The sequence below is a fragment of the Trachypithecus francoisi genome, unplaced genomic scaffold (genome assembly GCF_009764315.1).
Source record: "Trachypithecus francoisi isolate TF-2019V2 unplaced genomic scaffold, Tfra_2.0 Lachesis_group1, whole genome shotgun sequence".
In the NCBI taxonomy this organism is placed as follows: Eukaryota; Metazoa; Chordata; class Mammalia; order Primates; family Cercopithecidae; genus Trachypithecus; species Trachypithecus francoisi.
In genome coordinates, this window is record NW_022681454.1 from 61,562,111 (window position 1) to 61,634,199 (window position 72,089).

The 72,089-nt window shown below is 37.4% G+C and overlaps 1 protein-coding gene and 1 long non-coding RNA gene across 2 annotated transcripts; both read left to right on the top strand.

The window, feature by feature from the left end:
- The first annotated feature begins 9,906 nt into the window (after positions 1–9,906).
- Positions 9,907–54,548, top strand: GC (GC vitamin D binding protein). Its single transcript, XM_033214482.1, has 13 exons — positions 9,907–10,148; positions 24,784–24,853; positions 25,752–25,884; positions 28,604–28,815; positions 30,357–30,489; positions 30,791–30,885; positions 37,392–37,521; positions 38,549–38,751; positions 40,376–40,505; positions 40,992–41,089; positions 42,828–42,960; positions 49,564–49,618; positions 54,370–54,548. The coding sequence occupies exons 1-12, from the start codon at positions 10,091–10,093 to the stop codon at positions 49,591–49,593; spliced, it is 1,425 nt and encodes a 474-aa protein (XP_033070373.1). The 5' UTR covers positions 9,907–10,090; the 3' UTR covers positions 49,594–49,618; positions 54,370–54,548.
- Positions 54,549–55,001: 453 nt separating this feature from the next.
- On the top strand, positions 55,002–56,704 carry LOC117086362. The gene is made up of 2 exons (XR_004438306.1): positions 55,002–55,836; positions 55,893–56,704. It is a non-coding gene; the product is annotated as an uncharacterized LOC117086362 (long non-coding RNA).
- The last annotated feature ends 15,385 nt before the right edge of the window (positions 56,705–72,089 follow it).

The window sequence follows — 72,089 nt, forward strand, 5'->3', positions numbered from 1 at the left end:
CTCTCAATAAACTAGGTATTGATGGAACCTATCTCATAACAATAAGATCTATTTATGACAAACCCACAGCCAATATCATACTGAATGGGTAAAAATGGAAACATTCCTTTTGAAAACCAGCATAAGAAAAGGATATCCTCTCTCACCACTCCTATTCAACATAGTTTTGGAAGTTCTGGTTGGGGCAATCAGGCAAGAGAAAGACATAAAGGGTATTCAGTTAGGAAAAGAGAAAGTCAAATTGCCCCTGTTTGCAGACGACATGATTGTATATTTAGAAAAGCCCATCATCTCAGCCCCAAACCTCCTTAAGCTGATAAGCAATTTCAGCAAAGTCTCAGGATACAAAATCATTGGACAAAAATCACAAGCATTCCTATATACCAGTAATAAACAGAGAGCCAAATCATGAGTGAACTCCCATTCACAATTGCTACAAAGAGAATAAAATACCTAGGAATACAACTGACAAGGGATGTGAAAGGCCTCTTCAAGGAGAGATACAAACCACTGTTGAACAAAATAAGAGGACATAAACAAATGGAAGAATATTCTATGCTCATAGATAGGAAGAATCAATATTGTGAAAATGGCCATACTGCCCAAGGTAATTTATAGATAGATTCAACGCCATCCCCAGCAAATTACCAATGACTTTCTTCACAGAATTGGAAAAAAAAGAACACTTTAAAGTTCATTTGGAACCAAAAAAGAGCCCACATTGCCAAGACAGTCCTAAGCTGATAGAACAAAGCTGGAGGCATCATCCTACCTGACTTCAAACTACACTACAAGGCTACAGTAATCAAAACAGCATAATACTGGTACCACAATAGAGATATACACCAATGGAACAGAACAGAGCCCTCAGAAATAACACCACACATCTACAACCATCAGATCTTTGATAAACCTGACAAAAACAAGAAATACGGAAAGGATTCCCTAGTTAATAAATGGTACTGGGAAAACTGGCTAGACATATGCAGAAAGCTGAAACTGCATCCCTTCCTTACACCTTATACAAAAATTAATTCAAGATGGATTAAAGACTTAACTATTAAACATAAAACCATAAAAACCCTTGAAGAAAACCTAGACAATATCATTCAGAACATAGGCATGGGCAAGGACTTCATGACTAAAACCCCAAAAGCTATGGCAACAAAAGTCTAAATAGACAAATGGGATCTAATTAAACTAAAGAGCTTCTGCACAGCAAAAGAAACTACCATCAGAGTGAACAGACAACCTACAGAATGGGAGAAAATTTTTGTAATCTACCCATCTGACAAAGGGCTAATATCCAGAATCTACAAAGAACATAAACAAATTTACAAGAAATAAAACAAACAACCCCATCAAAAAGTGGGCAAAGGATATGAACAGACACTTCTCAAAAGAAGACATTTATGCAGCCAACACAAAAAAATGCTAATCATCACTGGTCATCAGAGAAATGCAAATCAAAACCACAACGAGATACCATCTTACACCAGTTTGAATGGCAATCATTAAAAAGTCAGACAACAACAGATGCTGGAGAGGATATCCAGAAATAGGAATGCTTTTACACTGTTGGTGGGAGTGTAAATTAGTTCAACCATTGTGGAAGACAGTGTGACGATTCCTCTAGGATCTAGAAAGACCTCTAGACCTAGAAAGACCACTTGACCCAGCAATCCCATTACTGGTTATAAACTGAAAAGATTATAAATCATGCTACTATAGAGACACATGCACACATATGTTTATTGCAGCACTATTCATAATAGCAAAGACTTGGAACCATCCCAAATGTCCATCAATGATAGACTAGATTAAGAAAATGTGGCACATATACATCATGGAATACTATGCAGCCATAAAAAAGGATGAGTTCATGTCCTTTGCAGGGACATGGATGAAGCTGGAAACCATCATTCTGAGCAAACTATCACAAGAACAGAAAACCAAACACCACATGTTCTCACTCATAGGTGGGAAATGAACAATGAGAACACTTGGACACAGGGCAGGGAATATCACGCACCTGGGCCTATCAGGGAGTAGGGGTTGGGGAAGGGATAGCATTAGGAGAAACACCTAATGACGAGTTGATGGGTGCAGCAAACCAACATGGCACACATATACCTATGTAACAAAACTGCACTTGTGCACGTGTACCCTAGAACTTAAGGTATTAAAAAAAAAAAGAAATATTTAGGTATAAATCCAATGAAATACACACAAGATCTGTATGAGGGAAACTACAACCTCTGATGAAACAAATCAAAGAAGAACTAAATAATTGGAGAGATATTTTAAGTTCATGGATAGGAAGATTCAGTACTGTCAAGGTTTACATTCTTTCCAACTTGATCTATAGCTTTAATGCAATCCCTATAAAAATCCCAGCAACTAAAAAAAGAGAATCATATGATGCATATCCTAGGATAATCATTGAAAAACAAAGGTAAAGTAATCATCTTAAAAGCAACCAGAGGAAAAAAAAATACTACATACATGAGCGCAATGAAAAGAATGACTGCCAACCCCTTATCAAAAGATAATGAAAAATCATGTTTATAGCGCTAAAAAACTTTTAAGCAAAAAGAATAGCTTTGAAAGAAAAGTTTATGAAGCCTGAACAAACAAAAAGTATTTTAAAAATAGTACGAGCAATGGGATTGGTAAATGATACACTATTGTAAGCTTTTTAAATGTAGGAAATGTGATATAAAAATATGATGTATGAGGTGTGAAAATGTGAAGAAAAAACTGTCAGGTATAAAATAGAAAGTGAAAAGTGTAGGATGAAAACCAATAAACTTGGACATATTAAAGACAAATATTATTAGCCCTAGAGAAGCCATTACAATTTAACAAAAGTAATAGCTTAAAATCACAAATGTTAAAATAAAACAATAAAATATTCAACTGAGACAAAAGAGTCATAAAATGAACAAAAAGGGAACAAAATACAGAAGAAAAAAGTGGAAAGCAAACATGAAAAAATAATAAGAATGTACATTCAAACCCAATCATAACAATAAGAACATTAAACATAAATGAACTAAACACTCCAAGATTATGTCTTGATAAAACAAGCAAGATGTTTGAATGGTTCTTTTCAAGAGATTCACTTTAAACACAAAGACACAACTAGATTGAAAGTAAAAATATATAAAAAGATGTACCATTTAATCACTAAGTATAAGAAAGTTGTCATGGCTATATTATTACGTTGGTGCAAAAGTTTTTGGTTGGTGAAAAATGGTTTTTACCATTGAAAGTAAAAGTAGAGACAACTACTAAATAAGAACATGAGTTTTAAATGCAAAAACCACAATTACTTTTGCATCCACCTAATAGTATTAGACAAAATAGATTTCAAGACAAAGTATTATCATAGATAAAGAAGGACGTACTGTTAAAAGGAATAACTTATCAGAAAGATAATCATTATAATTCTGTATGTGTATAATAACAGAACTTCAAATTTCAAGAAGCAAAAACACAATAGACTAAAAACTATAAGGGGAAATGCTAAAACTCTCAATGGGAATTGGAGACTTTAACACTCCTTTCCATTTTCTTGCCCTTTCCAGCTTCTAGGGGCTGCCTGCATTTCTTGGCTCACAGATCCCTTCCATCTTCAAAGTCAGCAATCCCATCCCTCCAACCTCTGCTTTCCTTCTCATATCTCTTTCATTCTGACATTCTGCCTCATTCTTCTACACTTAAAGGACCTTTGCGATAACATTGAGCCTATCTTAATAAGCCAAGAAAATATTTTAAATTAAACTGATTCATTTTATATGCAACCTCAATTCCCCCTTGCCAGGTAACATAACAGAATTACAGGTTGCAGGGATTAGGGTGTGGCCACCTTTGGTCGGCCATTATTCTGCCTTTTCCTGACTTTCTAGATGACTCTAAAAAGAAATTCCTGAAAACTGAGAAAATTTGTTTCTCCTTCAGTAAAAAGGAATCTATTAGATCATCTAATATTTTATCTTACTTTGCAATATGATCCTGAAAACTTTTTTAAACTCACTCATATAACTCAATTTAATAGTCAGCTTTAATTATTCAAATTGCCAGTCCTTTTCCTCTTTAGAGTCCTGTTCATTACAGAATGTATAGAAAACAGTATTATTAGAAGCTCTTAACAAAGATTAGGCAGGCTATGAAAATTGACATTTATTCTATTTTTGAGGGCTCCATTCTATTCCTGGAAATCTATATATTTAAAATCTAAATGTATATATGTACATTTGGGGACATCGATCAGGGTGGTTCACATATTGAAGTTTTAGTATATATTGGCTTATTTTCTCATTCTATCACATTTTATATTTTATCTTTTCTTCTCTTCTTTTCTCCATTCTTTCATTTTCTCTTTATCACCTTCTGCTTCTCTTTCTCTATATACATAATGTAAAAATATACTACAATTGTCAATACTTGTAAAAGTAATTACATAGTTTTAATATTCAGACCTGTTTCTATGAATTACCTGGCTTCCTTCAGTGTTGGAAAATAGTTCAGTAAAAAATTATTATAAAGCCATTTCTTTTTAATTAACTGAACCTAAATATTTTTACTTAAAAATACTAAGAACCTAAATATTTTACTTAAGGACACTTAGCTGACAGTTAACTAGTTATGACTATATATTTAACAGTGATTATTATGTCATTCCTCATTCCATTGAACAATAGAGGTGGAAAGAGGTGTAGCTGCCTGTCTGTGATTATCAGCTAAGTCTCATATAAACCTTGCTCCTAGACTATTTTTTAAATTCTATTTTCAACTTCTTTCCTTTCTTTCTTTCTTTCTTTCTTTCTTTCTTTCTTTTTTTCTTTCTTTCTTTCTTTCTTTTTTTGTTCTTTCTTTCTTTCTTTCTTTCTTACTTCTTTCTTTCTTTCTTTTTTACCCTCTCTCTGTTTCTTTTCAAGCAGAAGATAAAATTATTTGCATCTAGTCTGAACCATCATTTCTCTTAAATATCTATGTTCTCCTCAGAGATGTATATTTCTTAATGAAAGTGTTTTTGGGAAAGTTATGGCTATTTGGCAGTTTGGGTTTTTTTGTTTTGTTTTGTTTTGTTGTTTTTTGTTTTTTCTTTTTTTTTTTTTTTTGAGATGAAGTCTCACTCTTGTCCCCCTGCTGGAGTGCAAGCGTGTAATCTTGGCTCACTACAACCTCTACCTCATGGGTTCAAGTGATTCTCCTGCCTCTGCCTCCCAAGTAGCTGGGATTACAGGCGCCTGCCACTACGCCCAGTTAATTTTTGTATTTTTAGTAGAGACAGGGTTTCACCATGTTGGCCAGGCTGGTCTCAAACTCCTGACCTCAGGTGATCTACCTGCCTCGGCCTCCAACAGTGCTGGGATTACAGGTGTGAGCCACCACGCCCGACCTATTTGGCAGTTTGTTACACAAGACCTCATAAACTACTATAGCCTTAGTAAAGAGAGTCATGGCAGATGTCAATTTATCTCTAAGTGTACCTCAAATTGTTATTTTAAAATAAATGAAACCATTTGGTTAATAAGCTAGTTTATATTTGTCAGAATTTTCTGAACTCCTGCACTCTGTGGAATATATTTCTATAACAGCCCCTATTGTTTTAAAATACGAATAAATCATTTGCAGATTTGTGTGAAAATTCAAGTAAAATTAAAAATGAATTGACTTGTTCATGAAAACCATGATTACTCAAATTACACCTGGATTTCAATGAGCATAAACGAATTATAGAATTCTAGCATAGTCTTTAATTTTTTTTTTTTTTTTTTTTTTTTTTTTTGAGACGGAGTCTCGCTCTGTCGCCCAGGCTGGAGTGCAGTGGCCGGATCTCAGCTCACTGTAAGTTCTGCCTCCCGGGTTCACGCCCTTCTCCTGCCTCAGCCTCCCGAGTAGCTGGGACTACAGGCGCCCGCCACCTCGCCACCGCGCCCAGCCAGTCTTTCATTTTTAAATCCAGGGTTGATAAATTTCTCTAGGCATTTAAATTCCTTCATTAAACCGATTATGACTGAGGGTTTACCACATTCAGTTTCTATCTGTGCTAGCTGTGCTAGCTGTTGGGAATACCAAAATGAAGGTGTCTTAGCTATAGTAGGAGCACTGTGGAAGAGCAAAGCACAGAGGAGGTGGACTCAGTACAACCTGGAAATTTTGGGTGTCTTTGAAGCTCCAGAGTCATGGACCCAGCTGCCTACTCAAAATTCCACCTGAACACATCTTCCTTGTGTGTCTTCTTCAGTATCTTCAGTTTCAGAGATTGGCATTAATATCCAACCACTTGCACAAGCTAGAAACCTCGGCATAACTTCTGACTCTTCCCCCGTCAGTCAAAGTCTAGTCAATTACCACTCCCTGATGACTCTGTCTCTTAAGCCATCTCAGGCCTCTGCCAGCACCACGGGCCACACTTCTGTCATCCCTTGCTTGGACTTCTAAAGCAGTGTTCACACTGCTCTCACTGTGTCTACTCTTACCCCTTCTATTCTCTGCACCCTCACAATTCAGCACACTTGTCATTTAGTCTTCAACATCTGTCTTCCTAGTTAAACTAAGAAGGTCCATGAGGGGAAGAGCCATGTAGATCTTTTGACATGGTAGTACCAACAGCTTGCATGTTACTTGGTACAAAGTGGTATGAATTAAATATATGTTAAATGAATAAATGAAAGGCCAACAGACAAGGGACAACAAACACACAAAATAGAGTACGAGAAAAAAGAAGAATGTGAACAAAGACTGTGGAAAGCTCAATAGCACAATGTGTTCAGTGAACCACAAGTAGTTCAGCTGTACTTAATTTTAATATACATACACGGCAAAGAATCCTTTTTAGAGGTAAGTAGGATGAATTCATGAACTTTAAGCACAGGCATTGGTCTAAATCGTTTTGAATAGGGAGGCAGTAACACAGTCTTATTTGCATTTTTGAACAATAATGACAGCAACAGAGGGGAGAATGATTTAAAGGTAGGATAGTTAGAATGCTTTTAATTGTGAATTCAGCTAGAATAAGCTTAAGTAAAAAGAGATTTATTACAAGGATACTGGAATTTCTCATGGAAGTCAATCATAGCTAAATGTCTGGGCTATAAGAATTTTCTGAAACCTGGATTGTGTTCTGTCCCTCTCTGTACATCAACTTTAAGCGTGTTGCTTCGAACCACTAATATCAATTTCACCAGTTCAATTATCAGGAAAAGATACTGATAATGCATTTTAATAGTATAAAGAGAATCTGAATGAAGAGAACACTCAGACAAAATCATTCTGAAGAAGATCATTTCTACAGGAGTACAGTAAGAGTTTTTAAGAAGCCTGTCGCAGCATTAAAATATTAAAGATACTGTTCTGATAAAGAGAAATATCAGTGTTATCTTTTAGTAACCAAGCCTTACTAAAAGAAGAGACATGGGATAGAGAAAAGAACTAAAGATAGGCTTTATCTGCCTCACAATTTTGCCTGGAACTAGCCCTAGTTAGGGAGAAATCTGAATTTCCTCTGAAGCCAATGGCAAGATGGAAATAGAGGAAAGAGGGAAAGAGGCTACTTCAAATCAGTTTTATACAGGAAAAACAGCTCCTGCAAAATTCTACTGCTTACATATTCAATAAATAATTCTTGTTAAATATATATTTCAGTAATACATTTCTGAGTTGCTGTAACTGCTGCTGTCATAGACAATATGAGGAGGTTTGATTTGGTCTTTTTCACCCATTTTTTTCCCCATCTGACTTACTAGAGTAATCATTGTCACTTGAGGCCTCTCATTTAGGCCAATTGTGATTATTTCTTTCCAGTTTTAGAATCACAGTAAGCAATCAACATTTGAAAGATTAAGGAAAGTTACATAAATAAGACTGAAAAAAAAAGGCTCATATATTTAGCTACTAGCCTAAGTTTTGCCTAATTTCGTTTAGAAAAATTCAGTCAAGAGAATACATTTGGCAGCTTGTATGGAGATTTCTCAAGAGGGCATCTAAATGAGATGTTGCAATTCTTGCTACATGTAGTTTATCATTAAACAAACGTGATAAATGTTATTGCAAAAGCAGAGATAAAGTTTAATTTTTTAAAAAATGAAAGAATGAGCAGATCTTAAACTCTGTATCAAAATTCATGGAAAATAATCTGAATGTGTCTTTTTAATCAAACTAATCAGATGACTGAAATACAGTTGAATAAAAGGGATACAGAAGTATAAATACAGTATATTATCTTAAAGAAAAAAGAAAACTGTAGCGATATGGTAATGTGTTACCCACCTCTCTGAGTTTTGGGGTTCTGAGTACTTTTAAAACTTTTTCACACTCATTTGGAGTTTCATTTCCAAATAATTAGCCATAGGACTAAAATACACTTTTAAATTAACTTGCACAGTAAACTAAGAATTCAGCCAAAGGGAACAGAAAATTTAGATTTATAGTAATCAGGAAGTTGATCCTTGAAGGGATAGAGTTGGCTCTCGGACAAGAAAGCTATCTCCTTGACCATATGGATTTCCACTGGCCTTACAGAGATACCTGTGCTTTGATCTGGCATAGGTATCTTTTTCCAACTAGCTGGACTCTGTTTTCTGAATATAACACCCAAGGATTTTCAATATAGATAGAAACTCTGACTAAACCTGTAACCACCTAAATTGGTTTACTGAAATTTTGACAGACTCTGCCCATGTAGATAATTCTTGGTTACTGAGTTGATAATGAGGTTTTAAATCACTTGCCTGTGAGACCCTGGACACAGAACTGGCTTTAAACTCTTCCACTGAGTTCCAATGGCCTCATTAGTTCCATTGACCTTCTCAGATATTATAAATTTGGAATGCCAGTGGGAGAAAGTGACAAGAACTAGAATAAGAGTAACAGGTGACATTAACCCATGTCACTATGTGATGGATGTTATCATGAACCCTGCACCCAGATTACCTTAATTAACCTCATAGCAATGTTGTGTCAAATGTACTGACTTATCACCACGTTGCATATGAGGAAAATGAAACTTAGAAGGGCAAAATAAATTTCCCAAGGTTACACAGCTATGAAAGCTGAGTAGGGATTTGATTTTAGAGCCTGTGTAACAACCTGAACCTGACCATTTCCTGAAAAGAGGGCTACTGCAAAATCCAGGAGTGGAACTCATCTAATTCCAGTGAGTGGTCTACCTGTGACTCTCTAGACAAGTCACAGAATTTACCCAGTGCTCAGTTCACTCTTCTGTAAAATGAAGATGTTGGATTTCATGTCTTACAGGGCCTCTCTGAGCTCTCAAATTACATGCCCATAAAATATACTAATTGTGAACTATTAGTAGAAGGAGCTTTAAAATCACTGTAGGGAGTCCAAGATTTGCCACTAACTTTTTATGATTGGCCGTGGTGAGCCATTTAACCTCTCCAGTTATTTGCCTCACTTCAAAGGTTATTTTTAACATATATGCCTGTGCTTCAGAAAGTGTAACATAGCATAGAAATACAAGGTATTATGCCATCATCTAAAATAAAATGACTTCATAGCATCAGAATTATGGATTTAAAATATTATGCTGAATTGACTTTAACTCTTTTTTCCCCTTATTACTTATAATATCTGATCTGCAATATTTTAAGGTAATGTTTATTTGTAGTAGGTTTAAACAAAGAGAAGAAGAGAGGTAAAGAGAGAGTTTCCAATTTTCCACTTACATATGAGAAAAGTGGGGTGTCCAAAGAAGACACATAGCCCTATACAGGGGGAGAAGGTGTTCATTACTAACATATTAAGTACACTTTAGTGAGAAACAGCAGTGGAAAATAATCTATATACCTTGGCTCTTTTGCAGTTTGACAAAGTTAATGATTAAAATCTCCTAGATTTTCCACTACAGTATCCCCAAGGTGTCTATTTACCTTGATTGGTATTATTTTATCTCTTTTGGGCCAAAGATAACAGCCCCTTACTTCTGTGTAGAGATTAATAATTGATTAATTCATAGTCAGGAATCTTCGTAAAAAGGAAACCAATTATTTTTGGCTACCACCATTTACATGGTCACCTACAGGAGACAGGAGGTGCTGCAAGACTCTCTGGTAGAAAAATGAAGAAGGTTCTGGTACTACTGCTTGCTGTGGCATTTGGACACGCTTTAGAGAGAGGTAAGATTTCTTTTGTTGTGACCATTTATAGGAACTCTTACTAGTTTAATTTTATATTATCACTTAAAAAAATGAAATAAAAAGTAAGAAACAGAAGAACTGGTGAATATGTTGGGGAGAGGGAGAAGGACCAGAGAGGCATTAATCAGAGCTCCACAATGCCATGTAATGTTGAATTGGAATCGACAAAAAAAATCAACACCAGAATCTTGTTAAAGAAAGTAAATGTAGTTATATAATTTGTCAATTATCCTTCCCTCCTTTGTTAATAAGCAAGACCTAAAGAGAATGATTTAAAATTAGACATTTGCTAATTGCTACAAGATAATGCAAATAAAGACTGCGATCCACCATTAAGCATTTATTAAAACTTCAAATATTTATTACCATAGAGAGTGTAATATACCATGCCAATGATGCATGATGTCAACTTAGAGATTCCTTTGATCCCTTTAAACGAATCCTATACATGCAATATTTGAAAATGCACGGTATTTTTTAAAATACCCCTCACATAAAATTTTTCTATAGCTATGAAACACAACCACAAATAATATAATTGAGATATATTTTTCATTAAAATTATTCTTCAGATGGTGTCTTCATCTTTGGGCAATGTTTAAAAACTTTTTTACGTCATACAAACTAAGATTATGTGAAGTATGCAACTTTATGAATTCTACAACTGGAAAACTTTTCATAATTAATTCAATTTACTTTTCTGGCTGATTCTTTAATGTTTACAAGGGAAATCTGCATTTATCCTGCTTTGTAAAATTAACTTTTTCATTTAGTGCTGTTGGTTAACAGTCTCACCTAATTGATACACTATTATTCATATTAGTAATGTATTTTACCAGTGGAATAAAATGTGTGTTCTCAGGAATTATCAGTTATTAACTGTGACATACATAACCTTGCTCTTGACTTTTTATTATTCTTCTTACATTTACTCTTTCTTGATCTTACTTTCATCATCAAATTGTTTTAACTCTTGTCTTACCCACCAATTCTTAAGTAAGCTATGCATCCTTAGGTAAGACTACAAAGTCTTTCCCAGACAGTGTAGGGTACAAAAAAGCAACATAAACTGTGTCCCTTATAAGACCTCTAAATAGGCCATGTTCCAAGAAATCCCTTTAAGTCTTATTCTTTTGGCCAAGGATTTGCTGGGGCAGATCTGATCCTTAAAAATCCTACTGAAGCAGGTTCAGATCAGGATCTTCAAACACAGAAGGTCCAATAATGGCTAGGAATTGGAATTATATATGGAGGCCATAGCCAGGAGCATGAATCACCATCTTAGACTGCTGACTCATTAGGTGTGCACTGGTTTCACCTCAAAGAATGACACTGTCCTTTGGAGAATAACAGAGCATTCTGCAATCTCTATTTCAACATTCTCAGCAGTGCTCAGATTCTGATGAAATGGATGCTAGAAGCCTCCCGTCAGTCCCCTTGAAGATCTAAGCTTCATTCTTATAACCAATGTGCCATATTCCAGATGATATCTTGAGACATACATAATACACTTGTAAGCATTAACATTCAATATTTGGGGGGAGTAGTCCTGATCTATCAATTCTCTATTCTCTAATACCTGAGCATGACCCAAAGACCAAGTCAGCAGTTTACTTAGAATTCTGCTAGCTGTGTTCTCTTCTGGCAGGAAGTTACAAAGTGTACAGATTAAGGGAGTTTTGAGGACTCTTAGGTTTTGAATATCCTTGTTTTGTGCGGGATTGGTTTGGATTGCAGTTTTCTCTAGCTGTTATAGTTCTAAAGGGCTGAACACCCACAGCATTTATTTAAGCACCTGTTTAAAAATATATAACATTCAAGACTTATCTTGAAAAGAAGTTTCTGTGACCAAACATAATTAAGAAATGAGCCATACTTTATTCCTCCTTGGTGGTTTCATGATCAATGCCTTTGTTGTCCTAAAGGTTCTGAGAAACACTCCAGGAAAGAAATCTTATCTAATTCTGAGTATCTCAACATATTGACTCTTTTCTACAATGTCTATACTTATGGAACTATTCTTTGGAAACCTTGGGTCTAAAATAGATACTGTTATGGATGAGCCTTTACTGGACAGGCTCCAGTTAAGCCAGCCCTCTCCTATCAAACAACATTGGGAATCTTGTTCCCAAGCCACTGGGTAGATCTTGGAGAAAAGAGCTTACCAAATCTGCTAAATCTGGATAGTGTCATAAGAAAATATCCACTTTTGCTACCCTATGAGAAGCAATAAGGCAGTCTTCACCAGTTGCTTACAAGAAGCTTCTTCCCCTAGGACTGAAATGGATGGAATATTAATATACAATATATCTTTCCCTCTTCCTTTCCAAGGAAACCAAGTAACAAAGACTGGTGACACAGCTACAAAATTGTTTTTTTTTAACTTGCAGATAGAGAAGTTACCTTTAAGGATCAGGAAACATTTATAAAAATTGATTTTTAAAAGTAAACGACACCAAAAAAATCTGTTTTAAGTTACACTCTGTTAACAGAGCACTAAAAATCTTTTTTTTTTTTTTTTTTTGGCATTTTCTTCTTTTCTTTTTTTTCCATTCAAGTTTTCTTTTTGCTTTTTATTATACTTTAAGTTCTAGGGTACATGTGCGCAACGTGCAGGTTTGATACATAGGTATACACGTGCCATGTTGGTTTGCTGCACCCATTAACTCCACATTTACATTGTTATTTCTCCTAATGCTATCCCTCCCCCTGCCCCCCACCCCACGACAGGCCCAGGCCATGATGTTCCCCACCCTGTGTCCAAGTGTTCTTTGTTCAACTCCCACCTATGAGTGAGAACTTGTGGTGTTTGATTTTCTGTCCTTGTGATAGTTTGCTCAGAATTATGGTTTCCAACTGCATCCATGTCCCTGTAAAGGACATGAACTCATCCTTTTTTATGACTGCATAGTATTCCATGGTGTATATATGCCACATTTTCTTAATCCAGTCTATCATTGATGGACATTTGGGCTGGTTCCAAGTCATTGCTATTGTGAATAGTGCCACAATAAACATATGTGTGCATGTGTCTTTATAATAGCATGATTTATAATCCTTTGGGTATATCCCCAGTAATGGGATGGCTGAGTCAAATGGTATTTCTAGTTCTAGATCCTTGAGGAATTGCCACATTGTTTTCCACAATGGTTGAACTAGTTTAGAGTCCCACCAACAGTGTAAAAGTGTTCCTATTTCTATATATCCTTTCCAGCATCTGTTGTTTCCTGACTTTTTAATAATTGCCATCCCAACTGGTATGAGAGATTATCTCATTGTGGTTTTGACTTGCATTTCTCTGATGGCCAGTGATAATGAGCATTTTTTCATGTGTCTGTTGGCTGCATAAATGTGTTCTTTTGAGAAGTGTCTGTTCATATTCTTTGCCCACTTTTTGATGGGGTTGTTTTTCTTTCTTGTAAAATTGTTCAAGTTCTTTGTAGATTCTGGATATTAGCTCTTTGTCAGATGGGTAGATTACAAAAATTTTCTCCCATTCTGTAGGTTGCCTGTTCACTCTGATGGTAGTTTCTTTTGCTGTGCAGAAGTTCTTTAGTTTAATTAGATCCCATTTGTCTGTTTTGGCTTTTGTTGCCATTGCTTTTGGTGTTTTGGTCATGAAGTCTTTGACCATGCCTATGTCCTGAATGATATTGCCTGGCTTTTCTTCTAGGGTTTTTACGGTTTTAGGTCTAACATTTAAGTCTTTAATCCACCTTGAATTAATTTTTGTATAAGGTGTAAGGAAGGGATCCAGTTTCGGCTTTCTACATATGACTAGCCAGTTTTCCCAGCACCATTTATTAAATAGGGAATCCTTTCCCTATTTCTTGTTTTTGTCAGGTTTGTCAAAGATCAGATGCCTGTGACATAGCTAGAAAATTATTAAGGTAATCATGCCAACAGGAAATAAACCACTGCAGTTGATAAGAGCTGTTGGCAAAAACAGGTTTCTATTATGAACATTTTCCTTTTTGCTTTAAGCATTTCGTTCACAGCATTTTTTTTTTTTATTAAACATGATATAAAACTGCAAGAAAAAAGTTCCCTTTGGGCTACACTTTTCCTTCTATTCCTTCCCTGTCAAAACAGCCCTACACAAGGGCTGAAGTCATACAGCTCTCATTGAGAGCAATGTTAACTTCCCTGAAAATCAATAGCAATGTTTCATCTTATTGATATCAGGTGCAATGCCACATATGCAGTCACCATTATGTATTATAAGGATAAGTGTGTGCACTCTCTAAAATGTCATCAGCTTAATCTATTTAGGATAAGAGAAAAGGAAGAAACCTCTAAAAGGAATTGATGATGCCCTTCCCCAATATTTTTAGTCACCTAACTTCTTCATTCTACCCATTGCTTCCTCTCTCTCTCTCTCTCTCTCTCTCTCTTTCTCTCTCTTGCCTATTTTTCTCATTCATTTTGATCTGACCACACTGGCCTCCACATTATCTCACACTCTAAGTCCTTTGTACACCAGGGCTTTGCATTACCTCTTCTCTATTCCAGGAACATTAATTGTCCGGACATTCTCATAGCTCCCTTCCTCACCTTCTTCAGGCATCTACTCCAAGTCTATTTACAGAGGGGGCTTCCCTAGCCAACCTACCACAAATAACACCTACCATTCCATTGTCTTCTATCCCCTTACTTGGATTTATTTTTTTCTTCTTAGCACCTAGTACCTTACCTTATCACTGGTTGTTCATTTGCTTATTGTAACAAATGTAGAATGTAAGCTTTGTGAAATTAAGAACTTTTGTTATTTCCTGTAATTCCCAGTTATAGAACACTACTTGGCATTTAGTCGGTGTTCAATAAATTTTTGTGTAATATTACAAAATTGGGATTTTGTATACTTATGTCTACCTTCAGACTCAAGTTCCTTAAAGATTGGTGACTTTAGAGTTTTCTTTCATATGATGCCATGTTCCCAGTAGGTAACTGATGTGTCTGTATGCATTTGTGTGTGTATGTGTGTGTGTGTGTAGATAGCTATGTACATATATATATATATATTACACTCATGTGTATAACAATGATCACAAACTAACTGGATTTAGCTAATAATAATAATAATAATAACTGACAGCAATATTCTGTTTCCTGAGGATACGATCATCTTCATTTTACAAATGAAAAAACTGAGGAAGAACAGAGAAGATAAGCAACTTGCCAGTGGTATCACTATTACCCAGGGAAGAAGGAATTCAAATCCAGGTGGTCTGTATCCAAAGACTCTATCTTAAATCATGATAAAATACAGACTCCTATGGATGTTTTCTTTCACCCTTATGGCTTGGGTGAAAGACAAAGTTTATTTAAGTCTGTCTTTAAAGTCTCATTTAACTTGTCAATGTTTTAAAACCTGGAGATTCCACATAAAAATCTAGATTTCTAGCTTCTCTGGAAACACAGGAATATGCAGTAATAAGGGTCGAATTTTCACATGGCAGTGATGAACTGGAGCTGAACTGCCACTCCTCCTTTTGGACTAAACACTCAGTTCTCACCATTGGGCATTTCATGCTTTCTTCCCTTGGATCAAATGTAACTTGTGTGGTTCCTAGATCCTACAAGCATTTGGATTTGCTAACCTGGGTGTCATGTTAAAATAGTACCTTGAGGTTTAACACTACCTAAAGAAAATAATATTAACAAATGATTGTATCTTTACATTTAAAATAGGCAAAACAATTAGTTACTAGCCATTTTTATTCTCTGTAAATGAAATCACATATGAATTGTTTAAATGTGTTTACATTTAACCAATTGTGTTTTTCGTCCTAGAGAGGTGAAACTTACATAACTTTTTTTCTGAAAGCTGATTTAGAAAGATTTATTGGAATATACAAGGAGTGTAACATAGTTACACATGTCCCTCACATTCATATCCGCTGATGCAGCTCAAGTCCTGCGTGAGTTACATATATATATGTGTGTGTATATATATAAAGTGTGCATATACATATATATACTTTAAGTTCTGGGATACATGTGCCAAACCTGCCGGTTTGTTACATAGGTATACACGTGTCATGGTGGTTTGCTGCACCTATCAGCCTGTCATCTACAGTAGGTATTTCTCCTAATGCTATCCCTCCCCTAACCCCCAACCCCTCGATAGGCCCCAGTGTGTGATATTCCCCTCCCTGTGTCCATGTGTTCACGTTGTTCAACCCCCACTTATGAGTGAGAATATTTTTATATGGAAATAACTATGATTTTGTTATATATTAAAAAATACAATCGCAAGAGCACAGTCTTAGAATAACACATTTCAGTCTTCAAATTTGACTACACGTGAAAGTAAATTTGTTATTTTGATATTTTTCAGTTCTGCTACAAATGTTAGGTAATAATTGGTTTTAAAATGAACATACTTTTATTTGACAAACACATACTAGATTTTAAAAAATATAAATAACAAAATACATGGTTGGATTGTTGACTAGGCTAACATTGAAGTGAGTGCTCCTTTTAAGTTTTCTTAGCAAGTATTTTAAGGAATTATATCCTGGTGACAATTGGAATGTAATATCTAGAATTAATATCCTGTAGAAAACATTGGCATTCCATTTTCCATCTACATGATACTGCAAAGCTCATTATTAATTCCTTTGTTTAAAAGGCTCTCTTTAGCCTTACTAAGACAAATGAAGTGCTATAAAGGCATTTAAAACAATGTTTATCACAATGGGTAACACAAAATAGTATTGAGTACTTGATAGTAAAATTTCCCATTTAAATTATAGCTCTTACAACTGTCCAATAATAAGCCTTCAGTTTCTCACTGGGATTTAATAAGAAAATTAGAAAATTATATTCCATTCATAAAAAAATATTGCTAACACAACACTGTAGCAGACAAGCACTATAAAACTGTTTTGGCCATATGAAAAATTAATATACAAATATCTACTTCTTATAATTTTAAAAAGATAAATTACCAATCTTTGAAATAGAAATTTTCCTATACAAGATAATGCCATCTGTTGGACTTAACATGCATGTAAATGGCTCGGGGGATCTGTTTGACAAAAACATGTGTGATGACGGAGACATAAATAACGATACATGTACAATATATCCTCTCCATTAGATTGCATAATTTGATTTCAATTTATACAGTTACAACTTCAGTAGTCATTGAGATGTGTATATTGATAGGAAGCGGTGAAAGGAAATCACCCATGTACAGTGTTTTCTGGTTTAAAATGTATTGTTTTTCAATTGGTAAATTATAATTATATACATTTCTGGGGCACAATGGAATAGTTTGATATCTATATGTAATAGGGAATGATAAAATCATCAATGAACTCCTCTACCATCTCACTGCTTATCATTTTTTGTGAGGCGTTTGACATTTACTCGGGTTATTTTGAAATATAAAATACGTGATTAACTATAATCACCCTGATGCACAATTGATCTCAAAACACTCCTCCTGTCTAACTGAAATTTTGCACTATTTTCCCCGCAGCTCCTCATTCCCTCCCTCCTCTTCTCCCCGCAGTCGCTAGTAACCATCAATTCACTCTTCTGTGAGTTCAACTTTTTCAGATTCCATATATAATATATGCAGTGTTTTTCTTTCTGTACCTGGCTTATTTTACTTAACATAATGTTCTCCAGGATCATCCATGTTGTCACAAATGACAGAATTCCCTTCCTTCTCTTTTTAAGGCTGAATAGTATTCAAGTGTGTAAATACATCACATTTTCTTTATCCATTAATCTGTTGATGGACACTTAGGTTGTTTCAGTATCTTTGTAGCTGTGAATAATGTTACAGTATACGTGGGAGAGCAGATATTCCTTCAACCCATTAATACCCAGAAGTGGTATTGCTAAATCCTATGGTAATTCTATTTTTAGTTTCTTGAGAAACATCCATACTGTTTTCCATAATGGCTATACTAATGTATATTTCCACCAACAGTGGAAAAGAGTTCCCTTTTCTCCACATACTTGCCAATGCTTATCTTTCAATCTTTCTGGCAATAGCCATTCTAACAGATGTGAGGTGATATCTCATTGTGGTTTTAATTTGCATCTCCTTAATGATTCCTGATGCTGAACATTTTTTATGAACCTGTTGGCCATTTGTATGTTTTCTTCTGAGAAATGTGTTTGGGTTCTTTGCCAATGTTTTAAATGGGTTATTCATTTTCTTGTTATTGAGTTGTTTGAGTTCCTTACATATTTTGTATATTAACCTGTTATCAGACATGTGGTTTGCAAATATTATCTCCCACTCTGTGGATTGCCTCTTCACTTTGTTAATTTTTCCTTTGTTGTGCAGTAGCCTTTTAGTATGATGCAATCCCATTTGCCTATTTTTGCTTTTGTTGACTGTGATTTCAGGGTCATGTCCAAAAAACTCATTGCCTAGACCAACATCATGAAGTTTTTCCCCTGTGTTTTCTTGTATTCATTTAATAGTGTCAGGTCTTACATTTAAGCCTTTAATCCATTTTGAGTTGATGTTTTCTCAAGTTTTAATTGAGATAGATCATATGCAGCTAGCCAGGGAGGCAGAATCACCACCACTTACTGTTTATATCACCTTATCAAAGGAGTGCCATGTGGAACTATGACTATGCCATCCCTTGATGAATGATATTTCCTTCAGATTTTATAATACTTGCTTAATGAAGTGACTTTTATGGGAATGTCCAGAATTGTGCCAAGTATCCAGGACCTAAAAATTTAGACATGAGCTTTTCCCTGAAAGAGGTTTCATGGAAAATGAGGACAATTTTGCTTAAAGGAAATATTAGTATATGCCTCCTTTATAAGATCTATCAGCAAACGTGTAGTGAGTATTACTTCAAGTCTCTGTTACTACTAAGACCAAAGCGCCTGAGTCTTTCAACCAACCTGCTTACCTTTCTGTTTTCCTGTGCAAAACCCTGCAAACTTTTTTTTTTTAAAAAGAGAGAAAATGAAGAATAAGAATGACTTCCAGGACTGATAGTCTGAGATTAAGATTTTAGACAGGCATGAATAATAATGAATCTTTCGATACCATAAAAAGAAGAGCACTAAATTTCAATAGAGTAATAATCTAACTCACGGACAAAATGTGCTCAAAAAGTTATATGTTATTTAGAAGTTAAAGTACAATTTTCATAGAAATAATTTAAATACAGAAATGAAGTTCTTAAAATGATGCATAAAAATAGGTAGTAAACATGGGATGTAAACTGTGATAACCACAAACCTCATAGAATTTTTGTGAGGATTAAAGTAGGTAATATATGTCAAATATTTAAAACCATACCACCAAATTGTTGGCACTCAAATTTTAATTGTTATCATGATGTTATTATTATTTATTCTTATATTGCTTTAGAACCTAAGTGCTTCAATGTATTCTGAGCTTCCAAGTTAAATGCAGGGGATATCATCTTTACCCATCCCAAAAGTGGAAGAGGGAAACCTCCTGCTCTATCTTTACCCTTACAAAACCAATTATAGATGAGGAGGTAACCAACCCACAAAAGGAAAGAGAGGTGGGATGAGATGCACGGAGAAAAAAAAAATACTTCCTCTGGGACTTTGGTGAGTGTCACAAAGGACAGGCAACCACCCGAGGTGAACCCAAGGACATAGTTTGAGTGAGTCTGTGATGCTGCCTCCTATTGCAGTTGCAGTTTCTGAGTAATTAATCCAATGACTATGTATCTTTTGCTGTTTTCACTTGTGTTTGAATTTTCAAAGTCTGAAAGGACGCTCAATTTGTTCCACTGATATCATCCTACGAGGTACCGTTAACTTCTAGATTAGTTTATCTATAGATGTCATGTGGGTCTCTGGGTTTAGTATTAAAAGGGTTGCATTTCCTTCCATTGACTCAAGCTCACACTTTTTCATTGGCAATATTTCTAGTGATATAGAAATCTCTTATAACCAGATCAGCTTCCTAAACCAACTCAATAATGTTTACTCTTTAAGTAAATTCACTACTATGAAATCAACAATATCATGCCTGACTAGTTTGAATAAACACTGCAAACCATATTCTTAAAAGGTAAATTTATTTTTAAAAATACTAACAAATATACTGAGCTTTTCTGTCAGTACAGAATAGAAATAAAAATGTCAAAGAAATGAAATTGTGAAAATACAAAATGCCCAACAGAGCTGTTAAAGCTCGTGATTCTCCAGAACACAATAGGAAAACAGCAACTTGAGACAATTCCAGCATCCTATATGAGCACGTATTTATGTCATTGTTATTTAGGATCCATTTATGTTCCTGGTATAAAAATAACTGTTCTAGGGAGCCAAATTAGGTTTTAGTGAAAGACTAGTAATAGTGAAGGCATGCAAATACCTACTGTAATAAACTTTGTAACAAGACCGTATCTTATTAGCGATCCCCATTGGAACGAAAGTTACATGAGGGCAAGGATGTGTCTATTTTGGGCTCCACTGTATGTTCAAATTCAATATTGAACCCAATGCCTGGCACAAAGTAAGCCTCACAAAATATCTGTTGCATGTATGAATGAATATTGTCAACTCTGTTGGCAGAGGTAAGGTGCCTGATGCAGCAAACATTTCCTGAAAATAAATCACACTGGTTTTCAAAAGTTCAGAATTAAACAAGACTTACCAGAATGTTTCACAATATAGATAAAAAGTGGTACATGCTATCACAAAAGGCAAAAATTCTGTTGGTGAAATTAGTAAACACTTAGTACTGTGGGGGGTCACTTGATGTGAAAGTGATTTCATCAGAGTCACTAAGATTATGCCAATATTTACTAGAGCCATATCAAAGTCCAAATCACCTTCTTTATAACCAAATGGTACATTTGAAAACAGAGCATATAATTTACAGTTCATTTGAGACAAGATTTAACTGTATGAATTGGAGTGGGCTCAACTGGTTTTACACTAAAAACATTTATTAAGCAGTATTCCATGGAATGGGGAATCAATTCGTAATAATCACATTGTAAATTAACTTTAGTATTTATTTGCTGTATTTGTAAATTGAGACAATGATTAACATTCATTGACTTTCTCTTGTAAGCTAGATATCTTCTCTTTGGACAAATACATTTATAAAATTATTTTATCAGAAGTGCATTTTGGGTATTTCACGTGAAAGATCATGGTGCAACGGCTTCCTCTACAGGTTATTTTTATATTCTAATTCTGAGCTTTCTCAATATCCCTCTTGAGCTTCCTCTGTTGCTTCCTGTTATGTCCAAGGCTGAATGTTCCAGCAAAAATAGTTTCAAAACCACTTTAAGCCTTACGCAGTCCATCTAGTTTCCAACTTTTCTCTCATCAGTTTGTATTCTAACTAAAGCAGTATATAATGCCCATGAATTCTAAAGCGCTGTATGCAAACACAAATAGTTAATTCAATTCAAATGATTTAATGAGATAACATGCAATACCCATTTACACTACCTTCACATGCACACTCACATTCCCATAAAATATGAAATGAAACATTACATTTTTAGTGAAATGAGAAATCGGAATCTGGAAGGTTAGAAACAAAGTATTTCTCAAAATGTTCATCGGGGGTACCCCATTTGAATACAAGATTTCACTTTGTATGTTATTGAATGGTCACAAGAGAAGTACTAATAAAAATAACCTCTTCCATTTTGTAGGGTGAATTTAAACAAACTTAGCTCCTATTTATTATAAGGAAAAGAAGTTCTTATTAGAGCTATTTTTTGTGTGTCTTAAAACACAGCAAGCCTTGGGAAAAAATATTTCCTATAATCTCTCACTATTTTTAAAAGAGACGAGTTTATAATCCCCAGCAAGTGATCTTATAGATGATGAGGATACATTGTACCAAATTCAGGGATCTTTACAATATATGGTTATTTAAATCTATTTTGATATTTACAATGATAAAACAAACTCACCTCTTCAAAAGGCTGCTTTCATTTCAGTTATAAAATAGCCACAGTTGGAATAAAGATTCAAAAGGCTGCTTTCATTTCAGTTATAAAATAGCCACAGTTGGAATAAAGATTGCTTACACTGAACTAAAATCTACTGCCATATAACTGCCAGCCATTTTTCATAGGAGCTTTAAGAGCAAACTAAAACAACTATTGACATCGTAAGTACAGCTCATCACCACATGAGCACAGTTCCAGCCCCAATTCTTTTTCTCTGTGTTCTAGTCTTCAATTCCATAGAATACCATTAATGAATAATGGAAGCTTTCTGTCTTGCTTAACCTTTGGAATGTGTCACAATATCCAACCTTGTAAACTAATCAATACATTTCAGAAAAATGTACTTGATGTGAAGGTTCTCAGACATAACAGAGGTTTGTTGCAAGTGGCTGTTTTGGTTCCACTGACAATTAGCTTTATCAACCCTACGGCCTTGTCCTAGTTGCCAGAATAACATCAGACTCAGGATTCAGGTATGCGTGTTCTTTTCCACCTTCCAGGTGGTTTTAGGGTGATTGAGTAAGTCTCTTGTTAAAAAGTGCTACTGAAGAATGTCTTTTTCTCACAATTATCAAATCTGACTTTTCTTACCTCAAAAATATTTTGGGGGACATCCATCCAAAAAATTACATGCTGCAACTCCTTCCTTTACAGGCAATCTGACATTAAGCAGGTGACATTAATCTGATGAGTCCTACAGAGAATCTTAAAAAAAAAATTCAACCCTTTCAAGTCTGTATCCAATGACCACCACGTCCGCTGCAAGCCATCAAACAGAAATTTCCACCCAGGCATATGTTTACGTAGTCTTCCATAGAATTGTAACTGTTAGAGAGGAGAGGACATCTTTGGGATTCACGCCTGACAGCAGTTACCATCATGTCACCTGAGATGACTTTCCCAACATTTAAAGTGAGAAGGACAAACCACTAAAAGTTAAACCCACTTAAAACAGAGACTAGGCCATTTACATACTTCCTACATTTTTCCAGAAGATATAACATCACAGGAGGGAAATTTCCTGGGCTTATTTGCATAAATGATGAGTCAGGTCAGGAGAACACTAACTGATGTGTTCTCATATATGTGATGTGTTCATCACATATGTGATGGACATGCTGAACAAGAAGGTCTCATGATTAGTAAAGAACTCATCTCCCTCTGCAGTAAATAGCTCTTCCGTGTAGCGTGAATGAACTCAAGAGCAGGTCCTGTGATTTTTCTGTTCCCTCTCAGATACCAATGTCATTTCATCGTGAGAATGCTTTAATTCATTGAAAGTTGAAGCTACTCCCCCATTCAGGACTGTTTCAGTCCTGTTGCCTGTGGTGGGAAAGGGGAACACAGATACCTGCCTCTCGTCTTCTTTGCCTATTCTCTTTTCCTGCTTCCTCCTGCTCTCTAGGTTGCTTCTAGCTCCTCCAGGGATAACACAGGAAAGGAGAAGCTAGTAAGAGAGATAGTAGCAGGAAAAACTCAATTCAATGAACAAAAATTTCAGTGGGCAGCATGGTGAGCCAAGGTTGTCTCCTCTGGTTATGAAGGTGTGCAAACCTACCCGTTTTCTCTTACTGTGTTCTTTGGTGTTCTCTCTCCCTCGTTATTCCTGGAGATCTCGAATATGCAGCTGGCACCTTAAGCCTCTCCTCTGGGCCCCTGGTTTTCAAATTGCCTACCTCCACACAGAGACCCAACTGTTGGCAGTCACTGCTCTGTAAATAGCACTTTTTGAGGGATGGAGCTGGGACTGGGGGAAATATATTTAAGACAACTCCTGGCCAGCTCACGCTCCTGCTTGAGCTATATCAGGTCTGCAGGTCACACGACAGCTTCCCACCCAGTCCTCTACCTTGTTCTCCAGGCCACTTAGCAAGCCCATCGCCCTCTAGATTTCTCCAGCCTGAATCAGACACCTGTCCATTACACCCCAAACTCCAAGAGTCCTCTGTCAAGCACTAAGTGGTGTCTTGAAGCCCTTATCACTATGTGAAAGTGAAAGGAAACACTACCCACCATCCCCCAGACTCACCACACTAACTTTGTCCAAAATATTCTTTACCTGATTTCTACCTTGTCCCCAGCTGAATTCCTAGCTTTCCCTTAGACAGCCAGGAGCCGAGTAGCAGAGCACAGGTGGCAGCACTAACTCTCTTGTACTTCCTTTAAAGTCCTGCATTAGTGGTGCCAGCCCCTCATCTTGGAGTGGAGACACTCTCCACTTATTTGTTGTTCTTTTTTTCTTTTCAGGACTTAGGTAAAACTGAGACAATAAAACAAAGAAGGGAGGAAGCAGGGTGGGAAGGAGGGAGGGAAGGAGAAAAATTCTCATTTAGGTATCATTATAAAGATAGGACCTAACAGTTGCCATATCAATAGCTTCAGACTCACTAGTCGACATGTGTCATTTGACTCACCTACATTCAGTATTAGTTTACTCTCTCCTTTGGTTCTGCTGGTGACTAAAATATAACAGAATGCCATAAAATTGTGGCCTGATGTGAGAGAAGAGCTAGAAAGGCTCCCAAAATATGAAATTGCGTATAAACATTGAGAAAATGCGACTTTCACCGTAGGCCACGTGGAAGATCACTTTATACAAGTACATGTAACATAATAGTCATCAAAAGGGGAAACATACACATTTTTCTATTTCTGCCTCCTAGGCCGGGATTATGAAAAGAATAAAGTCTGCAAGGAATTCACCCAACTGGGAAAGGAGGACTTCACATCTTTGTAAGTGTGCAGTAAGCACTCCCTCTCTTGGTGATTTGATCTTGGACAAAACTGAGTGTGAGGTAACTTTGACTCAGCATGGAGGTTAATCCTTAATCCTTGCCAAGAGTAAGAGGATAGAGCCCCAGGCCCAATGTAGGCACAGGAGTCAAGCAAATTAAGGACAGCCAGAGATTCCAGTTGATGTTTTGTTACCACAGTCTAAGAATTTGACACCAGTAAGTTTATGAATGAGTTCAAAGATAATACGTAAAGCATAACTTTCTAATTTCAATTAAAATGCAGTAGTACATTCCAGGAATCTGGGAAATCAAGGCAATGAGGTGCAGAGCAAGTACATTTGGGGAGGCTTAAGAAGGACAATACCAGACTGGTTTGATGGAAGCCCTAAGTTCAATTTCTACTGCTTTCCAAGATAAATTTGCCTAGAACAAAAACTGCTTTTTAAATTAAACCTCATTTTTTTCAGTGGTCAAATAAAGAAGTAAATGTGTACAATATTTCATTTAAACATTGAACAGGTTTCTTATTTATGCGCCAAAATGTAAAAAAAAGGTTTCAGTTCTGGTCAGGCACAGTGGCTCACGCCTGTAATCCCAGCACTTTGGGAGGCCGAGGAGGGCAGATCACAAGGTCAAGAGATCTAGACCATCCTGGCCAACATGATGAAACCCTGTCTCTACTAAAAATACAAAAATTTGCCAGGCATGGTAGTGCGCACCTGTAGTCTCAGCTACTCGGGAGGCTGAGGCAGGTGAATCGCTTGAACCCAGGAGGCAGAGATTGCAGTGAGCTGAGATCGCACCACTGCACTCCACCCTGGGCAACAGAGCAAGACTCTGTATCAAAAAAAAAAAGTTTCAGTTCTAATTGATATATTGTCTTATTTTCCCCTCAGGTCACTAGTTCTGTACAGCAGAAAATTTCCCAGTGGCACGTTTGAACAGGTCAGCCAGCTTGTGAAGGAAGTTGTCTCCTTGACCGAAGCCTGCTGTGCGGAAGGGGCTGACCCTGACTGCTATGACACCAGGGTAGGTTTCTGTGGTTGGCCGTCTCTGTGGCAGCCCAGAGAAGTAAGCCAAAATAGGCTTTTATACCATGTGTTGAAAAAGTTTTAGACAGCAACTCCACTTACTCCTAGTTTGAGAGAAATATGAAGCCTGTTGTCTTTAGAGCCTGGTTTATTCTAACATAAAGAGTCAATGTTACCCATTATTCCTACAAGGTTCAAATGAGAAAACTGGGTCATATTAAATATTAAATATACATTGCTAGCAAGAAGCAGTTACAAAATATCAATCCAGATATGACTCTAAAACCTAAGTTTTTATCACCATACATTTGATCTTCTCAAATATCAGCCCATGGATCATAATTCTAAGTGAAGTAACTCAGAAATGAAAACCCAAATAGCGTATGTTGTCACTTATAAGTGGGAGCTAAGCTACGAGTATGCAAAGGCATAAGAAGGACACAATGGACTTTGGGAACTTGCAGGGAAGGGTGAAGGGGGCAAGGGATAAAAAACTATACATTGGGTACAGTGTATACTGCTCTGACGATAGGTGCACCAAAATCTCAGAAATCACCCTGAAAGAGCTTAGCCATGTAACCAAAAACAAAATAGTTTTGTTCCCCCAAAACTATTGAAATTAAATATATATGTGTATACATATTTTTAAATATATTGTTAGATCATTAAATATATGCATATATGTATATCAGCTCATGAACCTCTTGAAATAATCCTAAAATATTGTGTATAGCTTAAAAACCTGATCATAGCTTTATCCTCTTTTATTATCATGCCAGGACTAGTACCAAGTGCTCCAGAATAATTTAGTGTTGGTCTCACATTTGGGAGGAGGATTCAAAAGTTGCCCTGTATGCACAAAACTAAATTCTAGGTTTCTCCCCTATAGCACTTATGCAAAAGTTAAAATGCTGAAATGAAAAGGGTTAAATCTAAGGAGTTTCAGCAATTTATTAATGCAGTCATCAGGCCTGATGCAAATGACATTTTGATGCATTTTGATAAAGGTTTTTACAGACAGATTTGTCTCACTGTTCAAGCCTTCAGCAGATATCATACAGAAAAAATGCTCCAAAGATCTGATTAGAATAGATTCTACACAACGAATATTCTTAGCCATTAATTGCTTTACCTGTCCCTTATTATTTTTTCAGAATTTTATAATCCTTTTCTTCCACCAACAAGTTCATGCATATTTTTTATTTCAACCTGAGCTTCTGTACCACCTTAAACTACAAAAGCATCAAATCATCAACCATGGTCAACGTAACAGAGCACATTTTTATCTTATGTATTTGCTAATACATATTTGCTAATGTATTTGCTAATACATCCCTTGATCAGAGATATGATCTGTCTCTACAATCCTAGAGTGTAAGAGAACAGATATGACATTGATATTTTTTGCATGATATATTTCTCTTTCTCCTGCTTGTTCAAAACATTTTTGAAAAGTGTTTTGAAATTTTGTCAACCTTTTTTTACTTGAAAGAAGATAACTTTAAAAAGGCAAAAAGAAGGGTTGCCAGGGAAGTGAATGGAAAGGAAAAAGATGGAATGAAAAGAGAGGATGAAAAAGAGAGAAAGAGTCTAATTTTTAACTTCTCTGAATCTGATGAAAGGATGGTATGGAAGATGGTGAGAAGTTAGTTTACATAAGTAATTTATCATGTTGCCATCCTTCACTGGTAGAAAAGATTTTTCGAAATTTTACCTTCAAAAGATGACTAACTTATAAATTCAGCCTGGGCGACAGAGCAAGACTCCGTCTCAAAAAAAAAAAAAAAAAAAAAAAAAAAGAATGTCAAAGTACTGTTCCCATATAAATCCCAAAGTAATTTTTTCCATGATGACTATTTATATTCTTTTTTCCTCTATGGTGACTCTATTTTAGATTTTAATTTCAAATATGAAATTCTTTCCAAAAAGAGCATTTTGATGCTACGATTGCTTTGATGGTGCTTAGTCTGCTCACAGGGATCAGTGTAGCTAGCATTGCTGAAGCAGTAAATGCAGGTGCATCAGTGGTTTTCAACCTACACTACACCTGCACATGAATCTTGGAGCTTCGGGAAAAACAGATTTTCTGGTCCTATTTTTGACCTACTGAAACAGAATTTTTGTGTTGTGCAACCAAAGCGTTTTTTATTTTATGCACTCTATGTGTAATTCTGATGCAAAAGCAGGTTCAAGAATCGTTAGGTAAGAGAATGCAAATAATGTAGAAAGTTATGGGAGCCAGCAATGAAGAGTCTGCTCATTTCATAAAGGGAGGGGAGGACAGCTCATTTAATAAACAGAGGGAGATCCTCCTCACTCTTAATGGGGCATTTGCAGCAGAAAGCAGGTGGGAGATGATGACAGAATCACCAGTGGAGCTATTTCAAATGACCCTCTCACCCTCAGAGATGTTAATATCCCCATGGAGGAACACTGGGCTAATATCTCTAATCAGATAAATACTATCCATTTATTATTCAAAGTTCTATTTTTGTTCTACTCTGAGGAGTCATTTATTAACATAAATAAGATCCTATACTTGCCAATAATCGTACAACTTGTCATGTTAAAAAAATCACCTCATGGAGCCCTTGGCATGAATACATAGTTACAAATGAGAATTTTCTAATTATAGGCTAAGATATTATATTAAATGGAGGTCTAAGAGCCTGGAAATTTACATACATATATGAGTTTCCTTTTTTCTTCTCTTCCAGACCTCAGCACTGTCTGCCAAGTCCTGTGAAAGTGACTCTCCATTCCCTGTTCACCCAGGCACTGCTGAATGCTGCACCAAAGAGGGCCTGGAACGAAAGCTCTGTATGGCTGCTCTGAAGCACCAGCCACAAGAATTCCCTACCTACGTGGAACCCACAAATGATGAAATCTGTGAGGCATTCAGGAAAGATCCAAAGGAATTTGCTGATAAGTGAGCGCTTTCATCATAAGTAGAACTTTAGGGCCTGAAATATCAGACATGACTCCAATATAACTCCCAACTCTGTGGAAACACCTCTATTGCTGTACACATTTTAAATACTTAATGTCCAGTAAAGCATAAAAAATAAACAGCTTCTCTCTTCACTCCTATACATCCCAGAAACAGGTGACGTGTACATGTGAACATGACACATCTACTACATCAAGTAATCATGTAACCTGGAAATTGTTATTGTTTAACATGCATAAGGGGCCAGATTATAAACTGATTCTTTCTGTTAGTCTTGGAAAATCACAAAAATGAACAAAACTGGGGGAAAATACATTTATTAAAATAAGAAATATTTTAGATTCAAAAACCAGAAGCAATGTCATTCAAAGTGGTCACAAATTGTAAAAATTAGTAGGATTGCTCATTCCTGTCAATTTTCTTTCTTTTTTTTTTTTTTTTGAGATGGAGTTTCACTCTTGTTGCCCAGGCTGGAGTGCAACGGCACGATCTCGGCTCACCGCAACCTCTGCCTCCCTGGTTCAAGCAATTTTCCTGCCTCAGCCTCTGTAGTAGCTGGGATTATAGGCATGTGCCACCACGCCCGGCTAATTTTGTATTTTTAGTAGAGATGGGGTTTCTCCATGTTGGTCAGGCTGGTCTCGAACTCCCAACCTCACTCAGGTGATCCACCCACCTCGGCCTCCCAAAGTGCTGGGATTACAGGCGTGAGCCACCGCGCCCGGCTCCTGTCAATTTTCAAAGAGGATGTTGCCCAGAATTTCCGAGTCCCTTATAGATCCATAAAGACATCTATTCTCAGAAACAGAAATTATTTATTCCAACAAATAAGTAATCTATGCATAATAATTATCTAAAATAATAAACTGAGATCAATAAGGAAAAATAAATCTAGTAATTACACTCATTTTAATTAATTCAATTAGCAGCTTAATTAACAAGCAGCTACCATGGGTGATTCACCTGACTAGACATGAAGTGAATAAAGGGACGAATGGCCCCTCCTTTCACACAAACCACATAGAAATTTGTAAATCTATTTTTAGTGAATATACTGATTAATAGTGCAGTATTACAACCTTTTCTCTAAACTCTTAGTGTTTTTTAGATATTAAAACTATAAATTAATGTAACATATATCTTTTCTCCATCAAAATACTTCCTAAAAAGCAGGTTTTTGGGGCCAAGCATGGTGACTCACATCTGTAATCCTAGCACTTTGAGAGGCTGAGGTGGGAGGATCACTTGAGCCCAGGAGTTCAAGACCAACCTGGGCCAATTAGTAAGACCTAATTTCTACAAGAAATTTAAAAATTAGATGAGCATGGTGGCATACACCTGTAGTCCCAGCTACTCAGGAAGCTGAAGCAGGAGGATCACTTGAGCCCAGGAAGTTGAGTGAGCTATGATTATACCAGTGTACTCCAGCCTGGATGACAGGGCAAAACACTGTCTCAAATAACAAAGTAGATTTTGTTTATTCACAAATTTTTTGACCAATTCTATTTTTTCCTCCACAGATTTATGTGGGAATATTCCACTAATTATGGACAAGCTCCTCTGTCACTTTTAGTTAGTTACACCAAGAATTATCTTTCTATGGTAGGGTCCTGCTGTACCTCTGAAAGCCCAACCGTATGCTTTTTGAAGGAGGTATGTCCCATTTTACTTATTACATGTTTATGTTTTTTTCTTCTGATAGCATTCCTTTTAGATAATGGTAGGAATTGAGATTTTGCAATCAGTAAAAGTTTCCAAAATGCCTCCCTTGCATCTTCTTAATTGGAAAATAAAAGTAATACCTCTGGAAAAGTAATATCAATAAGTTCCTTTCGTCAGTGTTCAGTTTCCTAGTCATTAAAAAATCATGAAATTAATAGTCCCTATTTTTGCCATTTATACAATATTCAATGAATCTTGACCATCTAATGAGATTCTTTCACTTGTTTTCTAGAGACTCCAGCTTAAATATTTATCACTTCTCACCACTCTGTCAAATAGAGTCTGTTCACAATACGCTGCTTATGGGGAGAAGAAATCAAGGCTCAGGTAAAGATTAAGTGCTATTGTCATATTTAGATGTTTGGTTCTGCACTATCTCCCCATAATTTTAGGGTTTTTAAAGAAGATGCCTATATTGAAGGACATAACATAGAATTTTCAGCTCCAATAATCTTCAAAAATCTGGCCAAATTCTTCTTTTCTTTTCTCTATACAGGTTATGAACAATAAGGAAAAAGTTTATATCATAAAACATGAGATTTCCTTTTAATCAATCTTTTCCATATAGTTGACCACTAGAAAATATTTTTTCAGTGTTCATATTAGCATATGTTACAAACAAAAAAGCAAAAAACAAAAACAAACAAACAAACCACAACCTTTTTGTTTATTAATTACTATGTGCCTTGCATAATTGATCTTGGAATGAGACATCTGAAATCTTACTTATTGTGTGAAGACTTGTGCTATATAGTATATATCTCTTGCCCTTCATTAATTTATTCTCATTACTTATCTACTGTTGTATTAGTCTATTTTCACTCTGCTGATAAAGACATACCTGAAACTGGGGAATTTACAAAAGAAAGAGGTTTAATTGGACTAACAGTTCCACATGGCTGGGGAGGCCTCACAATCATGGTGGAAAGCAAGGAGGAGCAAGTCACATCCTGCGTGGATGGCAGCAGGCAAAGAGGGAGCTTGTGCAGAGAAACTCCTGTTTTTAAAACCATCAGATCTCATGAGACTCATTCACTATCATGAGAACAGCACAGGAAAGACCCACCCCAATAAATCAGTCACCTCCCACTGGATTCCTCCCATGACATGTGGAAATTGTGGGAGTTATAATTCAAGATGAGGTTTGTGTGGGGACACAGCCAAACCATATCATCCCACCCCTGTTACCTTCCAAATCTCATGTCCTCACATTTCAAAACAAATCATGCCTTCCCAACAGTCTCCCAAAGTCTTAACTCACTTCAGCATTAACTCAAAAGTCCACAGTACAATGTCTCATCCAAGGCAAGGCAAGTCCCTTCTGCCTATGAGCCTGTAAAATCAAAAGCAAGCTAGCTACTTTCTAGATACAATGGGGGTATAGGCACTGGGTAAATGCAGTCATTACAAATGGGAGAAATTGGCCAAAACAAAGGGGCTACAGGCCCCATGCAAGTTCAAAATGCAGTGAGGCAGTCAAATCTTAAAGGTCCAAAATGATCTCCTTTGACTCCATGTCTCATATCCAGGTCATGCTGATGCAACAAGTAGATTCCCACAGTCTTGGGCAGCTCCGCCTCTGTGACTTTGCAGGAGACAGCCTCTCTCCCAACTGCTTTCAAAGGCTCACACTGAGCAGCTGTGGCTTTTCCAGGTGCACAGTGCAAGCTGTCAGTAGATCTACCATTCTGGGGTCTGGAGAATGGTGGCCCTCTTCTCACAGATCCACAAAGCAGTGCCCCACTAGGGACTCTATTTGGAGGCTCCACACCCACATTTCCCTTCTGCACTGCCATAGCAGAAGTTCTCCATGAGAACCCTGCCCCTGCAGCAAACCTCTGCCTGGACATCCAAGTGTTTCCATACATCCTCTGAAATCTAGGCGGAAGTTCCCAAAACCCAGCTGTTGACTTCTGTGCACCCGCAGGTTCAACACCACATGGAAGCTGCCAAGTCTTGAGGCTTGCACCCTCTGAAGCCATGGCCCGAGCTCTACATTGATCCCTTTCAGCCATGGCTGGAGCAGCTGGGACACAGGGCACCAAATCCCTAGATTGCACACAGCATGGGAACCCTGAGCCTGGTCTACGAAACAACTTTTTCTTCCTAGGTCTCCAGGCCTGTGATATGATCAGCTGCTGTGAAGACTTCTGACATGCCTTGAATACATTTTCCCTACTGTCCTAGGGATTAACATTCAGCTCTTTGTTACTTATGCAAATTTCTGCAGCCAGCTTGAATTTCTCCTCATAAAATGGGCTTTTCTTTTCTATCGCATTGTCTGCCTGCAAGTTTTCTGAACTTGTATGCTCTGCTTACCTTTTGAAACTGAATGCCTTTAACAGCACTCAAATCACCTCTTGAATGCTTTGCTGCTTGGAAATTTCTTCTGCCAGATACCCTAAATCATTTTCCTTAAGTTCAAAGTTCCACAGATCTCTAGGGCAGGGGCAAAATGTCACCAATCTCTTTGCTAATACATAACAAGAGTCAGCTTTGCTCCAGTTCCCAAAAAGTTCCACATTTCCATCTGAGACCACCTTAGCCTGGACCTTATCATCCGTGTTGCTATTAGCATTTTGGGCAAAGCCATTCAACAAGTCTCTAGGAAGTTTCAAACTTTCCCACATCTTCCTGTCTTCTTTTGAACCCTCCAAACGGTTCCAACCTCTTCCTGTTACCCAGTTCCAAAGTCACTTCCACATTTTCCGGTATCTTTTCAGCAGCACCCCACTCCTGGTACCAATTTACTGTATTAGTCTGTTTTCATGCTACTGATAAAGACATACCTGAGACTAGGCAATTTACAAAAGAAAGAGATTTAATTACTCACAGTTTCACGTGGCTGGGGAGGCCTCACAATCATGGTGGAAGGCAAGGAGGAGCAAATCATATCTTACACGGATGGTGGCAGGCAAAGAGAGAGTTTGTGCAGAGAAACTCCTGTTTTCAAAACCATCAGATCTTGTGAGACTCATTCACTATCATGAGAACAGCTCAGGAAAGACCACCCCCATAATTCGATCACCTCCCACCGAGTTTCTCCCACATGTGGGAATTGTGGAAGTTACAATTAAAGACGAAATTTGTGTGGGGACACAGCCAAACCATTTCAACCTTATATTTGCAACCTTCACTTTGATTTTTTTTTTTTTTTTTTTTTTGAGACAGAGTCTCACTCTGTCACCCAGGCTGGAGTGCAGTGGTCGGATCTCAGCTCACTGCAAGCTCCGCCTCCCGGGTTCACGCCATTCTCCTGCCTCAGCCTCCCGAGTAGCTGGGACTACAGGCGCCCGCCACCTCACCCGGCTAGTTTTTTGTATTTTTTAGTAGAGACGGGGTTTCACAGTGTTAGCCAGGATGGTCTCGATCTCCTGACCTCATGATCCGCCCGTCTCGGCCTCCCAAAGTGCTGGGATTACAGGCTTGAGCCACCGCGCCCGGCCTGATTTTTGTATGACTACTGTTAACTCGTATTTTAATTTTGATAGTTTCTGTGTTGCACTTCTCTCATACCTTCTCAAACATCTAGATTTACCAACTTTTTTCCCTCAGTAATTACAGTCTCTTTAACTCCTTCTACTATGCCCTACAAGCTTTTTTCCTCTAATGGTAATCAAAGAACTTCTTGTCAGCAATGCATAATAAGCTTCTGTAATGGGAATAGAAACTACTTTCTTGAGTTCTCTAAATATAAAATTATCTCAGAACTACTCGAATACTCAATGACAGTTTCTCTAGTCCTTTCTTTAACTTTCCTTTTACATAGAGATAGCGTGTTTGACAGGTAGAACAGAGGGAATTTATAATATAAAGCCACCATATATATTACTTAGTCATTAAATGATACTTGTCTTTATGTCTAGAAATGTACTTAAAGGAAATAGCATTTGCTATGAACAGATTTAGCTACAAAATGTTACTACCACTTTTTTACATTAAAAACTTAGAGATTTTCTAAATGTTCCAAGTTAATTATGACATATACATATTCTTTTTAAAGGCTACATAATAATCCACTGTATGTGTATACCATATTTTCTTTATTTATTCATCTGTCAATGGACAATTGGATGGCTTCTGCCTCTTGGTTATTACATAATATATTGCTAAAATTATATAATAAAGAAATATTTAATGAAAACTATAAAACATTGCTAAAAGAAATCTAAAAAGAGCCGGGCGTGGTGGCTCATGCCTGTAATCCCAGCACTTTGGCAGGCCGAGGAGGGTGGAGCACAAGGGCAGGAATTCGAGACCAGCCTGGCCAATGTGGTGAAACACCGTCTCTACTAAAAATACAAAACTAAGCCAGGCGGGTGGTGGCGCCTGTAGTCCCAGCTACTTGGGAGGCTGAGGCAGGAGAATCACTGGAACCCAAGAGGCAGAGGTTGCAGTGAGCCGAGATCATGCCATTGCACTCCAGCCTGGGTGACAGAGTGAGATTCCATCTCAAAAAACAAAAGAAAAGAAAAAAGAAATCTAAAAAGATGGAAATAAATGGAAAGCTATCACACGCTTGTGGTTTGGAAGACCTAACACTGTTTAAATGAGAGCAATCTAGAGACTCGATGCAATCCCTATCAAAATCCTAATGCCATTTTCTGCAGAAATAGAAGAAAACATCCTAAAATACTCAAGAGTTCCCAAGTAGCCAAAATAATCTTGAAGACAGAACAAACCTGAAGGTCTAACACTTTTGATTTTAAAACATTCTACAAAGCAACAGTAATTAAGACAGTGTGATGCTGGCATGAAGACAGATATATAGGCCAATGGAACAGACTAGAGAGTCCAGAAATAAACTTTTGCATATATGGCCAAATGATTTTCAGCAAGGGTGCCAAGATTACACAATGGGGTTAAAAGATAGTCTCTTCAAAAAATGGTGCTGGAGAAATCACATATCTCCATGCAAAAGAATGAGGTTGGAACTTTATATAATGTATAAAAATTAATTCAAAAATGGATTGAAGACCCAAATGTTAAGACCTAAAACTATAAAACTCCTAGAAGAAAACATAGGAGAAAAGCTTTCAGGATTTTGGATTTGGCAATGATTTCTTGAATATGACACCCAAGTAGAGGCAACAAAAGCATAAACAAACAAATAGAAGTACAACAAACTTTAAAACTTCTACATATCAAATGACACAATTAACAGGGCAAAAAGGCAACCTACAGAATGGAGAAAATATTTGCAAATCATGTGTCTGATAAAGGTTTAACATTCAGAATATACAAGAAACTTCTATATCTCAACAACAGAAACCAAGTAACTTAATTAAAATAGGGATAAAAGACTTGAATAAATAATTATTGAAAGAAAATATACTAATGTCCAATAAACATATGAAAAGATGCTCAACGTCACTAACCTTAAGATACATGCAAATCAAGTCTACCACCATACCACTCTGAACACACCCAATCTCATCTGATCTCAGAAGCTAAATAGGGTTGGGCCTGGTTTGTATAATAATTGGATGGGAGAAATGCAGACCATAACCACAGTGAGGTATCACCTTACACCCATTAGGATAATCACTATCAAAAGAAATTGGCAAATATTAGCAAAGATGCATAGAAATTGGAATGCTTGTACGCTGTTGGTAGGAATGTAAAATGGTGTAATCATTATGGAAAACAGTATGGAAGTCCCTCAAAACATTAAAAATAGAATTAACATGTAAACCATCAATTCCACTTCTGGGTATATATCTTAAAAATTCAAAGCAGGATCTCAAAGAGATTTGCACTTCCATGTTCAATGCAAAATTATTCACAATAGCCAAGAGGTGGAAGCAACCCCTATGTCCATCAACAGATGAATGGATAAAGACAATGTGGTATATACATACAATGGAATATTATGTAGCCTGAAAAAAGAAGAAAATCCTGTCACATGCTACAAGGATGAACCTTGAAGACTTTCATTATGCTAAGTGAAATATGCCAGTCTCAAACACATAAATACTCTGTAATTCCACTCATATGAAGTATTTAAAGTAATCAAAATCATAAAGACAGAAAATAAAAAGGTGGTTGCCAAGGGACTGGAGGATGATGGAGGGGAAGTGGGAGCAGAGCAAATCAGTGTTTAATAAGTATAGTTTTAGTTTTGCATGAACAAAATTTCTAGAGATCTGTTGCAAAGCAATGTAAATATAAACACTGAATGTATACCTTAAAAATGGTTAAGATAGTAAATTTAATGTCATTTTCACCTCAATTTTTAAAAATATTTAATCATATTCATGATATATTAGGAATATTAATATAGAAAAAATACTTAATGATATTCCTGGTATATTAAGTGAAAAAGACAAATATGAGAATAGTATAGCATATCATTCACAAATAAATTTTTAAAGGTTACACATCCAAAATATGAACATTTATTAACTCTGTGGTGTAAAGCTACAGATCTCTATAGTTTCTAAAAGAATTTATAAAACACACTTTTTACAATTCTGTGAGAGGCCACAACAATACAACCTTGGCCTTATGAATAGAGAGAAACAGACATTTGTGATTTCTTCATTGATGCTTTGGATCTAACATTTTAAAGACATACTTTCACTATGTAGATCTGGCAAGAAGAGAAGCTGCATTTGAGAATTGAAAATTTGAAAAGATTCATTAGGGATCCCTTGATCTTGAGTCTGTGTCTTGGGTACATGAGATCTATTGCATGGCAGACATGCTCCCATGCATCTCTTGAGGTCAAGGAGTTGAAACTGTGATATTATTTCTCCAAATAATGTGTTCATCATGAAACCAAGAAAACTGAGAATGTTGATAAGCTAACAAATTTACTTTTAACTGTTTAGCAATCTCATAAAGTTAGCCCAAAAAGTGCCTACTGCTGATCTGGAGCATGTTTTGCCACTAGCTGAAGATGTTACTAACATCCTCTCCAAATGCTGTGAGTCTGCCTCTGAAGATTGTATGGCCAAAGAGGTAAGACAATCTTTATTATCATTATCACCACGTGCCAGGTATTGAGTGCCAAGTACTGAGTGGCAGATACTCTTCTAAGCTCTATTTAATATGCAGTATCCTAACAGATGCTCACATGTATCCTGTGAAATATAAATAATTCTTAACATCACTGTACAGGTGAGAAAACACAAGATTAGCAAGGGTCAATAATTTGAGACCACACAACTAGTAAGTGGCAAAGTCCACATGCAAAGATAAGATTATCTGATTCTCAAGACCTTATGCTACATATGGTCATTTAAATTTAATTATAATTAAAGTTAAACATATATATTTAAGTTGAATATGATTTAAAATTCAATTCTTCAGTTATACTAACTGCATTTCAAATGGACAATGGTAGGAGCTACTTCTGTTTTTATTACACTTTTTATAATTTGATACCCATCTCAAATTTTTTTTACCATTTTTCATTTTCATAATCCTTTAAAATGATTTACATTTGAATAATTGCTTTAGCTGAAAATCAGTCTCCAAGGTCTTGTCAATCTCTGTAGTAATAGATGCATTGTGTCACCTTGTCTTTTTCCATTAAAAACACTTCTATGTTAATAGATCTTTTTCTATAAGGATTTATAATGGCTAAATAGGATTCTGTTGCCTATGTCCATGTCATGTATTACATCTATCTACCTAGACACACCATATTTTTATTTTACTAATCCTCTATTGTATTTAGGTTGTGTTGATTTTTAAAAACATTTTAATAAAATGCAATGTTGCTCTTAATAGCCTTATAGCTGTTGTCCTTTTATCCATAATTATTTTCTAAGTATAAATTCTTAAAAATAGAATTGTACATTTTTAAGACTTTTAGTACATATTAACAAATTGCCTTTCCAAATATTGTACCAATTTTCTTTCTGATAATATTCATATCGACTTTCATAAATGTGATGCCAAAGCTTGTAAGCCTATGTAATTCTTATTTTTAATTAGACTATCAGGAAACTAACAATGCACAAATTAACTGTTCGTTTTGTAGCTGCCTGAACACACAGTAAAACTCTGTGACAATTTATCCAAAAAGAATTCTAAGTTTGAAGAGTGTTGTCAAGAAAAATCAGCCATGGACATTTTTGTGTGCACTTACTTCGTGCCAGCTGCACAACCCCCCGAGCTTCCAGATGTGGAGCTGCCTACAAACAAAGATGTGTGTGATCAAGGAAACACCAAGGTTATGGATAAGTAAGTAGAGATGATGTGAAAACATGTTCCCATTTTAAGTTCATCTGGACAAAAATTGGGGGCCAGCCAGATGGAGGGAAGGTATGCTATCACTCATTTCAAACATAGGCAAAGTACTACTTTTATGCTTTTCATGGACTTTAAGTATTTGTTAATTGATTGTAAATGACTAAAATTTGTGAAACACCGTAATCAATTGCATGTGACAGAAAGATTTTGGGTAGGGAGAAAGGAGCTTAGAGTTCCTAATTCTGCCTTCTCCGATTCTTGTGCACAGCCAAAAGAAGTGACTTGACAATTCTGAACGTCAGCCTATTGTTAATTAATTTGAAAATGTTAATACTTGCCTTATTTAGCACACAGATTGTTAATGAGAAATGCATGTAGAAATGTAAGTGAAAGTAAATGTGAAAACACGTATTTGTATACAATGCTGAACACATGTAAAATACACGCAACCAGAAATGTTTTTAATATTATTAACTAGTTTTATCATATTACTTTTGGCTCAAAATCACAAATCAAAAGCCTAAAGTATACTAAACTTTTGGACAATAAGCATTTGATACAAATAAAAGAGATAGCAAGAACAGAATATTTTTTTCTTAGCATTATTGATATTCATTTTCATTAAATTTAAAAAGAGATTTAATGCAAAGAAATGGTAAACTTTTATCTTGTTTCATCCAACTAAAAAAAGAAGTAAGATAAATATACCATGGTTTGAATAGATGTGTATGCATCATCATGGCATAAAAATATTTCACAAATAGTTTGAAGCCACAGGTTGCAATATCAATTAGCAATATCAGATGGCAGAAGTTATATAGGACTGAAACTTTAATTTATATTTTTCTAAACGTTTATTGTTTTTAAGTGCATAGACCGCAGTGGGATAAGACATAATGAAATAATTTACACAAACCTATTTTCACAGAAAAGCCTTTTGAAGTACCCACTTGATGTTTTATATGGGGTCAATGATATTATGCTTGCACAAAGACAGTTCCATATGCATTTGAAGTAAATATGTTTACATATAATATATTTAAATGTATATTATAAGCAAAGCTTTAGTTCAATATTGACTAGTCACGATAGCAAGTATTAATAGCTTGTCTCTCAATGAGAGACTTTTATATAAAAGTATTTTATAATCCAAAGCCTGTTGATTTAGAGTCAGTCTGAGCTAAATCTCTTCTTTTTAATTAAGATGCAGAAACCAAGTGCTCTGCCTTTATGACAGATATTTCACATTTCAAAATGTAGGCCGGGCACGGTGGCTCATCCCCACAATCCCAGCACTTTGGGAGGCTGACTCAGGCAGATCACTTGATGTCAAAAGTTCCAGACCACTCTGGCCAACATGGTGAAACCCCATCTCCACTGAAAATACAAAAATTAGTCGAGCATGGTGGCAGGCACCTATAATCCCAGCTACTTGGGAGGCTGAGGCATGAGAATCGCTTGAACCCGGGAGGCAGAGGTTGCAGTGAGCCAACATGGTGCCACTTCACTCCAAACTGGGTGACAAAGGGAGACTCCGTCACAAAAAATAACTAACTAACTAAATAAATAAATATGTAAATATATAACACATATCTCCTTTTCTCTCTCATGCTAGGTATACATTTGAACTAAGCAGAAGAACTCATCTTCCAGAAGTATTCCTCATTAAAATACTTGAGCCAACCCTAAAAAGCCTTGGTGAATGCTGTGATGTTGAAGACTCAACTACCTGTTTTAATACTAAGGTATATTTGCTGGATTTTCTTTATCAAGCACATAGATCAAGGGTTGGAAAATTATAGTTCATGAGCCAAAACTTGCTCACTGCCTGCTTTTATATGGCCTACAAACTAAGAACAGAAGAATGGTTTTACATTTTTACATTGTTGGGAAAAAAGCAAGAGAACATCAGTATCTCATGACCCATGAAAATTATACAAAGTTCAAATTTCAGTGTTCATACCTTAACTTCCACTGGGACACAGTCATCCTCATTGTTTCTGCAAAGCTTACAACTGCTTCTGTACAGAGTTGAGTAGTTGCAACAAAGACCATATATGGCCTGCAAACCCTAAAATATTTATTATCCTGCCTTCTGTAGAAAATATTTGCCAATGCTTAGTGTATATAATACTCATACTGATACAATATTTGGAATTTTGATTTAATGGCCAGATGGGACAACATTTCAAGACAAATAATTTTGTTATGCAATTATTGTTTTCTTACAGGGCCCTCTACTAAAGAAGGAACTATCTTCTTTCATTGACAAAGGACAAAAACTATGTGCAGATTATTCAGAAAATACATTTACTGAGTACAAGAAAAAGTAAGAAACTTGTTCTGGCTGTATCCTCCAAATTTATCAGTAATATTTTCTTAGTACTATGAATTGAAAGCATAGCTGAACATTTAAGCTTGTCTTCAATGAACAACAAAAAAAAGGAGGTTCAATTAGGAGTTTTTTAAAGTAGTCAGAATCTCATACAGTGGAATAATCGACATTGGAGACCCCAAAAGGTGGCAGGGTGAGAGAAGGGTGAAGGATAAGGAACTCCCTATTGGATACAGTGTACACAATTTGGGTGATGGTTACACTAAAAACCTAGACTTCACTATGCAATACATCCATGTAACAAAAATGCCCTTTTACCCCCTAAATCGTTTTATTTTTTAAAAAGTAGTTCGAATCTAACATCTGTATAGGAATAAGCTAAGTTTTTCTGGGGGAAAAATGTCATGTTTATCAAGTGAGCGGCCAATTAAAACAGCCACAAAAATATAGATTACAAAATCTATCTGCAGGAACTTGATTCCAAATGGCAAAATGAGCACATAGCTTAGCAATATTCTTACCCCAGAATTTTCTGTAGATATTGCTGTACAAAATTGAGGACCTATAAAACTGCTAAAAGTATTATCTAACTTCATGGCATATTGCCTGGCAAGAAGACCCAAACTTTCAATCAAGCATACTGTCAGCCATCAACAACATATATACCCTATAAATTAGAAATAGAAATGTTAACTACCAATAATGTTATATAATAGTCATTTTTCTCAATTAAGACAAGGAAAAAGCATTTTCTATAAATAGACATTAACAGTAAAATAATAGGCCATAATAAGGAAAGAAGTGGTACTGGGTTCTTGGGGAAAGTCTCCATTGAGAAGACCATGACATTTTTCCTAACTTTTCCTAACTTTAGTAAATTTCTCAGATCCTATTCCCTTCCCCTCAACATTTTTTTTTTCATCCTCTGAGTCTCTTCTAGCCTCATTTGCACCCCCCAGCAGCTCAAACCTACTTGTTTCAACAATGCTTTTATGAACTAACTGGTCACCCTTACCCTTTTGTCCCTTCTCAGCATCCATCCTTGCCAAGCCCAACTCTAGATTAGCTTGGGTCTCCTTATCTCCAATTGCCCAACGCTGGGCTGGCAAGCATTTCCTGAAGAAAGTCATAAAACCAAGCTGAGTTGTTCATTATGGGAGTGGAGAGATGCCGAGATCCTCGATTGTTCAAATGGAAAGAATCAGGACATATCAAGTCCTATCACCATCCTGAAAGAGAGATGGAGAGTTCATTTTTAGTAGAGCTAAAAATAAAAGCCAAAGTTTCCTTACTCCCATATCAGTGTTTTCCAATATAGTGAGTTGAGAAGTAGGTAAATTGAGGGTGAAATTATATAAATTATGAGAGAAAAAGGGGCATTAAGGTGGTATGAGGTCTTGTAAAGGAAATATTCTTTAAGGAATTTGAAATCTAAAACTGAAGAGAAGGTGAAAGTTAGGAAAAAATAGAAAAGGGACTCTTCCATGTTGAAATAATGAGGAAATGAAAGAAGACTGGAATTCCAATTCAGCAGCGATTTGTATGTTTACTTTTATGACCTCGAAGAGGCATATGTTTCACTTTCTGATCTCAAATTGACTATTCTATATCAAAGGTATAGAATTTTCTTGAGACAGGCAAGTATTTCATCTGAAATGGCTATTATTTTGCCTTAGAAATTTGTATAAAATAAATACATGTAGTAAGACCTTACATTTAAATGGTTTTTCAGACTGGCAGAGCAACTAAGAGCAAAATTGCCCGATGCCACACCCACAGAACTGGCAGAGCTGGTTAACAAGCGCACAAAATTTGCCTCCAACTGCTGTTTCACAAACTCACCTCCTCTTTACTGTGATTCAGAGGTAGGAAAATGTAACCCTCTACTTAACACAGCAGAATCTTTTAAGAACGTGTGCACTCAGATCTACTCATTTCTTTCCTGTTATTGAGATGTCATTATGTGACAGGCTTTTCCTGGTGTTATTATAACTTGGCTGTCTTTGCAATGAAAGTAAGAAACATAACTGCTTTCATGTTATGCTCATTTAAAAGCAAGTTGAGGCAGCTGTACAACTTAGGAAATTTTATACTTTTTTAAGAAACAAAAAAGTCTGTGAATACAGGCAACAAGATATGTGTAGTGTTTTATGAATTGTGAGTTGTAACCTAGTAACAGCCTTTTTAAATGAAAAAGAGAAGAATAAGAATACAGTGAAAACATCAGAGTTCATTACCTTCACATGGTGAAGGTAAATTGCATTTCATATATCTGTATGTGTGTTTATGTAGATATATACATATGCATATATAGGTAGGTAGATTGATAAAAAGAAATACTTTAGAAAAATGGGGTCATATCATACCTTCTGTTAATATGTCAATTATAAAAATATTGCATTTAATTTGGTTTTAATATGACATAAGAAAAAATGCAACTGAAGAATTTCTAAAGGTCACAAATGTTTCATTACTATAAGAGTTATTTTCTAAAAACTAAAAATGATTTTAAAGAATATTAAAATTTTAGTCTTTTTTTATTACAAATTTCTTTTTTAGACACTATCAGTTGGCTCCAAACTCTGAAAGCTATAGATATTAGAACTCCTATATATCTTCCAGTTTCCCTCCCTACTCCCCCCAATTTTGGATAGTTCTTGGATTCATCTCTCCTTAAATGTCCCTTCTCCTCATCCCTGTCTCCCCTTTTTCTTCCTTCCCCTCCCGCCTCCTGGTTCAGATCCAATATTGTTAACAGTAAAATAACCCCTTCCCCAATCCCCTCCTCCTTTCTCTCTTTCCCCTTCTCTTCCGTAAATGTATTTCCATAGTTGCCAGATCATTTATTTTTTAATTTGTGCAAAACACGGGCAGTTCCGGCCAGACCTTTTTGTTTTCTCTGATAGTATTAATAGATGAATTAGTGTTTATCTAATCACTGCATCGGAGGCCTATTGGTTTTCTCCTATAAACCACAGTGTTATGTTGGTATCTTGTATTCTGCCCATCTTTATGTAGACTGAAGGTGTGAGAGAGGGAAGGAGACCTCAGGTAGATTGTGTGGGCCTATTGTTAGTAAACCTGAGCTATGCTTCGACTCCTGAGATTTCAAGTGTCTTGTACTAAGATTTCTTTCACCAAGTCAGTATCTGCCCTATTCTCATGGGGAGGGGTGTGTTTTGCTGGCCTTTTTCAGAAAATGTCAGCCCATATGTTCACATCCTCCATTTTACCTGTTACGCTCCAGCAAGCATTTCGTTTTTTTAGAAGAGTCAGAAGACAAAAACAACACTTCATGTCACTTTACTGCTTATTTGGAGACATTAGTAATAACTCCAAGAATTGTGTTGTGTTGCCCACCCTATTTCTCAAATATAGAGGCAGGGGTAGGAATAATTCTATGCCATACCAAATGCTAGTTAGTTTAAATGATTTCGGCCGGGCGCGGTGGCTCAAGCCTGTAATCCCAGCACTTTGGGAGGCCGAGACGGGCGGATCACGAGGTCAGGAGATCGAGACCATCCTGGCTAACACGGTGAAACCCCGTCTCTACTAAAAAAATACAAAAAATTAGCCGGGCGAGATGGCGGGCGCCTGTAGTCCCAGCTACTCGGGAGGCTGAGGCGAGAGAATGGCGTAAAACCCGGGAGGCGGAGCTTGCAGTGAGCTGAGATCCGGCCACTGCACTCCAGCCTGGGCGACACAGCGAGACTCCGTCTCAACAAAAAAAAAAAAAAATGATTTCATGCCAATTAGAAGCCCTTAAACTCTTGTTTTGCTTGCTTGCTTGTTTGTTTGTTTGTTTGTTTTGAGATGAAATTTCATTCTGTCACCCAGGCTGGAGTGCAGTGGTGAGATCTCGGCTCACTGCAACCTCCACCTCCTGGGCTCAAGTGATTCTCCTGCCTCAGCCTCCTGAGTAGCTGGGATTATAGGTGCGCACCACCACGCCCAGCTAATTTTTGTATTTTTAGTAGAGATGGGGTTTCACCATGTTGGCCAGGCTGGTCTGGAACTCCTGCCCTGAAGTGATCCGCCCACCTAGGCCTCCCAAAGTGCTGGGATTACAGGAGTGAGCCACCCACCACGCCCGGCCAGAAGCCCCTTTCTATAAGTTAAATAATTTAAGAATTTACCTGAAGTTTTGTTCACCTATCAGCCGTGAAAGCAATAAAGCCTAGCTTCTATTAGACTGAATTTAAAAATATCCAAGAACTTAATTTTTAAAAAAGCAGGTCACAGAAGTATAAATGCTCAAAGAAAACTATAAAGATCATCTAGAGTAATTTCTCAGTTAATTCCTTCCAGAGGTGCATTCAGCCTCCATTTAAATATAGTCAATTTATCTACTCCTAGGAGTCGAAACGGAAATGGCCGATTTCATTGCCAGATAGCTGCATTATGAGAACATTATTCTGTAAATTAAACTGTGATATTCCCTTTGTAATTTCTCCTGCAATCACCCTGGCTTTCTCTATCAACTAGAAAATGTCTATTCTCTCTTCGCAATAGCAGCTTTTTTATACTTGAAGTGGCTTTTTAAAAATTAAGCTGTGTAAAGTATTTTTTTAAAGTTTTGGGCTATCCATTCCAAATTTCTTAATATTCATATTGTAGTAAAGTTTTATTTGTTTTGTTATGTTTTGTTTTGTTTTATTTTATTGTGCAGTGCCTAAGAAAAAAGTCTTAGTTTGACAAATGGAGCTACTTCTTTTTCTAATGTCCTCCTTATAGCCTTAGGGATTCTGGTTTCTTTTCTAATTTCCATATTTACACTCTGGTCTGAAACCTATTTGCTAATCTTGTTTGTAGCAATTTATAAAGTCAGAATTTCAGATGGCGAGAGTACAGTAGAATAAAAGTCTTTTCTTTAAATTCTACTGACAAATATGCCATCTTAATTGTTCATTAAAATTCAAGCTAAGATTCTCAACATAAAAACAGAAAAAGCTGGATTGTCAGAATATTTTGGTCATTGTGGGCACTAAAACATTTTTAGCATAAAATAATTAATTAACCAGAACAGTTCCTTCCTTTCATACCAAGTTGCTTTTGGTAACCTAAATTTAGTATCAATTTAGGTGGCCTTAACCTAGAAAAATAAAATCACCTTACATAGAAGTTGTTTGCTACCAGAAAAATTTGCTCTGAGAGTCTGTTACTATGACAGAAGAAGAAAGCAGTCTAAATGTCTTTTAGATTCTACAAGAAATGTCCCTTTTGAAACTCTTCCCTGTGCCTTTGTTATCTGTCTATACAGATATGCACTGTCCTGCCTGACATCATACAAGACAAACTGAGCTTTAAGCGCAAATTCATGCTTCCTAAAAGCCCCTGGTTTTTCATTTCTTTGAGTCGGTTTTCAGTATATTTTTCATGATAACATATTGCCATTCAAATCATTACAATGATGAGAAGGCAGGTTTATAGCTCTCTCTCTTCTTGCTTTATCCCTAGTAAATGTATAGCAGCTGGGTAGCCTATCGTTCAGTAATTGCTAAAGTAGAGTGAGATGAATGGAGTTGTTGAGATACTTGTGCACATTTGATTATTCAGAGCACTCAGAGATTAAATCCTCTAGTATTTCAATTAGCCTTCTGATTGCCTTTGTAAACTGATCTCATAGCCAGGTAGGCAAGTTCACCCCTCCTTTCTGACTTCACGTTAGTGCAACATCCATGTGAACAGCATTCTCTTTCATTTCCAATGCCTAATGTGAATGTCCCATTTGTCCTATAATATTTGGATCCTAATTTGTGAGATCTTTTTGTCATATATTTGCTTGAAAAAAATTGTCCTTAAAAGAAATATCCATCTGCTCCTTTCACTTCAAGTCACTTATATCCAGGGATCAGTCTCTACTTGTCATTCCAAATACACTTGGCATAACTACTGGAAGACTGGCAAAAGGGGCTTCTGAACCATACTAATTCAGTGTTTCGTTACATGGAAATTTAGTGTTTCCTCACCCCAATCTTGAAATGACCAGGACATAGAACAACCAATGTCATTTTCTTTTTGCTTTACCGTGGTACTCGTAGAACTGGTTCCTTTGTTTATGCCAAAAAAGGCCCATTTGCCTGCAGAAAAACCTATAGTTACAAAATTAGACTTGCAGTCTTTTTTTCTCTTTCTACCATCATTCAGGCAGAGCATTACTATGCTTCCTTTAAAATGTTTCAACAGGCTGCTAGTGAGCATCAGATATGATTTCCCAAAATATTCCAGAAGTCATTGTAATATGCTGGAATTGATCACTAAAATCTTGAAAACATAGAGACAAATACAAATAGCCAAGCGGAAGTGGGGCAAAGAGGAGACCGACAAGTAGAGTGATATACCGTCTATCCCCATGCTCCCCTCTGTCTTTCTTATATCAGGAAAAACTAGTATATTCACTGTAGTTTGTTTTATCTCTTGGTATAACTCGATTTTATAATCCTCAGTGTCATAACTATCGTTGATTAAGTCACTGCTATATGTTAAGCAGAAATATTAATAGCCTGGCATATATGTATTTATAGAATAACCCAAAACAGTTCTAGATATTAATTATTATTTTAATTCCCCCTTTTACAGATGGGTTGAATAAAACTTACAGAGGTTATATGATGTTAGGAAAATCTAAGTTTATTCTGCATTAGTCTGTTACTCTTCCTCAATGTCCTTGTCATAGACTTCAGTCCTAACTTAGCTAATCATGACAAAAGCAAAGTATTGATAGAAGACTATTGACTGAAAATCCAAAATTATTGTTAAGTAGCAAAAATGATACTGGGTTGGTAATATCACCCTGAATTCTATCCATCTCACTTCCTTGGACTCTTCCTCCATTAGATATACTCTCTTCTTTTGCATCAACATTTCTACCAGCTCTGTCCAATTTGTATTAAAGTTACTCTTCTTCTTATCTCAAAAAATAATAAATAAGGCACTTTAGATGCCTCCCTAGCTATATTTCTTTGCAGCCTCCCTTACAGCCAAGATTCTTGCAAGAATACCATATACTCCAGCTCCTCACACTTATTAACTCCTCAACCCTTTGCAGTCTGGCTTTTGATGGTACCATATGACTATCAACAAAGGCACGCCAACAGTATCCTTCTTGCTAAATCTAATAAACATTTTTCAGTTCTTACCAGGTTTCTCCTTAAAACACTTGATACCGATAAATATTCCTTTCTTCTTGAACCAATTTACTTAGCATCTGTATTATTATTTTCTACTTTTTGTCTTTCTATGATTCCTATCTTCTTGTTCTATTTCATGTGTCCTCTTCCTCTACCTATCTCTTAAATTTGTTTACAGAGTTTTTTCCTTGCTCTTCATATCCATGGTACTACATTTTCTCAATTGTTTTCATCAATGCTTATGCTTTTAATCTCCAAATCGCTACCTCCAACCAAGATCTCTCCTTCAGCATCAGGCTTTTTATCCAACTGCCTATAGGACTCTCTTCTCCCCCAGTATCTTGTCCCATAAGAAATTTAAAATCAACACAGCCAAAATATTTTTCCTATAACCTGCTCTATGGTTTTGAGTTTATGAATACTATCATCATTTACCCATTGCCCCATGATGAAAATTTAGTGACTCTTTTTATTTCTCCTTCTCTTTTTCCATATGCATCAAATAAAATTCCAAATCTCATCAATTCTAACTCTGCAGCATCTCTCAATCTCCCACCCACATTCTTCTACATTCTTGGTATTTAGTTTCAGGCAATCTTTCACCTGAATTACAGCCTGTCCATTGGTCTCCCACCTCCAGTCTGCCCACAGTGCCTCACATCCAATCCTATCTCTATACTGAGGTCAAATCAACCTTTTTAAAACACAAAAATGGTTAATACTCTTCTCTAATAGTTCTCATTGCTTTCAAATTAAAGTGCTTTTTTTAAAAACAAAATACAGATATTTTGGACCTTGATTTCTTCTCCAAGTAGTGACTTGCTGTCATCACTTGTTGTGCCTCCTACTTGGGTTCTCCTGAGCTACTTGCAGTTTTCCAAACACATGAAACTTGCTCTTACCTCAAAGTCTTTGCATGTAATGACTCCACCCACTTGCCCTATTTCTCATCAGGCTTGTCTTGGCTGAATAGTTCATCAGGCTTTAGGGCTCAAGTTAGAAGACATCTCCTCCTCTGAGAATTCTTCCCTGGCACTCAAACTTCTCTGTTGTCCAATAACATTCTGTGTGCACCCAATAATTAGCACTTATTAAACTCTACTGCCATTTTTTCTTGTCTACTTTTCCCAGCAGACTGTAAGCCCTTCAATGGCAGAAATGATGTAAAGCTAAATAAATGTGAAGGGTGGCTAATAAAAACTGCAATGTAACATTGCATCTTGGCAAGAATCCTTTCCTCTAACCAAGGTTTCAAGATTTTGTATACCTTCTGCATGATCTAGTAGGCTACAAATGAAATATTTCATAAGTTATATAACATTATTTTTTCATTATCAGATTGATGCTGAATTGAAGAATATCCTGTAGTCCTGAAGCATGTGTATTAACTTTGGTAAGTATATTTTTTAAATGCAGGACCAAAGAATCCAGCATTGTATGATGTACTTTAAATATCAAAGAATTGGAAGGAGACTTTAATAAATTTATTCTTATCTGCTCAAACTCATTTTACAGATGAGAATATTAAGCACTGAGAAAAGTTAAAGAGCTTACACTTTCACAAGAGCAAACAGTCAACTTCTGATATATTTAAGACTAGAATCCAGGTTTACTGGTCCCCTGCCTTGTGCTTCATCCATCATAATCTCACATGTAACATAATGACAGCATAAAGAACATTTAAAGGATTCTGCCCGTCTCTACTAAAAAATACAAAAAAGCTAGCCGGGCGAGGTGGCGGGTACCTGTAATCCCAGCTACTTGGGAGGCTGAGGCAGGAGAATGGCATAAACCCGGGAGGTGGAGCTTGCAGTGAGCTGAGATCCGGCCACTGCACTCCAGCCTGGGTGACAGAGCGAGACTCCGTCTCAAAAAAAAAAAAAAGATTCTGATGCACTTCAATAGGAAGAACTCTGAGTTTAAAGACAGGGTTCATCAAGTCTTAAAAATGACACAGTAAGGACCTTAGGAGAAAAGAGACCTTCTTATTCAAATTAAAACACTACTGTTGAAATAGTGTTACTTGCTTTTTACAGTTACTATATTTTCACCTATTAAAAAATGCCAGATGTAGATATTAAGAACATAAAAGAGTTTATTCCTACATAAGTTCACATCTTAAACTGAAGTTGACCTGAACTCTGCACATTTCAACAAAAATATTTTCTCTCCAGATTCAATTGTATTTATGCTAAAGATATTATGCCTGAGACTTTTGATGCAAACTTGTTTGGATCTCAGTTCTTAGCTGAACTGAGGCTTTTTAATGATGTCAATTTTTATTTTGCTGACTTACTGACAACCTGCCCAAAATAATGTGGAAACAAAAGCCTTCCAATCCATTGATTAATAACATTAAATCATTTCACCATATTCAGCTTTGCAACTATTAATTATTTAAGTCTTCTGAAGCAGTAAAAAAGAAAATTAACACTCTGAGAACCAGTAGAAGGGGGATGGTCAAGAAAACTCGTATTTGAAATCACCCAACCTGGATTAGAATCCCCACTCTATCTGTGAATTTGAGCAAGTTATCTAACCTGTCTAAAGACGAGTTTCCTTTCATGTAAAATGAAATTTTCAATATCTCCCTCACAGTGTTGTTATAATGATTGAGATGGTATATATAAAATATCTAAAAAGTAGTAAAAATGAATATTAGCAGTAATACTAGCAAAGTTGTTGCACTGATGCTCCTACTACTACTGATATGAATCTAAACTAACAAGTTTTCCTGCCCATATGTTTTTGTGCTTTGGCATACAAATATCATGTCCTAAAGATAAAGTAAGTTCTCTAAATAATTTTCCAAGGAATAAAAATCAAAATGCAAGTTACTTGAAGTGTAACTATTCTAGAGTTAAAATAATTTCTGATCTCTGTTGCTGCTAAATTATTACATCTTCCCACCATTTGAATGAATCTACTTTCTCTTTATCTCAATCCACATGTAATAATCTCCAAAGAGTTAAAATCGCAATATGCAACAGTGACCTCATCTCTCATCCTTCAAGATTTATTAAGCTTTGATTAAAAGTCAGGGTTTTTTTTTTTTTTTTTTTTTGAGACGGAGTCTCGCTCTGTCGCCTGGGCTGGAGTGCAGTGGCCAGATCTCAGCTCACTGCAAGCTCCGCCTCCCGGGTTCACACCATTCTCCTGCTTCAGCCTCCAGAGTAGCTGGGACTGCAGGCGCCCACCACCTCGCCCGGCTAGTTTTTTGCATTTTTTTTAGTAGAGATGGGGTTTCACCGTGTTAGCCAGGATGGTCTCGATCTCCTGACCTCGTGATCCGCCCGTCTCGGCCTCCCAAAGTGCTGGGATTACAGGCTTGAGCCACCGTGCCCGGCCAACAAAAGTCAGGGTTATTTGGAAAGCTATATCACTTTGATTTTGAATATGTTTTTCACTGGACTGTGTTATTATTCAGAACTCAGAGTGCATTTCCTTAGTGTTGTATGTTTTCAGGCTTTGGGAAAACTAATTAAAATAGGAGAAGATATCCTAAGATAAGTAAGGAGGAAGTAATAATTTGATGGATTTCAAGAGATTTCTTTTCAGAACAAATTTCAGAAGTATTTTTAATGCTAACTAAATCAAGAGATAAACTCAGTTTGTCAGTGACAAATTAATGAAGTTTCTAATATATCGATTCTTCTGATTCATGGTCATTATCTTCATCTGATAAGATGAAGAAATGAAATTTCTTATTCCTCCTATTAGTCTACATTTTTCTCTGGCCTTTAATTAATCCTTTGATTTCTGTGCTGCTCAATTGTTTGGCTACCCAAATACATTTTGATCATCAGGATGGATTATTCACATATTCACATATTCCTTCCTAAAATTATTCACATATTCCCTCCATGGATTTTGGTAACATACATTGACTGTTTGGAGCTCAATTTTATCCACTTCTTGTTTATCACCATTGCGTTCTGCAATGATGAAGGCCTATCAAGGTTCAATTATTTCGGGAATAGTTACATGGCTGTGAAAATGCAAATTATAGCTTGTTCACAAGGTTATAGGCCTGAGGTACTTGATATCCAGAAATAATGGGACCACAACTTTATCACTTATCTTAGGTTTCCAGAACACAACCAACTCATTGCAGTTCCTGGGTTCCAGGGGGAATTTTGTAGCTGTATTGCACAACTGTGAAGTCATTCAACTATCAGCAGCATTACCCCCAAAATGACACAATCCTAGTCATGAGCTGCTCTAAATCCATGTCTTAACATAATGATTTCAGAGTAAGTGCTGAGTACTTTCCCTCAGATAGATCAGTCTTTTCATCATATATTAAACTATTCAAGTAGAAAATATCCATTTTCTTCAATGATTTTTCCCTTGCTATAACAGGTGATCCGCAGAAGTGGCACATTGTTTAGAGTGAAGCAGTTCCTAAAACCTACGTGTTTCATTTCCATTTAAGCCTACCCATCTCTAGTTAGGGATTTGAATCACTCATAGAAGTTGAAGCCTTTTGTCTCAAGGTATTCCAATCCCTAGTAATACCTATGATTCATGTCTTCCGGTCAACAGTTTCACACTATTTCACTCTCAATTAGAGTCTTATTAAAAACTTCAATTCTCATCTTGACAGTTATTGGTCTCCTTGATCAATCTTTTTCTTCAAGCCTTCAAGCTCCAAATTGATTGTGGCCACACTTGCATGCACTTTTGGAGACAGAATCTCTGTCTCTCTTCCCCCGCCCCCGCCGCCCCCGAGATGGAGTCTCACTCTGTTGCCCAGTCTGGAGTGCAGTGGCGTGATCTCAGCTCACTGCAAGGTACCCCTCCTGGGTTCACGCCATTGTCCTGCCTCAGTCTCCCGAGTAGCTGGGACTATAGGCGCCCACCACCACACCCGGCTAATTTTTTCTATTTTTAGTAGAGACGGAGTTTCACTGCATTAGCCAGGATGGTCCTGATCTCCTGACCTCATGATTCGCCCACCTTGGCTTCCCAAAGTGCTGGGATTACACGCGTGAGCCACCATGCCCGGCAAATCTCTGTCTCTTAATAAATCTCACAAAGCCTGGTATTTTTTGTTGTTAGCTTTGGAAGCAAGTAATAGTCCCTCTGGGTTGCCAAAAACATAAATGAGTTGGTACACAATGTAGAATCAGATTGGGTGAAAATACTTTAGATACCAGAATCACACCCAGCACAGAGAGTTGCTCACACTATGAGAGAAACAGAGGCTGTGAGGGAACAGATTTGTGTCTCTCATTGCATCCTCACTCCAAAGTATAAACTCATTGAAGACATTGAAATATGGAATTTTTTATACTGTGCAGATAGAACTATGATATAACTATATTATATTGTCTTGGAAGAGGGAAAAAATTAAGGGAGAGTATTTGGCCCTAATATAAAGTAGAAGATGATTTGATAAAAATTCACGCTCAGTGTTTTGCTAAAATTAAAACTACCAAACTATTGTCTCAATTCCATGATTGGGGGACTCATTATGACACTGGTTGACAGCTTTGCCCTGGTCATAATTGTTATTACCATAGAGCAGAAAGTCGCATTCATCACCAGTTAAAAATGTAATTAAAAAACACTGCACAGGCCGGGCGCGGTGGCTCACGCCTGTAATCCCAGCACTTTGGGAGGTTGAGGAGGGTGGATCACAAGAGCAGGAGTTCGAGACCAGTCTGACCAATATGGTGAAACCCTGTCTCTACTAAAAATACAAAACTAAGCCAGGCGGGTGGTGGCGCCTGTAGTCCCAGCTACTCGGGAGGCTGAGGCAGGAGAATGGCGTGAACTCGGGAGGCAGAGCTTGCAGTGAGCTGAGATCGTGCCACTGCACTCCAGTCTGGGTGACAGGGCAAGACTCTGTCTCAAAAAAAAGAAAAAAAAAAAAAAAAAGAAACACTGCAAAATATGCAATGTGCCCTGATGTATGACATATAAAACCATCACGATTGGTATTGGGACTGTCTTACATTTTTTTCTTATTCTGGACCTATGAGATGGGCCATAGTGGATACATGGGTCATCCTAGACAGAGTCATTTTTGGCATAAATATTAAAATAGCATGAGGTTATATGCGTCTGTTGAGCAATATTATGGTTGTTGCCCATTAGCTCTGTTTTTCTAACATAAAATTCATTTCATTATTCTCATAGACCTGGAGTTGGAGCCACCCAGGGGAATGACCTCTGATGACCTAACCTAAGCAAAACCACTGAGCTGCTGGGAAGACAACTAGGATACTTTCTACTTTTTCTAGCTACAATGTCTTCATACAATGATAAGTATGATGATTTGCTATCAAAATAAATTGAAATATAATGCAAACCATAAATATAACTGAGAATTATGTGGCTCTGCACAATGTTGATCTTCAGAACTATTCCTGTGTCTTTCACAAAAATGCTGCAGTAGGCAGTCTCATAAGGCCTGTTTTTGTCTAGATCTCTGCTGTTTCTTTCTAAAAGACTCAACATTAAGCATGCACTTTATAATTCCCAATACGCTAAACGCCATTCCCTGATTGATTCTCAGGCTTAGTAGGCACCACTAAGAAAAAGTTAGACTGGGCACAGAGACTCACGCCTGTAATCCCAGCACTTTGAAAGGCCAAGGCGGGCAGATCACAAGATTAGGAGTTCGAGAGCAGCCTGGCCAATATGGTGAAATCCTGTCTCTACTAAAATTACAAAAATTATCCAGATGTAGTGGCATGTGCCTGTAGTCCCAGCTACTCGGGAGGCTGAGACAGGATAATTGCTTGAGCCTGGGAGGTGGAGGTTATAGTGAGGGAGATGACATTACTGCACCCCAGCCTAGGCAACAGAGCAAGACTCTGTCTGAAAAAAAGAAAAGAAAAAGTTACACAGTCTTCCACCATAAAGCCTAGAATGTATCACTTTTTAAAAACAAACAGCCGAAAACCAACAATAGTAACAAAAATACTCCTGAAACTACCTTCTTGCTTCCAGCTACAAGTTGCTTGGAATTAATTAAGTAGTATCTGTCTTGCAAAAAGAAAATCTTTATAGCTTGAACAAGTTTACTTTTACAAAAAGCTCCTGAGAGAAATTTATAGAGACAAAGTTCTAAAAACATGATTTTTCTGCTTAATTCAATATGTCACATATAAAAATATATACAACATTCTATGTGCCCTCTTTGCCCAGGGAAAATGAAAGTGTTCTCTCTATTCTGCTTTAAAGGAAAGTTCATAATTTCAGAATAAATACCTCTTGGAAACTACTAAAAACCATGCAGCCTTCTCTTTGTAGAGTTAATTGCATCAGGGAATTTGAATTCACCTCATGTTAGATGTAGAGTTATACAATAGATGAAGCAATTTTATGGCATATATAATTTGAGTCAAATTAACTAACATACCTGTCACTCCTCAAAATTCTAAGTCCCATGAAGGAGGATTTCATTAAGTGAGCCAAGGTCAAGTGACCATGCCTGTAGCTGCCAGGAACTGGGAAATAAAATGCCTGCCTCTTGCAGCTTCTACGTAGAAGGTGCAGCCCTACCTTTCACAAAGATTTCAAAATGAGAAATAAAACTCAAACAGAAGTTCTCTGGATGACAGAAAGTCAAAAAGCAACAAACTCTCTGCTAATATTTAGGTAATATTTTACGTTTTTAAAAAAATTCTCTTTCGAATATTACTGCTAATATTTAGGTAATATTTTACGTTTTTAAAAAAATTCTCTTTCGAATATTACCTTACTGAAGCTTCAAGCAACTCTGAGAAGTAGGTATCATTGCACTGATAAGATACAAGGAGACTGAGACTCCAAAATTGTGAATCAGTGTCTCTAGGTCACAGAGTTAGCAAAGAGCCAAACAAGGCCTTAGTTTTCAATTGCAGTATGGAAAGCAATTTCAGTTGCAGTATGTCCCTGGAAGGCAAATGGACATACCTGATGAATGTGTCCCCTGATCAAATTAGTTTTCCCATCAGTATAGCATATCTCTTCTTTGAAGAGTCCCAGAGTACTGTATATAATTCAGTGCTTCCAGATGTATTTGCTAATCCCTTTTCCTTTGACTGTTTCCCAGAATTATTCTCTAAAAATTAATTTTGGAAAATTATTTTCTTCTTTGAGAAGTTACATTTATAAATCATTCATTAACTACTGCAAACTGGTCCATTTTGGTAAAGTATTTTCATGCTTGACATGATAGAACTGGGTGTTTTTTTGTCACAAAGTAGTCAATAAATATACAATTCACTGAAGTAGGGTTTTCATAGTTCCTATGGATATATTTTCCAGCACACTCTAATCACATTTCACAATTTTTTCTTATATTAAGAATCACTGACAGAAATATTGTAATTTTAGTAAAAGAGTTTTAATGTTAGATCTTATATGCATAATGATGTCATTTGTTCCATTTCCTAGGAAGCAGAGCTCTGTTGATAATATATTGCCAAATTTTATGCCTGCTTCCTACGTGCTGCTCAGCATTAAAGAGATGCTTTTGAATTTCCATCTACTGTCAACCATAGCTGATCTCACTAGCTAATTTCTCTTATATAAGAGGTCCTCAATTTTTTACACCTTACATATCACCTTCATGCAAACACCTGGGTCCTCACCATGATTGAGAACAAACAAACACACACGCTGTAATTTTGTTTTAGTCCGTTTTCACACTGCTGAACAAGACATACCCAAGATGGGGCAAATTACAAAGGAAAGAGGTTTAATGGAGAACTCAGTTCCACGTGGCTGGGGAGGCCTCACAATCATGGCAGGAGGCAAACAGGAGCAACTCACATCTTATGTGGATGGCAGCAGGCAAAGAGAGCGTGTGCAGAAAATTGTCCTATGTAATAACCATCACATCTCATGAGAAAGAGAGCTTGTGCAGGAAAATTCTCCTGTATAATAACCATCACATCTTGTGAGACATACCCACTATCATGAGAACAGCACAGGAAAGACTTGCCCCCAAGATTCAATTACCTCCCACTGGGTCCCTCCCACAACATGTGGGAATTCAAGATGAGATTTGGGTGGGGACACAGAGCTGAACCAGATCATTCCACCCCTGGGCTCTCCCAAAACTCATGTCCTCACATTTCAAAATGGATCATGCCTTCCCAACAGTCCCCCAAATGTTAACTCATTTTAGCATTAACTCAAAAGTCCACAGTCCAAATTCTCATCCAAGACAAGGCAAGTCTCTTCTGCCTGTGAGCCTTTAAAATCAAAAGCAAGTTAGTTACTTCCTAGAAACAATGCAGGTACAGGCATTGAATAAATACAGCCATTCCAAATGGGAGACATTGGCCAAAACAAACAGGCTGCAGTGATCCAAAATCCAATGGGGCAGTCAAATCTTAAAGCTCCAAAATGATCTCCTTTGACTCCATGTCTCACATCCAGGTCACACTGATACAAGAGGTGGTTTCCCATGGTCTTGAGCAGCTTCGGCCCTGTGGCTTGGCAGGGTGTGACCTCCCTCTTGACTGCTTTCATAGGCTTGTGTTCAGTGTCTGTGGCTTTTCCAGGCACATGGTGCAAGCTGTCGGTGGATCTAGCATTCTGGGCTCTGGTGAACCATGGCCCTCTTCTCACAGCTCCACCAGGCAGTGCCCCAGTAGGGACTCAGTGTGGGGCCTCCAACCCCACATATCCTTTCCATGCTGCCCTAGCAAAGGTTCTCCATGAGGGCCCTGCCCCTGCATCAAACTTTTGCCTTGGCATCCAGGTGTTTCCATTCATCTTCTGAAATCTAGGCAGAGGTTTCCAAATCTCAATTTTTGATGTCAGTATACCTACAGGCTCAACACCATGTGGAAGCTGCCAAGGCTTGGGGCTTCCACCCTCTGAAGCAACATCTTGAGCTGTACCTTGGCCCCTTTTAGTCATGGCTAGAGTGGCTGGGATGCAGGGCACCAAGTCCCTGGACTGAACACACAGCACGTGGAGCCTCAGCCTGGCCCACAAAACCATTTTCTCCTAGGCCCTTGGACCTGTGATGGGAGGGGCTGCCATGAGGAACTCTAAAGTGCCCTGGAGACATTTTCCCCATTGTCTTGGAGAGATTAACATTTGGCTCCTCATTACTTATGCAAATTTTATGCAGTCAGCTTCAATTTCTCCTCAGAAAACTGGGCTTTTCTTTTCTATCACATTGTCAGGCTGCAAATTGCCTGAACTTTTATGCTTTCTTCCCTTATAAAACTGAATGCCTTTAGCAGCACCCAAGTCACCTCTTGAATGCTTTGCTGCTTAGAAATTTCTTCCTCCAGATACCCTAAATCATCTCTCTCAAGTTCAAAGTTCCACAAATCTCTAGGGCAGGGGCAAAATGCCACCAGTCTCTTGCTCAAACATAACAAGTCATCTTTGCTCCAGTTCCCAACAAGTTCCTCATCTCCATCTGAGACCTCCTCAGCCTGGACCCTATTGTCCATATGGCTGTCAGACTTCTGGTCAAAGCCATTCTACAAGTCTCTAGGAAGTTTCAAGCTTTCCCACATTTTCCTGTCTTCTGAGTCCTCCAAACTGTTTCAACCCCTGCCTGTTACCCAGTTCCAAACTTGCTTCCACATTTTGGGGTACCTTTTCAGCAGTGCCCCACTGTGCTGGTACCAATTTACTGGATTCGTCTGTTTCCATGCTGCTGATCAATACATACCCAAGACTGGGCAACTTACAAAGGAAAGAGGTTTAATGGAGAATTCACAGTTCCATGTGACTGGGAAAGCCTCACAATAATGACAGAAGGAAACGAGGAGCAAGTCACATCTTATGTGGATGGTGGCAGGCAAAGAGAGCTTGTGTGGGAAAACTCTCCCTTATAATAAACTTCAGATATCATGAGACTTATTCACTATCATGAGAACAGCATGGGAAAGACCTGGCCTCATGATTCAGTTACCTCCCACTGGGTCCCTCCCACAACACATGGGAAGTCAAGATGAGATGTGGGTGGTGACACAGCCAAACCATATCAAATTTGTTTCTAAGAACGATGTTTACAAGTTCTATCAGTCAGGATTCTCCAAGGAAACAGAAACAACAGGAGATAGATAAAGAGATTTATTTTAAGAAATTGCTTATGCAGTTGTGAAGCTGGCAAGTCTGAAATAGTCTAGAAACACAGGCAGAATTTCTTTTTCTTTCTTTCTTTCTTTCTTTCTTTCTTTCTTTTTTTAAGATGGAGTCTTGCTCTGTTGCCTGGGCTGGAGTGCAGTGGCACGATCTCAGCTCACTACAACCTCTGCCTCCCGGGTTCAAGCTATTCCTCTGCATCAGCCTCCCAAGTAGCTGAGACTACAGGCGTGCATCACCACACCCAGCTAATTTTTTCATATTTTTAATAGAGATGGAGTCTCACCATATTGGCCAGACTGGTCTTGAACTCCTGACCTTGTGATCCACCCGCCTTGGCCTCCCAAAGTGCTGGGATTACAGGTGTGACCCACCACACCCGGCCCACCGGCAGGATTTCTATGTTACAATGTTGAGGTTGAATTCTTCTTTTCTGGAAAAACCTGATTTTGTTCTTAAAGCTTTCAACTGGATGACATTCACTCACATTATCACATTATCAATGGTTAGCTCCTTTACTTAAAGTCAACTTATGTTAAATGTTAATCACATGTGCAAAATCTCTTTCCAGCAATGTCTAGGCTAATGTTTCACCAAACAAATGATTACCATAGCCTAGAAAAATTGGCACATAAAATTTAACTGTCATGCAAACCTTCTCTTGTCATCTATAAGGTCTAAAGTCTTTCAAGTTGCAGTATTGACATCCTGTGTTTCTCTGGATTCCGAGGTCATCTCACAGGTGATTCTTAAATATCACCTGGGAACCTTCACCTTAAATGGTCTTCACAGGATTAGTGTATTAATACCTCACCTGGAAATTCTAAAGAAAGCTTTTTATGACGATTTTAATTTGAAAACATAACAAGTGAAAGGCCTTTCTAATGTGTCATTTGATTCAATAGCAATAGACCCTAATGAAGCAAGAATTTGATCTGCTTGAGAGTTTACCCAATTTCCATTTGGAGATAAATAGCTCAAACAGGAAGGCTTAGAAGGTTGTTTTTACATCTCTGGTCTCCCTTTTGTGCACTTCTCCCCAATACAGAGGTCTCACCCTCCCCCAACCTATAAATGTGATTCCCAACCCTAGCTGCATCTTAGAATTATATGGAGAGTTTTGGAAAAAATATCAATGCCCAGGCCCCCCCTCAGAGATTCAGATTTAAGCAATCTTGAGTGAAACCTGCCCTGCAACCATCCTGCCGATCACTGCTTTAGAAGCTTGGTGCCTTCACCCAAATTAGAAAGGGAAAAGCATTTTAGATTAACTGATTAAAGATGTTGGCTACATAACTAATGAAACTGTAGCAAGTGTAAATTTCTCTCACTGTATTATCTCAGTCTGGGACTGCATTTTGAGTATTTTTGTCCTTAATTATAAAATAAACTCTTATCTCCCACTAAACAAATCCCAGTTGTGGATAATCAGGTCAAAAGGTTGTCTTTCCCAGAGGCTATTTTATCCTTGCCCATTTCTTCTAGGATCTGAAATATTCTTTTCTCTCCATTAGGCCAAGAAAGCATCTAATTGTTTCTTCCATGACAACCACCACCACAAGGTTACTAGTTTCATAACTAATGCATTCTGGCAAGTTCTACATTGCAAGTAACAATAGCAGTACCTTATTGCCCATCCACAGATAAGGCGTTTGGTATTCATATATTGCTTCTACTCAAGTAAGAAAGTCTCTAACAATGGATTGATTGTCTATGTCTATTCTCTTCAATATCAAAAGTATAAATATTTGCATGTGAAAAGCCTCAAAAGAAATGCCTATTTCAGATAAAAACCTTTGCTTCCACCTTGTGGATGACATGTTTAAATGCAGATGACTGTGCAAAAATAGATTCTGAAATCAGATCTTAATTAAATTAATACAAAATCATCTGGGATATGCTTACTTTGTGCTACAGCTGTAGAGCAACATGAGAAGCAGTTAACAAGATACAGAATTTTAAATGTTATTCTCAGAGATTTTAACAATTATGTCCATTTGGCAACTTTGTACACAGAACAAATAATCCATCCAAATTTTTCATTTAGTTCCTAAGAATGTTTAAAAATATTAGAAAAAATATCTCTTAAAATAGCACCAGTTTTGGAGTACGAGTATCTACTCAATATTAAACTCCTGCTAAATTTAAGGAAAGGAAAAAATATGCAAAACAAATGGTAATACTCATTTTTTATACACTTTACTACTTTTCAAGGACTTTCCTATTTTCTCATCTCATCTGCATCAAAATCGCACGAGGCTGATAACCCAAGTCCTATTACATGTAATTTACAGATAGAATAGGTTCAGTGAGATGGACACACTATTAAGAGCACACACTAGCAAACAGCAAAGACTGATTTAACAATAGAGAGCATTTATTGAGAACTTTTCTTAAGTCAAGTACATTTCTTACTGCTTTGTAACTGAGTCACTTATCTATTGCTTAGCAACATGCCACCCAGAAAAAAAAACAGCTTGAAACAATAGCAATCATTAACTGTGCTCATAAATCTGGGGGTTGAGTGGGCTCAGAGTTTCTCATGCAGTTGCAGCCACGCAGTGGCTGGAGCTTGGGCCAGGCCATCTTGAAAGGTTTTCTACTCATGTAGTTTGGCAGTTGGGCTAGAAGAAATCAAACATCTGGGGTCTGGAATAGATGGGCTCCCTGAGCATCTCTCTCTAAGTGGTCTCTTCAGGTGGTCTCTCCACATGGCAGCCTCAGGGCAGTCAGATTTTTCACGTGGTGGCTGAAGAGCCCTAGAGTGAGTTTCCCACAAGACAAAGGCAGAAGTTATCCTTTTTCAGTCGACCCTCAGAAGTCAGGCAACTTCTTTTCTACCATATTAAATTAATCAAAGAAGTCCAAAGACCCATTTAAGTTCAACAAGAGGAGAAATAGACTGCGATTTTTGATGAATATTGTATCTAATAATTTGCCGATGTTTTAAAATAATCACATATACATTATCTTCATTAGTCTCCATGAGATAGGTATTGCTATTATCTTTATATTATAGATGAGGAAATTGAGGGACAGCATGGTCAGATAATCTCCCATGGTCAATAGCTAGCAAGTTTCAGTGGTAGAATTTAATTCCAGATCATCTGGCTCTGCAACATTACACACACATATATATATACACACATATATATATAATTTATTTATTTATTGAGATAGCAAGACGAGATACTTCCCTTGACTCCCTTTGTCGGCAGGAACTGGAGTGGCTCATTTCACTCAGCCTGCCGCTGGCCACTCCTCGGAAAAGGGAGCGTGCAAACCAGTCGGGGAACCGGAGCTAATGAACTCTCAACACAGGCCAGTCACTCCTCTCTGGCAGGAGCAGGCTCTGTGAAGGCCCCACAGCAGCATCCAAGTGTGTTACAACCATTCTTGCTGTTTCAGCTCTGTCATCCATGGATGGTCAAGTGCCAACCAACTCAGCAGAGGGCCCAGGTGGCAGCCCCTGCCCTCTTGGCACCCAGGGTCTTATCTGGCATCCAGGAAGAATCAGGTCATACGAATGGGTTGAAGGGTAGTATAGGTATGAAGGGTAGTGTAGCCGGGAGATTTTACTGGGTAATGGAAATAGCTCTCAGCGGGATGGAGAATTGGAAGGAGATGGTGAGGGAAGAAGGTGATCTTTCCCTGAAGCCCAGCTAGGGGCCAGGCCCCTCTTCGAAGTTGCACATCTGAAGTTAGCCACGTCTATCTGTAGTTTCCAATGCTCAGTTGCTTCTCTGCTCACCACTCAGTTAGCTGCTTGTCTTCTCAGTGCTCAGCCACTTGTGTTGCTCTGCCAGCTGAAATCTTTTTATGGGCACAGGATAGGGGTGTGGCAGGCCAAGAAGGCAACATTTGGGTGGAAAAACAGGGTCAGCTGTTTTCACTTAGGGCCTTGGTTCCAGGTTTAAGGGTGGGGTTTAGCCGGGAGCACAGCCTTTCTGTATCAATAGGGTCTCACTCTGTCGCCCAGGGTGGGGTCCAGTGAACTGATCATGGCTCAGTGCAGCCTCAGTCTTCCAGACTTAAGCAATCCTCCCAACTCAGCCTCCTTAGTAGCTGGGATTACAGGTACATACCACCTCACCCAGCTAATTTTTTATATTTTGTAGAGGCAGGGTCCCACTATGTTGCCCAGGCTATTCTCAAATTCCTGTCCTCAAGCAATCCTCCCACCTAATCTCCCAAAGTGCTGGGATTACAGGCATCAGCCACTGCAACTAGCCCACTACATATTCTTAACCTCTATGCATACTCTCTTGATGTTGAAATTGGTAGCTGGATATATACTAACAATTCTGAAGGGTGTTTTGCTATCAATCACAATTATCAGGTTAAAAAAAAATTTTAAAGCCTTTATTTCTATTTCCCTTTATCCTAGTTTTACAAGAAAATTATATCTAGCCAGAGTATGTTTTGCAGAATATACCTTTTAAATAAACGTTTATTGGACATCTAGTCAGCATTTACAAAGCACAGTCCCTATCATCAAAGGAACTTCTGCTCTAGTACAGAAGACAGACACATGCACTAATAAAGTTAAGAAGTGAATGACCCAGGTAGAGAGAAGGGTATCACTGAGGATGAGCTGAGAGGAAAACTAGTCAGTGGCAGGTCTACAGTTTGAATATTGGCACAGGCTCTTTAACATGAAATGGTGCTCTCTGCTATTAAGTCAGCTCCAGGGCAGATTACCTTGTAAGGCTTCTTGTCCTGTGCAAGGAGCTGCCATCTGTCATTTCTCCTTCTTCATCTCACCAGCCAACACAGCTTTCCTGAAATTCTATCTGGGAGTTGAAGCTTAGAAGGATAATGAGAACAATACATCATTCATTGATTTCTCATTGAAAAGTCACTGTAAATTGTTTGGGTTCTTTTTTTTTTCCCCCTTACTTTAGTGATTGGTGGAGAGTTGAGACATCAAATAATAAGTAAAAGAAAAAGCAAGCTGCCACCTCTAAACCACCAGGTTCTGGACAAACAGGGAGGAAGCAGGATATGTCTTCCAAGGCCCACAGCAACCAGCTCTGGACTCCCTTTTGTACTTTTAGAAATTCTCTCCCTCAAACTCTCCTCAAGGTTTCCAGTGTTCTGACAACGATGATAATAATTCCTTATTTTTATATTTCAATGTATTTTTAATTTTATTACTGCATTTGATATGCTTATTCGATCCCCAAATTGGACTAATACCCAAAAGTGATTTAATTTAATATTATCTTTCCAAGAAATATTTGTTTTTAAAAAAAACATATTGGCTGAAAGTGGAAGCCAAGGGACTCAATATATTACAAGTTTTAGAGACACATGGATAGGAAAAAAGATTTTAAACAGTTGACTCTCCAGAAAACAGCATGTGGAAGTGTCCTCTCAGACTCTGTGAAGTCAGTCAACTCTGTAAGTAACCCTACCCACTACTTACTTAATAGTCCCAACCTTAAACAAAACCACCTCACTAGCCTCCAATGCAGTGCTCTTGAAAATGTTAAGACAGTGACCCAAATTTATAGAAATATGTTAAAAAATGAGACCACCGACCATGTTCCTAAAAGCCAAATTTTTAGGGCAAAAAAATGAGACCAAAGACCATTTACAGGGGTGAGATTCAAAACACAGTACTTAACAATTGGCATGCATAGGGTCTGAGTAGTCAGAATAGGATGCTGGCCAACAGGACATGGCCAAGAACAACTGGCAAGTAGCTGAGACATATGGGAGGCGGTAGCATCTGAATATTTCCTGCCCATTGTGGAATGGAGTACCTGAGGAAGTCGGGAAAAGCCTTGGAGATGAAGAGACACCAAAAAACAGAATAAGAGGGTCAAAGATAAATTTTATTCATTTGGATGCCAGAATTGCATGCAAACTTCCAGCAACTGAACAGACCTCCTCTCTAAGTAGATGAGACTGCTTCTCAGCAAAACTCTAGGCATGAGGGGTGGTCAAGAGGCAGTTATTTGTGGAGAATGTAGATAGTGTTTAGACATGCAGGCTGAGGTCTGCACATGCATATGTATGTGATCCCACAGAGCTGGGCAAAGTTGGGGCTGCAAAGGAAGAGGGACAGGCATGGACCGAGAAGTGGTTCTCCTCATTCTGCCAAGTTCTATTTTAGAGCTCAGAGGAATACTATTTAAAGGTAAACATTAATTTTCAGGTTGTTTTAAAGGGATATTTGCTAACTTAGGAGGATAGAACATGTTTTATTTATTTAACAGCTTGTCAGCTAGATTTCAAAGGTTTAAATATTTAGACGCATGCTATGTGGTCCTCCATTTGTACTCTTATGCATAGGCCTGCAGTTTCAGTGTCAGGTATTTATTTTACAGGTACTGAAATGGATCAAGTAAGTGACTTCTCTTACTTCTCTTTCTCCTTCTACACAACAGCAATATACAGCCTTCTCAAACAGGTTTAACAACAAATTGTACCCAGGTGTATTAGTTTGTTCTCATGCTGCTAATAAAAGGCATTCCTGAGACTGGGTAATTTATAAAGGAAAGAGATTTAATGGGCTCACAGTTCCACATGACTCTGGAGGCCTCAAAATCATGGCAGAAGGTGAAGGAAGAGCAAAGTCACGTCTTACAAGGTAGCAGGCAAGAGAATTTGTACAGAGACAACTCCTATTTACAAAATCATCAGATCTCATGAGACTTATTCTCTACCACGAGAACAGTATGGGGGAAACTTCCCCCATGGTTCCATTATCTCCACTTGACCACACCCTTGACACATGAGGATTATTACAATTCAAGGTGAGATTTGGGTGAGGAACAGCCAAACCATATGCCCGGGTGTTTCAGGATGGTGACTTAAAACAAATTACTGGCTCTCTCCTCCAGAGTCAAGTCTAGAAAAACTGTAGCTATGAGAGGAAACTAGCAATAAGAAACTAATAATCATAACAACAATAATTATGAGAGCCCTTGAGGTGTCTGAAGACTGAAGCATTCCTTGAAGGCCACCTTGAACTTGAGAACATTGTGAGGGAAGGAGATTGAATTATACTAGATTCATCCTGGGGCAGAGAAAGCTGAAGAAAACCTTCTACAATCTGCTCTTGCTTTTGAAAAAGTTTAAAACTCTAAAGAAGCCATAAAAGATAGTCTGAGTAAGTGAAAAGACAGTCTATGCTCTTGGAGTAAATGATTTGTTATCACAAAAGTATCAATTCTTTCCAAATTTATCAATAAATTAAATACAATTTCCATTAAAATTCCAGATTAATTTTTTTAGTCACTCAGCATTCTTATTAAAAATTTTATGTAGAAGCATAAAAGTCTACAATAAAATCTGCCTTAAAAAATGAGTAATGTGTGGTAATGTGTTTAACCAAATACCAAGACGTAATACAAAGCCATACAAACAACAAGTACTATATAATATACCGGTAAATAAACAGAATAAAATAGAAATCCAAGAATGTATGGGAACTTAACACATTACAGTGATAGTGTCAGAAAAAAATGTGAAAATGTTGTATTCTTTTTTCTTTTTTTTTTTTCAGATGGAGTTTCGCTCTTGTTGCCCAGGCTGGAGTGCAATGGCGTGATCTTGGCTCACTGTAACCTCCACCTCCCAGGTTCATGTGATCCTCCTGCCTCAGCCTCCCAAGTAGCTGGGATTACAGACATGCACCACCAAGCCTGGCTAATTTTGTATTTTTAGTAGAGATGGGGTTTTACCATGTTGGTCAGGCTGGTCTCAAATGTCTGACCTCAGGTGATCTGCCCACCTCACCCTCCCAAAGTGCTGGGATTACAGGCATGAGCCACCATACCTGGCCATATTTTTTTATAGATAGTATTGAGTTTGTCTACCATGTGGAAAAAAATTAAACTGGAACCCTATCAAACAGCACATGCAAAGGCAGTCTACAAATAAATACTTAAAAATAAAAGCTAAATCTCTGGAGTTAATAGAAAAAAATGTAGGTAAATGTATTTGGAATATGAAGGTAGGAACAGCCTACCTAAGAAAAATTCAAAAAGGACATATTACAAGGCAAAATATTGATGAATTTTATTATCAAATTTAGGAGTTCTGTTTAACAAAAGACATCATGAATAAAGTTCACACACATGTGCAGGTAGGGATAATATATTTACAATTCTAAAACTGACAAAGCATTAAAGTTGAGAAAATACACCAAAATCTACAAACAAAAAAGAAAAGATAAAAATGCGTGAGGCACAGGAGATTTTTGGGATGGTAAAACTATTCTGTATGATACTATAATGGTAGACAAATGGCATTATGGCATTTGTCAAAACCTATAAAACTGTACAACACAAAAAGTAAACCTTAATCTATACAATTTAAAAAACATTATTTAGGAGGTTGAGGATTCCAGGAAAGAATGAAAGCTGTGGCAAGAAAATCTAACTGTATTGCATATGCATGAAACAACTTGATTGAAAGACTTGGAAGAAAAGGCATTTATCTACATACCTTTAGAATCAATAAATTAAATACAAGTGGAGTCTGTAAGACTAAAGGCAAAAAGAACTGCACATAAGTACTATACTCCAGGTAATAGAGTTCTTTCCCATGGGAATATGTGTTAAATTCTGATATTACTATACATGTGTACTGGAATTGAACAATTGAGTAACTGAGTGAAGGGCAGATAGTGGGAGCCAGGTTTCTCACTGTGGGAGTAGGAATTTACAAATAAACAAGGGGAGGAGACTGGAATGGTCCATGCAGTAATGAATACGAGTTAGGAACATCAGTAAGAACTCATGTTTAATTTAAGATAGATACATGTGGTTACACATAGAAATATTTACAGATATGTGTACTCACACATATACTTCTTTGCTCTGTCAGCTGAGAGGGCCAAAGACAAAATACCCAAAGCGCAATGAGCATGCCTGGCACGCACACCCAGATCTTTGTTTCTAATATCACGTGCCAATAGCAAGAACCAGGGGTCTGTGAAGAGTTTAGGACTATAGGAGGAAATATACATAAGAAGCCTACACCATCTTGTAGTGTTAGAACCAATGCAAATTGCTCAGAAAATACACACACGCACACACAAATACACACACACAAAACTAGGACATGTCAAAGGGACACAAAAGCCAACTTAAAGAGCTCCAATGACCAAAGCTGGAACAACTTGACCCCAAAATAAAGTAGTATTGGATTATAATCCAACATATAAAATAAATCTCCATAAAGTGGTCCATATTAATAGAAATAAATTATTGTATACATTAATAAATGGAAGAGACAAAACTCCCCTGCAAAAGAATTATAAATGAACTATCTAGATACTCTCACTTAAAGAAAGAAGAATATAACTCCCCTCTCCTTAAATGTTGATTTTGTATAGTGACTTTCTTCTAAAGAGTAAAGTATACAAAGAGATGAATACAGAGAAACTTTGCAGTAGAAAAACCTAGAAAACACTAGTTCAGTTAGGTGATCAAAGTTGAAATCAAGAGGCATACGTCATGTAGATAGTATGTACCTTTGGTATGATAATGAAAATGGCACTTTACTACTGTGGTCTTCCTCCCCAAAATCAATACACTCAGTTGAGTGATAATAGAAACATTAGAAAAATCTCAATAGAGGGACATTTTACAAGATACCTGACCAGTACTCCTCAAAACTGTCAAGATCACCCAAAACAAGGAAAGTCTGAGAAACCATCACATTCAAGAGGAGCTTGAGGAGACATAACAACTAAATGTAATGTGGTGTTCTGGGTGGCCTCCTGGTACAGGAAAAGACTTCAGGTAAAACTAAGAAAATCTGAATATACTGTGGTTCAGTAACTGTAACAAATGTACCATACTAACATAAGATGTTAATAATAGGGGAGAATATAGGGAGGGGATGGAGAATATGAGAATTCTCTGAACAATCTGCTCGATTTTTCTGTAAATCTACTACTGTTTTAAAAAAGTAATGTCTGCTAATAAAATATTGCAATTCATAGATGAGGAAATCTGCTATGGTCTGAATGTTTGTATCCTCTCAAATTTCATGTAAAGCCAATGTGATATTAGGAGGTGGGGCCTTTGGAAAGTGGTTAGGTCATGAGGGCAGAGCTCACTAATCCCATGAATGGGATTAGTGTCCTTATAAAAGAAGCTCCAAAGATCCACCTTGTCTCTCCTGCCATATGAGGACACATCATGAAGATGCAATCTATAAACCAGGAAGTGAGCACTCACCTGACACTGAATCTGCCAGCACCTCGATCCTGGACTTATTAGCCTCTAGGGCTGTGAGAAATAAATGTATTTTTTCCATAAGCTACCTGATTTATGGTATTTTATTATAGCAAAACCTAAACACTTATTAGCATATAAAGAGATAAACTCACTAATGATCAGAGAAATGCTAAGTGAAACAATAATAAGTTTACCTCACAGAGGTAAAGTGTGAATAAACATGTGAATAAACATGGAAATCCTGGAAATGTCAAGCGTTGGTGAAGATATGGAGATAAAGGAACCCTTGCTCACTACTGGTTAGAGTGCAACCTGAAGTATGTATGTGCTCTGAAGAGGAATCTAGAGGCCCTTAGTTGATTACATACAAATATAACTCTCACCCCACAATTCTGCACCTGGATATGTATATAACCTAGGAAAGTCTCACAAGGGTTCACAAGAAAACATGTAGGAAAATGCTATTGCAGTGTTGTTTGTAGAGACAGAGTCAAACATAAACTGTGTTTCCAGCCCAGAATAATATATACCTAGAAAGTGATAGATGCAGACAAATATACACAGGTTAAAAACAGCAGATGTATATAAAGCAAGCTCAATATTAAAATCATAGTGCTTGATCGAGACCACGGTGAAACCCCGTCTCTACTAAAAATACAAAAAAATTAGCCGGGCGCCGTGGCAGGCGCCTGTAGTCCCAGCTACTCAGGAGGCTGAGGCAGGAGAATGGCTTGAACCTGGGAGGCGGAGCTTGCAGTGAGCCGGATATCGCGCCACTGTACTCCAGCCTGGGCGACAGAGCGAGAGACTCCGTCTCAAACAAACAAACAAACAAAACAAACAAACAAACAAAAAAAAAAACATAGTGCTCACAAAAAATACAAGAAATACAATGATTTGTTACACAATATCATGTACAGGCCGGGTTCGGTGGCTCAAGTCTGTAATCCCAGCACTTTGGGAGGCCGAGACGGGCGGATCACGAGGTCAGGAGATCGAGACCATCCTAGCTAACGTGGTGAAACCCCGTCTCTATTAAAAAATACAAAAAAAACTAGCTGGGCGAGGTGGCGGGCGCCTATAGTCCCAGCTACTCGGGAGGCTGAGGCAGGAGAATGGCGTTAACCCAGGAGGCGGAGCTTGCAGTGAGCTGAGATCTGGCCACTGTACTCCAGCCTGGGCGACAGAGCAAGACTCCATCTCAAAAAAAAAAAAACAACAACACCATGTACATATATTAAAAGTACATATATGCAAAACAAAATTAATATTTAGCAAGAACTCATACAATGAAATTATACATAGGAACACATAGTATGATTACTTACAGGTAGAGGACAGTGGAGAATGAGGAATGGGAATAAATTAAACAAGAGAAGAGCCTTACATGGACCAAAGATGATAACATACATGAACTGAAGAGTATTATAAATATAATTAAACTAACCTCCTGCACTTGATCCAACAAAAGTAAAATATTCTAACTCAGATATAGAAATGGGCTCTGAAACCTCAAAACGCTAAGCTGGGACTTTATGACTTCATTCTATATGAGGAATGTTAGTTCCACACTTCCCATGGCTTATTCCAAGAACTCCCATGATCTGGGATAACAGTTGAGCAAGGTGAAGAGGATCTTATGTGGCCCCAAGGAATCGCCAGTGTATACCCTCCAGGGTTCCAATGCCCATGACTCCTTGGTGCAGGTCCAACCTGTCACAAGGCATCACTCTCACAGACCAGTTTTGACTATGGTCAACTACCCACGGACCAGAAAGCCAAGGACAAGGCCGGGACTGAGCATTGTCTTTATGCTGTTGAAAAGTAGCCTATTTCATGATTTACTCTAGGGATGCCAACCAGTTCTAGCCATTTTTGAGGAGAAAAGGGATAATAGCTCCACCTATATTAGACTAATTTTGGTCCTGCTATTTTACCACAGCCCCCCCCCCTTGGACAGAGCAGAGGCACATTTGACACTTTTGGAGGAAATCCTGCTCTTTCCAACACATTAAAGAACTACTCTCTAAGGAACACAATTAGTTCCAAATGGTCAAAATGAAGGTTGGTTCAAGAGGGATGTTATCTGATTCATGGTACCCTAGAGCTAAGCCTAGACTTAGAGAGCTTCACAATCTCCAACTAACAAAGAAAGTTGCTATAAAATGATAAAGGGATCAATTTAGCAAGATGATGTAACAATTTTACATATATACACACAAAACACTGGAATGCCCAGATACATGAAGCAAATAATTTTAGAGCTAAAGAGTGAAATAGGCCTCAATACAACAATAGTCAGATCTTCCACGCAGAAAGAAGAAACATTGAACTTAATCTGCACTGTATACCAAATGAATCTAATAGATATTTACAGAATATTTCATCCAACGGCTGAAGAATACACCTGCTTTTCCCCAGCACATAGGTCATTCTCAAAGACAAATCATATGTTAGGTCAAAAAACAAGTTTCATTTCCAACTGAGCAAATGGCACATCAGGAGATTATATCCCGCACCTGGCTAGGAGGGTCCCATGCCCACAGCGCCTTACTCATTGCTAGCACAGCAGTCTGAGAGCTAAATGCAAGGCAGCAGTTAGGCTGG

What these genes read in the sequence shown, in the direction of transcription:
- GC (XM_033214482.1), top strand. Translation starts at nt 10,091, where the DNA reads ATGAAGAAGGTTCTGGTACTACTGCTTGCTGTGGCATTTGGACACGCT. An exon ending in CTGACTGCTATGACACCAGG is followed by an intron (nt 25,885 to 28,603) that starts GTAGGTTTCTGT and finishes CTTCTCTTCCAG; the next exon opens with ACCTCAGCACTGTCTGCCAA. An exon ending in CCGTATGCTTTTTGAAGGAG is followed by an intron (nt 30,490 to 30,790) that starts GTATGTCCCATT and finishes CTTGTTTTCTAG; the next exon opens with AGACTCCAGCTTAAATATTT.